The following is a 72,089-nucleotide window of genomic DNA, read 5'->3' as shown; positions in this document are numbered from 1 at the left end:
CTTTGTAATTTAACAGCTCTTTTCTCTTTTTTCTTTTTTTTTTTTTTTACTGCCTCGTTTCTTGGAAACTACTGATTTGTTGAAATCAAAATGTTTTGTGAAATGGGTGGGTTCTGGCAAACTGACAAGATCCATGCAGAGTTCTGAGGAAACCATTCCTGCCAGGAAATCAGCTGCCATCAGAAAATTATTTGGTTTCTTGACAGCCTCATTGTCAAGGTGCACAGCTCCAGTGCAGCCTTACGTAATGACTGAGCTTCCTCAAAATGCAGGTTGGGCTAGGACCCAAGCTATGGGGTCCATATGGGATCTCAGCCTCCAATTTAGGCTTCCAGACTTCCTGGCACTGGATGAGGAACTTGCTAGCCCAGGGAACTGCTTTTCCCATACTCCACAAATCTCAGCTCAGTGGTGGTCCCAGAGTTGCTCTTTGAAATATATGAACACAATGACTGTCATTGTAAAATCTATGCAAACCAAGCTGCTGCCGACAAATCTCCACGGCTTCATAGAAAAGACATCTTTGTGGTCTACTGACAAAATAAACAAACAAGAAAAATACGGATATACAAAATGAAGTGACTTCTGCTAAAGCCTGTTCTAGGGGTAGTGTGGGGCTCTGAAGTGGAAGTGTCTTTGCAAGAATGGTCTGTTCAGTGTTTGCCACAACAACGAGATCACTGTATCTTCAGCAGAGATAGCCGCATGAAAAAGTTTTCTAAGGTTTATAGGTGGAATAAAGGGTCCATTTACAACCCTCCATGGGAAGAGGAACTAGGTTATACAGCCTAGGGTATGAAATTTCCTCTGGGACAAGAGGCTACTCTTTTTAGGGCTCAGATAGGACTCAAATGGTATAGTACAATCACGTTCCTTCTGGAGGTGAGCATCACCCCCAGCTTTTCTCAGGCTGTTCATTATACAGGGTTTGCCTGCAGAGCAGAATCACCCTATGATTTTATCAAGGTCTGGCATCCCTGCACTGAATAGCCAAACTTGCAAGAGAAGTAAAAATGAGCCATAGAAGCGTTAGAAGAAGCGTTTAAGCAAAGTGTATTGCCAGTGTTTCTAAAGCGTTTGAACCCTGTTTTTAGCATACGATAACATTCAGGTTGCTGCATTTTCCTGGCCATTGTCCTCCCTGGCAGGCAGATTACAGCAATTCAGGCACCTTTGTTTTGCAGAGCAGAACTGCTCCTTTTGAAAGCTTTGCCCGATCTCAGGTACTCATAAAAAAAAGGGGGAATGAATTTGGACTCAAGCTAACTGGGGTTATCTTGGGAAAAATACATAGACACACAGGGGCAAGTCCATGTAAACGCATGTCTCTTTGTCATGCCTTCTCAGCTATCAAAAGAGAATGAGTGCCTTCAACAATGCTAAATTATTTGTTGCCTAATTCCTGCTGAAATCCCTTTATTTTGCTTTGAGGTTAAAATTGCCTCTGATGAGAGCCTGAATAAAAAACTGAAAAATATTCTACGAAGTAGATGATCAGCCATATTTCCTACTGCATTTTCTTTGCTTCACCTCTTCATACAACATTATGTCATGTGTACTGATAATCTTTTTTTCCAGCTGACCTATGTACAGCATAGCATGATTAATTTGATGACAGTATTTATGGCATAATATAAAAGCCTGGTATAGCAGCCAGGAATGGGGAAACACTTGGAACCAATTCATCTACAGTGAGATTAAGCATCTGACTGTCCAGCTCAATCTTGCTATCCTCATTCAAGTGAAATTCCCCTTGGATGGCAATTTAGGCTGTGAATTGCAAAACGAGAAGCCTTAATCAGATTTCTGTAGATTGGAATTGATCTCTAATAGGTTTTGTTTGTAAATGGAAAACCTTTACTATTGTAGGAGTAGAGACAGTCTTTGTGAAGTCTGACATTTCCAGACAGATCTTGCTCTGACATTTCCTTACTATACAGAATGGTTTGTAGTTTTTCCCCTGTCTGGTTTCTTGGAACAGTGAAATAATTCAAAGTGGCATTATTTAATTCATCTAAATTTGCCTTCCAGAGACTCTTTTCCAGAAGTAGCTTTGAATGATTCACAAGAAATTGCATTGGCAGGAATGCTTAAAATCAGAGAAATCAGAGAAATGGAAAAATTCCTTAAAATCAGCCCTTTCCAACCTGTAGAGTAGGATCTGGCACGATGAACTCACAGACTTGAAATGAGTGCTTTATTGGCAATGCAACAACTTGTTTCATGACCAGTGAAACTAATGAAGCTTGGCATCCTCTGAACTTGTGTCTTTTGATTGCTTTTTTACAGGGGTTCTAATGTCTTAATGGCTCAAATATTCATAGAAGGGGGGTTTTTTTGTAAATTCTCTGATATCAAACAGGATTAAAGCTCTCACTTCAGTACTCTCTGCCCTATGCACATATCAGGTTTTTGAAACCCGTAAGAACTGAGAAAAATTTAATCATCTACCTGTTGTTAGAGATGATTGAATTGTCCTACAAGTGGAGCACATATTTGGAAGATCACACGGACAATCATCACTTCCCTCAAGCCACATACACACTGCACAATCAGCCAGATTGTGTTTCTTTATGAAATTATGCCAAAAATAGCTCCAGCTACAGACTGTTAGTGTGACTACCATACTAGTCAAGACAGTAGAAACTATGACGAGTATTTGCCAATTACAAACTGAAAACTGAAACAAAAACACTCCTGAAAACTATATTATTTAGATATAAATCCCTGAAAGCAATTATAGTATATTAGAAATATTAAAGGAAGGATTGCTGTCTGGGACAGCAACACAGTGCAGTATTACTAACACTGCATAAGGAAAAACAACAAAGATTTATCACAATGTTGTGTGCAGAGATAATTGTATGCGTATATGTTCCATCTGATTAGGAGCTGGTTGTCAAAATGCCCAGTGATTTCTAACGGGTATAAATATATAGTATTAGCCATATCATACAAATCTTTATACATTATCTGGGATGTTGATAATTAAAAACAGTCTGCATTATTCTGTAGAGAGTGAGCTGATGTATAAATGAATGAATAAGTGTTAAATGATAATTTCTTGCCTATTGGTGGTCGATACCAGTGCAGTCCCCGTCCCCCTACCCGAATAAGACCTGCCACATCTGAGTCCTCCATTTAAGAGTAAGAAATAACTGTTGTATAAACAAGAAAAATTCATCTCTGATTGTCATCATCTTTACAATATTCTTTTTTTTGGCTGTTTTTACATGACAGTCGAATTTATGATTGTCTAAATTAAATGCTGTGCTTTATTAATTAAGTGTAACAATATTTATCTTGATTATCTGTGAAATGGGTGAGGAGCTTAGACATTGTTGAATAGAATACACAGACTCAAACTTGAATGGAAAGGAAATGTTCGTTTAATGAATTTAAGAAGTTTGCATCATAACACTTTCTTATCCACTGAAATGTAATTTTATATAATGCTACTGTATCTACTGTATATTGACATAGCACTCATCTTCTGTGAGTGTCCCTCTCTCTCTGAGAAGATGGGTGCTTCCTTATAAAGAATGAGCCTATGGTCTCATCTGATCATATTTGCATGAGAAAACTGCAAGTATAATGTGATATCTGAAACAGATGCATTCTCTGGGAGGAGGTCTCACTTATTTGCTCTAAAAAGGCAGGGGAAGTGTTCCTTTGCAGTGATATATGAATTCTGGAGGTCTACCTGGTTACTGTAGGACTTCCACTATTCATTTCTTGTCTCAGTCTCATAGGAACTACAAAGGGCATATATTGTATAGCTTATACAATGGACAAAAGAGAATAGCCGAAACCAGACTACTGCTTTGCAAAGTGACTGAGAACTTCATAAGACTGTGGCAAGACAGGAGAAAGCCTACGCCCAAAGGAGATCAAAAGAGTTGCAGTAGGTTAAAAAGAGAACTCCTACAAGAGAGGCTGTAAAGTTGTTTGTGGGAATAACTCTCCTTTTGGTCATATAACTGAGTGTCTGAGAGAGCTGGGACAACCATGAAGGGATATAGAATGCATGCTGGCTTTTTAATATGCTTTTTTTTTTTCTTCTCTACATAGTTTAATCCTGTGGTTAAGTTAATACTTAGGTCTGCTTTATCCCTGTTTTTTCACACAAGTTCTCAGAAAGGATGTGCAGCTGGTGTCTGAACTTGGTCAGAGCTACTGAACATACAGAGCTTGGTCTAAGAACAGGAAGCATGCTGGATTTCACCCCAACCAGCAGCTGTACCTACAAGAGGAGGGTAAAGGAAGGGCTTTGGGGGCACTGCTGATATATTGAAACATTGGTGGTGAGTGTTGCTGATCAAGTATGTTTTCTCAGTGTCCATTTTTCTCAAATTAAATTTTGGTGCTTATGAACATTTGACTAAAAGAAAGCTATTGACAGGCACTTGAAAAGTAGAAGATGCTATTTTTAAAAAGGTGAGCCCTTACTCAATCCACTTGACTGTGCGTGCTAACTTCTATCATATTTTTCATCTATTTACTTTCTCTAGTTTAGTCAGTACATCACCTTTAAGGCCATGATAAACTTCAGTATATAATGAGGAATTTGAACCCCTCAGATGAGAAGTAGCAATTACAGCTGAAACCTTCTTAGGCCAAAGGAAAAGCTGAGCCTACATTTTAGACAAATACTTAACTCCAGAGAAGACCACAAGGCTGTGAATGCTGCTGTCATTACAGTACACAAACTACCTCTAAATTTCTTGCATTTCTCTCGGCTTGCCCAAAAAAGGTTTCCACTTAACTTTCTGGCTTTTGTAGATTTTTTATAGTGCATGACCAGGGCCTCAATCCATCACACCTAATTTTGCTCCTTTGACAGTAGGATTTACATTGAGAAACTAATGACTGTGCATTTCAGAGGGGCTACATAGATGGTATCATCACATATAATCTTTGTCAGTTTATGGAGGTCTTGTCTCTTTCTATTGGTTACAGAGGAAATTTGGGGCAAACAGCCTTGAAGTGTAGGTAGTTTGTTTACATTCCCGAAGATGTTTGGAAGAATCCTCAAAAGGGTGCCTAAATTTGGAATACTGCTATGTTCAATATTGAAGTCCCTATACATTTTTTGTTTTTTTCCCCAAAGAACTTGTCATTTCAATGCTGAACTTCTGGGTTTCTATAGATCCTGGATTAATATCTAAGGATCATTTCATATGCCTAAACATCAAGTGCTATGTGAAATCTTATAGTGTGTCCAGGATAAAGATGGCAGACCTGATGTAAAACCTGTGCCTTTCTAAATAAGCAGCTAGATGACATAAAAAGTACTTTATGGCATTTCTTTTTTGGCAACTGAATTCATCCTCTACTAGTGTGAAATGAACTTCTAAGAAAGAGAGGGAGTTAGTTACCTTACATCCTGGTGATTCTAACTTTTGCATCTCTGAATACCACAGCTCACATGTTATCCCTGATATTGGATAACAAATACGGTGACATATTTCACTGAGGACTCACAATCTCTGTTGGTGTGTGGTGGTCTGTTAGCCCATCTCCATAGGCTAAGTTTTATGTTGGAACAGATGCAGGTCCTGGAAAGCTGCTGTCTATTAAAAAAAGTGTATCAACAGTTTCCCTGAGTTCCCCTTGTGATACCATAGGTCATCATAATATTTCCTTAGAATAAAAAATAGTCATCTTTTTTTGTAAAAAACATCTTGACAGAAACACTACCTCATCAAACTATCCTGCAACAGCATACTTCCCTTCTCTTCCTTTGAGCAGTGTTTCACTGTCAGATGTAGAACAGATGTTGTGAATTAAGATAATCTACCAAGTCTGAAAAAAGTCATACAGAAAAAAGCAACTGCTTTGTGTTTGTAGCTAGACATAGCTGAGATGGATAGAAAGACCAATTGAATAGCAGCAAGAGGGGCAGCCAAAGTGAACTACTGAGAATTTAGCATTCCCTCTCCTTTCCTTTCTAATAGCTGTAGTTCAGTAACCTTGTGTTCATGGTAAATTCTTCTGAGATCTTTCTACATGGAGCAAGACAAGCAGTGTAAACTAGATCAAAGCTATACCAGATGACGACAAGATAGATCAAACACTCACAGGTGAATCAGATCAATGGAACATATCCAGGCGAAATAAACAAGGACCTTATTGAGGACTCATTATTTACTGTCTTCGCACTGCTCTGGCTGCATCAGCACACCTTCCTTGTGTAAGTGCAAGTTGTAACAGTTCCCCAGGAAAATAAGCCAGCTCCTTGCAACCAAATTTTTCAATTAACCAGTCTGATCCATGTTGTAGATGCAAAAGCATGTCAGCAACCTTGTACAGTTTGAATGCAATGGGATTTCTTGGTACATCTTCAGCACCAGAGAGACACATTTGTGCTGTGACCGGGCAGCTGCTGGCCCTAGTTGCAGGAGAGGTGCACGTGTGCTGTTTGGCATCCAGGAGTTAAAACTTGCCAGAAGCTCAATCATGGGTCCATGAAACATGAGTCCAGCCAGCGATAGGTGCAGGGATGGAGATCCCTTGTATGGGGAGCTATTTCCAGCCTCCCATTAGCCTGGATAACGGGGACATGACAGTATTGGCAAAAGCACATTAGTGCTGATATAGTTTGTGCTTGTGTTAGGGTTTTTGCTGGTAAGGGTATGACGCAGAAGAAATTGTAATTTTAGCTAAATCTCAATGCTGGTGGAAGTATAGTCTTGGTCAAATAATGAGAGAAATGTTTTAAACGATACTTAAATCAGTTACAGTAAATGTATAGGTAGAAGTGGCCACTTCCAATTTCTTCTGTAGCTAACTTTCATACTTGTACTCTGAGCTAAAGACTGGCAGAAGATCTGGAATTGACAAAAAGAAGGTTTTTTCCTATTTCTTCCTTTCCCCTGAACATTTGCAAGCTCCAAAGACTTCACTGCATGCATCATTTATAAAAATAGAAAGAGACCTTATATTTACGGTTTATTTGTGTGTACTGAGTGAGATGGATCCCTAACACTAAAAAACTTGATACATGTCAGTTATCCATTTTGATTTACAGGCTTTGACTCTGCACAAAAATTACGTCAGGCTCATTTTCTTTGTTTCTTTTTCTGTCACGTGGTCTAGAAGAGAACATGTACTATGAAGTAGTTAAAACTCACTGGCTTTGTGTTGATTGTTATGGCAATAAAAATGTATGAAAATGATGAATATGGTGGAGGAAAGCAGTGCTGGGATTGGATCACCATAGCACTTCTAAAAATGTGTACCAGAGTGTGTTTTACTCAGTATATGCTGGAGATTGCCTGATGCAAATTAATTTTATAGAAACTTAAGCAGATAGCCACAGCTGCACTTCACAACTGCCAGAGGTTCCTGGAACTGGCAATTTTCCAGCAATCCTGCTAAGACAGAACTGAAAACTTTACCACAAACAGCTATACTGAGGCAGACTCCAGAGCTGAAACAAACTGGCTGTCAGTTTACCATGGGATTGCTCATAAATGTATTGAATATTGGATTTTGAGTTGGTTTTGAAGTCAGGTTGTTTATCGCTCTAAAGAGACATGTTAGAAATCATTCTATCAAAATTCATTACTGGAATTAATTTTAGGTTATTCCATTGCCTACAAGATTTGACATCTTTTTCCTTCCATAATATTTATTCTGGTTCCCAAATGACAATGTCTTATGAATTACCTCATAGGTTTAAGGAAGAAGTAATTTTTGAAGTATTACTTTGGCTAAATATTTAAGCCATTTGTGACTATAAGTTAAATTTTTAATTTAAATGATAAAATGCGCATTCTGAGGTACCTCTTTTAGCCTTAATATTTATTGTTCTTATCATATTATTGGCAGAGAAATGAGGTGGGTGAACTTAGAGGACAGGCCTGTTGGGGTTCAGGAGTGAAACTCTACAGAGACAGCCTTATGCTGAAGGTCCACCTCTAAAACCACAATTTAAAGTAGAGGCTCCCGTAACTTAGTGAGAAAACAGATCTTGGATCTTCTGCAGTGGGATTTTTGCACAACCTTAAATCAGGATCTTGGAGCTGAAGAGTATGGACAATAACAGAGAGTGAACTTCACTAAACATGTTTTTAACAGTTAATTGAATCCTTCAGAATGGTTTTTCACCCAGCAACTGAGAACACAAGCAGAGCCTGTGTTTCCCTCCTTTTCGTGTATGGATCCATTTAATCTAACCTTCAAAAAATATTATCTACAGATTTTTTCTTGTCCCCTGACAGCTCTCTAATAAGCAAAGAGAATATTTGAGAAAGGAAAACAAATAAATTGCAAATTGTTCTGGAAACACCTTGAAGTGATGGTTATTTTTCTTGTTTAATTCTGCCTTTTATGAGAGACATTGCCTACAGTCAGAATAAAATAGCGTTGTGAACAAATAGGCACAAGAAATGAGGCAGAGGAAAACTGTGCGAGTGCTTTGCTGGGTACTTGTCTTAATTGATGGGATCAGCTAATTTCTGACCACAAAATACGGTTAGTTAATTTCTTATTTTATAACACCTCTACAGTTAATAGTGGTGAACTGAAAAGATAAGAAGAATGTGTCAAATTAAAAATGCTCACTGGCTCTTCTTGTTTTGCTGTAAGCAAAAAAAAATGCAAAAGCAGGCAAACGTGGTTAATCCAGGAAACTACTCTGTTGTTTCTTATTTTTCAACAGTTTAAATCAGGAATTTGTCTTAAATACATGCTCAGATGGTTTCCAAGTATGGGAGCCAACAAATCATTCTGGAGGTTGATCAGCGCTATACTATATTGGCATGGACAATTTCTTGTCACTTGGGTCTGGAGGCCTTAGGACAAGTCAGTAGTGTATGCATTGCTATGGGCGCCATGTCCCCTGCCTGGGAAATGTTGACATCCTGCCCTGTCCATTCTATGCCTTTGACCTGAGGACACCAGAGCCATCCAGATCTGAATCCCTTTTCAGGCGTGTCCTGCAAATATGATGGCCACAAACTGATTTGGATCTCCTGCTCTTCAAAGTTATGGCATTATCTTTGGATCTTCCACCTCACTCCGTCTCCATTAAGTACTTGTTTTAGGACCCAATAGAAGTGAAATTTATCTTCGACAACTTCCTAAGACAGTATTGTGTTTTGAAGATCTGTGGAGAATATTGGAGGAATGGTGCTACAGAGCAAATCGTTCTGCTTGCTGGTGTGAAAGTGCCTGGATGAAGTGATTAGCTGCATTCCAGGCAAAGGATGGGGCTCATTCATCAGGAACATTTCTGCTGACTCCAGTCATATTCAGCAGGCTGTGAATTCAGATCTTGAACTTTAAATAGCACAGACCTCACTGAGTGAGTCTTATTTTATCTGAGCAGGTTTGTGCATTTCTTTGGCAAATCAAGTACTTACACAATATTGACCCATAAGGCCCTGAAGCAGGTCACATAAACACAAACCCAGTCCTAGGTAGTGCTGGCCAGGATTTGCCAGTGGAATATTTCTTAGCTAAGAAACAAGAACTTCTGGAAACTGCAGGAAGTGCTGATGTTTATGGTGACACCGTGAGCAAAAACAAGTAGCCATCTCACAAGAGTCTCAGGGGACACAAGGAGGATATCTGTAAAACAAGCCTAAGGTTCAGGATCTCTCTTCCTAGGTGGTCAACAGCAGATGAGCCACAGGAAGATTTTTTCCACATTTTGTAAATACTCATAGAAGACAAGAAGGCCACTGATGCTTTAGGCAGGACTTTGATCACTCATCTGAGCTGATGAGACCCAGATGAAAATGCTTCCAATAAACTTGGTAGTTGTTCTGGGGGCTTGCCTGAGCTCTCATGCTTTACACATCACCATTTCTTTCAATTAAGAAATGAAATTGATTTTTAAAATTATTTTAAAATCAAATAAGCATCTTTGTTCCAATCCTGCCCATCAATCACGTATAAGATTTTATATATCTTAGCTAAACACGTCATTCTAATAAAGAAAGTGATCACAGGCTAATGAAGAATCTACGCTGGCTCAGACACCTCTTGCACAGTTTTTGCTCTCCTCTCCCTGGGGCTTGTCCAGCCCTGCCAGGAAGCAGAGGAGGGCAAAGCTACAACTCTCTGCAAAAAGGTGTTTGCTGAGCAGCTGTAGATAAAAGAAGACAGCAGCAAGGCACAGAGTTCAGGCCTTCTGCTTTCTCTGTGTTACAGAGGGGTAGAGTCAAATGTTTGGATACAGAAATTGTAGGGAAGGTAGTTTTGATAGGTTTTAGGAGAAGAAAAGAGACCACAACTTCTGCAAATATAGCGGTTAAATGCATCACAGTTTCCAGTGGTCTCAGGCACCATGAATTTAAGGTAGATGTTAAAAAAAGATCTGGAAAATCAAGCATCGGGATCACAAGTTGCATGTACTAGGAAAAAAAGATATTTCACAGGTCTTATTTACAGAGTATATTTCAAAACTTCTAACATTTCTCTACAGATCTTAATTACTCATGGCAGATGTGGGTAGGGGGAATTGCAATAGCATTGGGAACAAGAATGCCCAGACTGGAACTTTTAGTTAAACCATTCCCAATCTCAGCTCGAAGAGGACACTGAACCAAAACAGAAAATTTTGCTCATAAGGATGAGCACACAGGCACAGGACAGGGCAGGGGAGAAGTGAGAACACTTGGGAGTGAGAAAAGAGCTCGTACCATCCCTCTGTTATCAAGACATCCTATCCAAACTTACTGGACTTAGGTCTAAAGATCCATGTTGGATCCATGTTGGATATATAAGAGAGGATAAAGAATTATGGAAAAAGCGGTCCTACAAAGTGCAAAGTTTATTAGTCCTGGATGTCCTGAGTATGTTTATTTATGTCTGGCAGTGATCTTGGTAGTTCCATGACCAACATTTACAAAAACTTGTGGTCTGCCTGCCAGATCACCTTGATGATGGGTTTTGTTCGAAATCTGTGAGTGAGAGAGTTGACTCCATGAACAGTGCAAAATTTTCAGTGATAGATTGTGTTGCAGGTAGAGTTTTTAGTGTGACACCTTTGAACACGTTGTTCCTGGCCAGTGGACCTGGGGCATTACATCCTGGCTCTGCTCATTCTGGAGACGTCTCTGACAACACAGGGAAAGGGGCACCGGGGTGATTGCCTCAGATTAGCTCACTTGTTTCCTTGAGTTTCTCATGTGCACTTGTAAAATTGGCATCACTCCTCCCATGACCTGTCCTATCTGCGCAGTGGGAAAGAGCTATCTCTCCACCTTGCATACAAGTTTTTAATTACATTTGGACATCTGTTCCTTTTGCGCCTTCTTTTTCTGCAAAGTCATAATAACACTATTTGTTTTATCTCTCAGAATGTGCTCAATTTTGTCTGTAGCACTAATAAAATCTACTAAGGTCATTAAAGCTAAATGTCAGTGAAGTTGACCACTTCATGGTTTTCCTACCCTTTCTCTGGTTTGGGACAATTTGTGCTTATAATATTACTACTGTTCCTGGGAACAACTGACAGCTTGCAGGCAGGAGGTTTTTGAGTTACTCTTTTCCCCATCTCTTTTTGCTCTGGCTGTTGCCCCAGGAAATTCCAGCCATAGACTCATACAGTTTAGTGGTCTTCCTTCTTGCTACTTGATGCTTTCTTTTCTCCTAGTTTTTTAAGGATTGTCAATTCTCTTTTCTGGATTTCCATGACATGACTCACCTTCCATCTGTGTCATACCAAGGTGCATCTTTACTCCCAATAACTTTCTTTCTCTTTCTGTGTCCAAACAGTTTACCCAACCTTTCCCTGAATTTGTGCACAGCCTGTGATCTACTTCCTTTTGTGGCCAGTTGTTCAAATCTCCCCTGTAAAAACAAATACTTTGTTTAAGGTTATTGTCCTCTTCACTCATAAAAAGCATCATCAACCTGATCTTCCTGGTCATTTATTTTTTTAAGACTTCTCTGTGAAATCACCCAGTAAATTCTCATCTGTTGTCCTCAGCCCACCCAGCTGCTCAACTTCCTTCAGACCCTCAACATTGACAGTTGTGTGCATTGGAGGAGACAATGCCTTCTTTTCCATCTGCCTTTAAGAGCTGTGTGGCAGATAGGTTCTTCTGCCCTTAGGTAACAGTTGCCACCCACCTCCATGCCTCGGTGGCCCAGGGAAGGAACTTCAGAGTCTGAGAGTGGTGGTTGTCCTGATTTTTCTTCCTCTGACACCAGTGCCTGATATTCATTTGCTACCAGGACAGATTATCTGTTCTTGGACTTCACAGGTCTACAGAGTGGACGAGAAGGTGTCCGCAGCAAGATCTACCTCCAGAACCTCCTCCCTCTTCCACAACTGGTCCCACTATAAATCTCTTTTCCTCTTTTGTGTCTCTCTCTGTTCTGCTGATTAAATCATAGGGTTTCTCGCTTTGGAAAACATGATAATGACAGCAGAATATGTCACGGTTCTGTAAAGCCAAGGTGGTGCAGGGAAAATGAACAGAGACTCACTGTTCACAGTGCCTCGGAACATAAAATCTCGGAGGGGGCACTCAATAAAATTGTCAGGCAGTACAGTTTAAAACAGACAAAAAAAGGAAAATTTTTTTGTTTGGCCTGTAGATACACTGTTGCCAAATAAATTAAATAAATAAATTCAATAAATAAATTCCAAAAGGGACCGACACTTTAATGAAGGATGGGTGCTTAGTTGAGTATTTGATATGATGCTCTGGATGTAATTTTAGTCTCAGGAAATATCTATGCTGTTGATTTTTTGAGGCTGGAAGACAGTAAAAGGACTCTATATGCCTTAATTTTCACACTTTTGTTTCAGTATCTGCTGATAACTACTCTCAGAGACAGGATACTTGGCTAGACAGGCCTTTGATTTGACTGGCTATGGTTCTCTTTACATTTTTTAGTACATACTGGAGCAGCTTTACCCAGAACTTGCAGTCACAGAGTTTATTCTGCTCTGCGTGCTGCACTTCTGTTCTTTTGCTGATAGCCAAGAATGACAAATTTAAAATATGACTTATGACAACACCCACTCTCATGGCACAAGCAGCATGGTAATGGGCTGGTTTTCCTAGTTAAGAGTTGGAACAACTTGATTTGCTGCCCACAAATGAGATTTGTATATGCAATCCCTTGATAGTGCACAGGGCCTGCCCTTGGGATGGATCACAGCTTACTGAGCCCAGCAGCTCTCAGCCCTGCCTGATGTTGTGATTTCGATTCATAGGTGGAAATTTAAGCCACTATTTCATAATCCCAAAACCTGCCCATGGCCAGGGGAGAATAATTTCACAAGACCCTCTTGTAGGTGAGAATAACGATGGTTGCAACAGCTAACGTTCAGTAGGCAATGTTACATGCAGTGTTTACAGAGAAAATGGAAATGCCCTGCTAAATTCAACAGATCCTTAGGATCGGGTACAAACTCAAATCTCTGAGTAGGTGAGTAAAATGTTCCCCAGGCACATCCTTTTCGAACTGTACTCTGAAACAAAGGGAGTGAGGAATGATGATGCATATAGACCAAAGCCAAAGGAAATATTCCCTAATATTCATAGAACTAAAGCCATTGTCTTTTGGCATTTGCACAGCAGGACATGTAGGAAATTTCAGAGGCACGTTAACAGGATTGGTGCAGACGTTGCTCAGCATTTTCAGCAAATACTTGGATTTCTTCTTGCTGGCCTCTTTTAAAAATTTGTTTTATTTTGTTTACTGGGTCTTTTCAATACCCTAAGCTTCTTCTGGAAAGGACAGAAATATAAGAGTCAGTCCTGCAAACTGCAGAGAGCCCTAGGCCTGGCTTGGCCAGTATGGAATCTGATGATATTCTGCACCCATGTTGGTGCATGTCCCTGCTGTTGGGCAGGATGAGTCCTGCTAGCAGGTGGTAGGCTGTAAGCTATTGACGCATATATTCAACTGTCATAAGCCCCATAAAATAGTAGCATTTGGCAGATCCTATTATTAATGATACTATGTTTGCCAACAACGTAAAACAATAACACTTGTGAGTTAAGAAAATTCAAATCAGATGAAGATTTTCCTGCATTCTGTCCAAAAACCTCTTGTAAGAGGCTGATTCATTCGATACCATTTCTATCCCAAGAGCAAGGGAAGATCACTTTCCCACTCCTCCACTGTGGGAAACAGAACTCGAATCAGCACAGTTTTAGTCCATTTGGTGATCACAGACAGGCACTACCTTTTTTCTAACAGAATTTCTCCTAGCTGTGTTTGTTGCTCCTTTCTAAAGAAGTGACTGTTTTGCTATAATGCTGCTTATGTGGTAGAAATCCACTTAATCAGACAGATTTGAAAAATAGCAAAGAACTATTTTCCTTGCTGTCTCAGAGCCATGTGTCTGGCTTGAAGGTCCCTGCAGACTAATGTGTGAAATCCAAACCCTGGCACTGTAGTCTTCATCTAGGGAGTTGCAAATAAGTACAGAGCAAACGTTCTAGGCTTTCCCCTAAGCATTACAGCAATATCTCAAAGCACTCACAAATTAAAGTATTAACTCTCATGGCTCCCTCAGAGCCTTTCCTCCCTTTGTGTCATGAACATCTGATTAATATTCAGGATATTTCAAGACTTTTTTTTTTTTACTTTTCCTCTTTAGGAGAAAACTTTAGTAACATGAACAAGGCATCATCTGTGCTGTCATCTAGCTTACTTCCAATGAGTGGCCACAAGAATCTGCTTCCTTCAGTAGTTCCGAGAAATATCAGTAATTCCCTGCTCATAAATCCCCAGAATAACACTTGAAAGATGGTAGAAGTAAAGCTCTGTCTATCCTTTTGGCTAGAGTACCCTCCACAGCTGCTTTATGATCCCTGCAAACCCATATTCATACTCTGCTGCTTTCCTATAGGGAAATATAGTTAATGAACTCTGCACACTTTGCTTCAACTTTGGTACATCGGCCCAGTTGCCCTGGGCAGTGTCTTTAGTTACTTCCAAGTTTTGCCTCAACAGAAGTTGCTTAATTACTGCTTTCATGAAAACCAAAAGTGTGCTGAGGCCACTCCAAATCTGAACAGTGTGTTTGTTCTGGAAGAGCCACTTGCTGGCAGGAGTTTACCCTTTCCCATATAGGATTATTATTATTAATGTTACAGTTGCTTAGTGCTGCACAAAGGTGTAGGAAGAAGGTTGCATTCCACTACAAAAGATTCTTGTTGCTGATTAACGATGAAGCACCATGTATGAGTGAGGCAAATTCAGGAGAGAGGAATTTAAAGCCAAAAGCATTATTTCAGATCAGTATTGTAATCAATCTCCACTTGCCAAATGCACTTTCTCATTTGAAACTGAAGTGAGGAGCCCAAGGAACCTCTCATTCTACTTGGGATGGCTTATGCCAGTACCAAGTCCCATCAATGTGTCCTTCCCTGCAAGAATAAAAACACAGAAGGAGGAACTGCAGGACTTGCTTGTCAGGGTACCCCCAGTTCATTTCTCTGGAGGTGCTGACCGAATCCATGACTCTCACACTGGGGTGGTAAACTTCAGTTTGCCCACGGACTGGTGATGTTCTTGTGGGGCATGATTTAAAGCTATTTTTATTCTTTCCTGATGGATCTATGGATTAAGACAGGGAGTGCAAATGTGCTACTTGGCAAGGGTATTTAGGTCTCCTCACAATTCTTTTTGTTTCAGTTTGTGCACCACTGCAGATGATCCACTCTTCCCTGTATTGTCACCCATTCCAGTGACAGCATACCAGTGCCACATGACTGTGCTTTCTTCTGTTTTTCTTGTCCCTTGAGCAATTCCTCTGAGTTGTCCTGCAAAACATGTCTGTTTCCTTCCCTTCTCTTCAGGGACACAAAAAAATCTTTCAGTAGAGTCATCCTTTCTCTGTCCAGGTTGGGAATGGGCTGCTTTGTTCTATGAGCAGACTAGAGGAAAACTGGGAATAAGAGATAGGCATCACTTATCTATCACATTAGAAGTCTAAAAATTACATTTAATAAATAGTCAACAATTTTGTGTAAGATCGGGATCCCTGAAAGCAACCAACAAGGCCAGTTAAGAACTGTGTCTATGAAGGCTCATGAACTGTAAACAGTTTATTTGCATGCTGTTTCCTATCCCTCCATCTCGACATCTTCCCAGACACAGTGTGTATTTCTAAAGTCCCTCGCTTTCCCTTTCCCTTCTCCTTCCCCTTTCCCTTCTCCTTCCCTACCTCCTTTCCTTTCCTTTCCTTTCCTTTCCTTTCCTTTCCTTTCCTTTCCTTTCCTTTCCTTTCCTTTCCTTTCCTTTCCTTTCCTTTCCTTTCCTTTCCTTTCCTTTCCTTTCCTTTCCTTTCCTTTCCTTTCCTTTCCTTTCCTTTCCTTTCCTTTCCTTTCCTTTCCTTTCCTTTCCTTTCCTTTCCTTTCCTCAGCACTTTCCCTTTCCCATCCCCTTCCCTCTTCATTTTCCTCTTCCCTTTCCTTTTCCACAATGAATCCAAGTTCTTAATGTAGTGATATGTTGTAAGCAAAAAAAATATACATGGAAATGACTAATGGGACTTACATTGATGCAGTAATGGATGTCACACCCAGATTGACCTCCATATGCTTCTTTTCCCTCTCTTTTCCTCTCTGGAGAATATGATTTAAGTATTTATCAAATGCGTAGTTAAGATCCTTCAATTTCAAGGAAAAGTTTATTTTGTAATTTAATCTGGAATAACCTTACTCAGTTTCGGGATATTGCAAATTTTTCCACAGATTACCTGTAATTTCCATGTATAAATTATACTTGAGAGTTGAAAATCCAGATTATTCTGTTTCTAAGTATTAACAGTAAAAATAGTTTTCCAGGCTGAATATGATAGGACTAAGGACTATCTTATTTTATTTAAGTTTTAAAAAATGAATTAAATCCACACGTATAGGTGTATTTATGTAATACACAAGAATGATTTATGAACGTCCTCCTTCAAATAAACCACACACAGTAGTGTCCTTTAGGATTTTGAAGTCACCTTTTCCTCTTAAATTTTGGTAGCACAAACCCATTTCCCTGTGCAGTAGAAGTAGTTGGGTTGGGGTTTTTTTTGTGAGAAAATCACTGCTCTAACTGCTTCTGGCTGTAAAATGAAATTTTTTTACGGCCAGGTTGGATGGGGCCTTGGGCAGTCTGTCCCTGCCTGTCGCAGGAGGGTTGGAACTATATAGGCTTTAAGGTTCCTTCCAACCTAAACTATTCTGTGATTCTATGATTTCCTAGGAAAGGCTACTTGCTTTTTACTTCCAATCAAGTTAGCTATTCAACTGAAATAGGTGGGTAGAAAGTATTATTAGCATCATTCATTTTAGACAGAAGACTCAAGGTAAGCACTTCTCAGTCTGCAGACCACTTACTAGAATTTGAGTTAGGAAATTAAAAACAAATTCCTGCAAAGAATTCAGTTTCTCATGACCTCCGGGGAGGAAAGAAAAAAAAAAAAGAACTGAACGCAGTATAAACCACGTAACCTTAAATTTATTTGTCTTTAAACTCAGATGGTTTTCAATTCTTCTCTTATTTATTCAAAATGTGTTAAAATAAGGGGTGCACTTTAGCATCTTAAAGGGTAAAGTGACTGAATTTGATCTTTCCATATGAAGACCAGAAATAAATTCTTTTATGAACAAAAGAAAGCAAAAATGTATATCCACAAATCATTTTTTATCAGAATTCTTTCAGTTGATGGTTTCTAAATGACTGATTGTAAATGCAAACAAATTTGCTCCCCTTAAAACGGAAAGAGATTAGTTATTAAAATTTGGGTTGTATTAATATAAAGTACCTTTGCAGTGTTTTCTAAAATAAATTGAATATACTTTTGATGTTATATGTAGAGTTGGAAGACTATTTCAATCTGCCCATTTCTCTAATAGACTGAGAAAGACATTAAAACATCAGCATCAATCATAAAGGTAAAGAAATAGCAATAAGCAGTAGTGAAGACTATAAAAAAATTGTTTTTCTGATCTATGTCTCTTTTTAATCAACCGAAGAATTATCCAAAAGCCAGTGTATCCATATTTGAAGATTTTCAAGAACAGATAGTATTTTTAGCAGCTCGGCCCAATCTGAAAATTAATTTCATCTTGATCTATTTACAGTTTTGGAAATCTTTTTGTCTTATAGCTGAGACAGCAGAAAGACAGTAGGTAGATGCTGGGTGTAACCTTGTTCACCAGGGTTCTAATTTGAAAATACTAAAGTTTTTTGAGAAGGACAACATCCCACTATTAGTGGCTTTTTTGTCACTCTTTTCCTGCCACTTTGACCTTGGCTTTGTTGGCCACACTCGTTTTAACAGGAGGGCATTTCTTCCCCATGCTCCTGTGTGAAGCTGCAAATCTGAGCTGGAACTGCCTTTGACTGAGGAGGGCAGAAGCCTGGAGCTTCAGTTTTCTGGGTAAACAATTTAAATCGCTAGACTGTTAGATAAGAGCAACAGCTATGGGCCTGCTGTTCTCCATGCAGAAATCAGTACTGCCAATACACATCCAGCTTTTAGAGGAGACACTTGCTAGACTGCCCCCTCCCGCCCCGCCCCAGGAACATGGGTGGAGGGGTTTTCAGTTTACAATTCTCAAAGGGCCCCAGGAGCGAGGAAAGTACACAAATGCTCAGATCCTCCATTGGAAGCACCTAGTGAACTTCACTGGAGAAAGTGGCTGTGGCCCTTTTTATCCCTGCAGGGTTAGACAAGGATTTATGCATTGTAGTTTTAGAGTTAGGCATCATAATTCTGCCTTCTTCCCCCTTAAAGCATCTCCATCTGTTGGTGTGGTTCCCTTGATCTTAAGCATGTGTGCAGGCATATGCACGAAGGCACTACCTCTACATGAATCTACCCAAAACTGAGGGAAAAGGGGCTGGCTTTCTTGCTAAAGTTATTTCAATGCATAGGTTATTCTTTGAGAAGTTTCTAAGCAGGCCATTCAGTTAAGTGTAAACATATTTTTGGCCAATCAATGGAGCCAAATCTTTTAGGAATCCCATAAAAACAATTATCTGGCTAATTCTTGTCATTGGGAATTAACAAGCTGATTTCTGCCAGGATCTGCAGAGAAATGGAACTCTGTAAAACAGGATGAGGCAGGACAGAGATTTCTGCAAAGCTGGGGTTGTTTCCAAAATGGCTTAATAAAAACAAAAAGGATATTCTTTTTTTCCTAACCAATACTAACTGAAATCTCCTCTATATCAATGTGTCACACTGAAAAGAATTCACTAGGCATGAAAGAGTTAAATGGAGATTTGAATTTTATGCTGAATATTCAGTATTTCTTATGGAAGCTCGTAAACACTCCCCTTCTGTAGATTTGTGAATCAAATGAAGAAAACTCCATGTTGTTGGAAGTGTGATCTGGCTTTTTACTTATAAGTTATAAAAAAAATTAACACATCCATTTAAAGCCATGTGGCTGTTTTCTATTTTTCAATGCAATTTCTCATGTGGGAAAGATAGGTAATGAGCTGCATGATATTTTTTCTGAAGCAATACTGAAACTATGCATACATTGACTTGCATCTGTGCAGTTTGGCATGCTGTCACTTCAGCGTGGCTTTTGGGTCTCGATGAATAGAATCACCTTCCTTTATTGATTTGCAAAAGTAAATTGATGGCTGATATGGACTAGGTGTGTCAGGGAACATCTGAAACCAAGAGTGACCTAATGAATATGCTACAGGCATAAGGAATGACTGGCTTTCTTGCACAAGGGAGTAGCAGTTCTGTAGGAGGAGGGCAAGAATTTCATGCAGTTAGTATTTTCTGACACTATTTTATCCTTCAGGGCCACAGATCATCATGTATAAAAGCAAATCCAAGAGGCTTAACTTAAAAAATCTAAACTGAAAAACTCTTTAGCTTAGGGTATAATGCAGTCTTTTGATCATGAGGCTCTCTGTTCCTTCAGAGCCCGCTGCTCCTTTTAATTATCTTTTATTATTAATTATTATAATTATTAATTATCCTTTTAATTATCTGATATTTAGTCTTCTAATTCCTTGTAGTGCCACAGAAAGACTATTTTGTCTCCAACTTTTTTGTTATCCTTTTTTCTATGCATTCCTGGGAGAAAAGCTCGATATGAAATTTTGCTTACTATAGGAAAGCTATAGAATTGACGAATCACAGATTACATGTGTTGCACATCTCCACTGTGGCCTTGACTGATCTCTCTGGCCTACGGCTAATATGGACCATGCAATTCTAGAGATGTAGGTAATTTCAGAATAGCTTAGCTCTTCGGAACAGTACAATGAAAATAAAAAGCTCATGTTGATGGTGTTCAGATTTAAGAAAAGATCAGATAGCTTAGATTCTTTGTCAAGGGATTGTAAACTGCCTAAAGCATGGAAAACTTGAATTACTGCCTACTGTTTGAAAGGGTAAACTAAGAAAAATTAGGTGCAAATTGAGAAAAGAAAGATGAATTAATTAAGAGGACTTCCACCACTTTCCTGAAAATCAAGTACATCTACACTACTACCAGTTTGAAGCAACTCTACTGTTTTACCTGGGTTTCTCTTACCTAGCTGAGAACAGAGTATGACTCTATTAGTTTGAGCTGAAAAATGTTCCATGCAGCTGGAATTAATCTTGACCTTTCTAGGAACTGCCAATCTTGTCCTTAGCTTGCTCTGTTTCTTCTGGAAAATGTCATTTGCACCTGGCAAAACCACACAATTCACATCAAGACCATTATAACATTATTAATTCTGTTACATCACCAACAATATGAACATAAACCATCAGAATGTTGATTTGACAAGACACATAGTTCCAGCCTGGTTCATGATATGACTTTTTTGGGTTGAATTCCTGGATTGCACCCAAGAATGGAGATTTTCAGTTTTCCATGGCTATTCCTAGTGTCTTGGAGATAAGGGCAAAGGAATTGCTACAAAGGAAATATTTTATAGCAAAATATTGAATGGGGGAGGAGATCAAGGAAAATATAAATGTATTGTATCATCTTCAAAAATTGTTTCTGTAAGTTTAAAGTCATGTTTCTTATGACTGACTCATAACCTTGACTCTATATTGGCCCAAGAGCATTCTTAATGAATTAATCCTATCTCTGCAAAATTTTGATGTACATTCCTGGAGAAAAGAACACGCTTACTACCTCTAACTATATGTTAATCTTCCCTTTTTTCTCTTTATTTTATTTATATTCACAGCAAAAAGAAGAGAGGCTTCAGAATAGTCCCAGCAACATGCAGAGACAAATGATTTATGCTTCCTATTCTGGATTCTGATTAATAAATGCAGCCTCAGACAACTTGAAGGAAAATGTTGTATGTGTGGACCACATTTCTAATACCCCCCAGGTCTAAAATCTTGCAGTTTGAAGTTCTGTAACATGATGTCTTCATTGCAGGGATCTGGAGTGCTCCAGTTAACTAGGGTGTTAATTTCATCTGGAACATTAGGGATAACTGAGAGAAGACAAAATGAAGCAAGAAATATACAGATTTTATCAGCCTCACAAGGAAAATATATATATATCATAAAATTGATTTATAGTGTCTAACATCATAGAATCATAGAATCATAGAATCACCAGGTTGGAAAGGACCCACTGGATCATTGAGTCCAACCGTTCCTAACACTCCCTTAAACCATGTCCCTAAGCACTTCATCAACCCGTTCCTTAAACACCTCCAGAGAAGGTGACTCGACCACCTCCCTGGGCAGACTGTTCCAGTGCCCGATGACTCTTTCTGTGAAGAATTTTTTTTCTGATAAACAGCCTGAACCTCCCCTGGCGGAGCTTGAGGCCATTCCCCTTTATCCTGTCCTCAGTAACTTGGGAGAAGAGGCCAGCTCCCTCCTCTCCACAACCTCCTTTCAGGTAGTTGTCTATTCAGTCTAGATCTGTCCTGGAAACTACCAGGATTAAGATCAATAATGCTAAAGCCCAGTAATTTTGTCCTGAATGCTCTTCAGTGTATTCATTTCCTGAGAGATATAGAATCATAGAATCATAGAATGACTAGGTTGGAAGGGACCCACTGGGTCATTGAGTCAAACAACTCCTAACACTCCCTGAACCATGCCCCTCAGCACCTCGTCCACCTGTCCCTTAAACACCTCCAGGGAAGGTGACTCAACCACCTCCCTGGGCAGCCTGTTTCAAAAACCCTGTTTAGCCCTCAGTAAGAAGATCGTCTCCCCATCTTGTAAAAATCTGCATCTTCGAAATGGTGAACAAAGCAACAGCATGAGTTTCCAGCATAATTATGCCTGGGCAACACATCCATCCTCACTGATGTCTCATGAACTAGAGACCACCAATGTTTCTCTGGTGTTTTGAAACTACTTGAAAAAGGTAGTGCACAGCCACAGTGTTTGTATTGGTAAAGAAATGAAATTTTCTTCCCACGGGTTATATTTTTTTATTCAATAAAGCAGCAGAAGGTTGCTCATTTTATATGCAGTTGTTCACTGTGTGGGCACGTTGCTGAATAACGGAGAAAGTGAGTGGCTTTTATCTGACTCTCAGTGCTTTCAGCTTGGTGAGTCCAAGTTGGTGTGTAGCACAAAAATCTCTCCTCTAAACCAATCCTGTATGGGGCCAGAGAGGACACCAGTCTTGGAAGTAACAATTTTCAGATGGGATTTAAAACGGAGTCATGCTGAGAAGTGAGAAGAGGGCTTTTAGTGCTTTTACTGGCTTTCTCGATGACATGGGGTTTAGAGATCTGTAGGCTGATGTCACTGATGGCAATGTATCATGTTGTAACAGACACTTTAGGCAATAAAAATTATTAAGAAATATGTTGTCAGGCTAAAAAGAAAACTTAAGTAGACTGATGAAAAACTGGCATCTTAATATTCATTGGTTAGAATTATGACTAAGAGATCCTTGCACCTTTGTATGAGAGGCCTTACTGTTAGAAATGAATCTTGGTAGACAGAGGCTTTTTTATTAATCTGCTTTAGAGTGTAGTTATTCACTTTGACTATGCACTAAGCTCTTGCCCATTGCACTTTTGTGACATCAGATTATAATAATATGCTCTTTCTAAATACACATTTTAGGAAAATAATGCTCAAAGAATTTGCATCTCTATTCAAAGTTCAGCTAATGCGTAATGGCTTTCTATGTAGAGATTAGCTATAGAATCAGAGCAGGCAACATCCAGATTACCCACTTAGGTGCTATCATACTTGAAAAGTGAGAAATTGTTTCAGATGGTGGAGATTTCCAGTCTGTCAGACCCTGGTTCTTTCAACAGTAAAGTAAGAGTGGTAAATGATTTAGTGGCAGCTGGCTGCAGTAAGGTGGTCTGGGTGTATATGTTGGAGCACAGATGTGGCTCATCCTACCTAAACAGACTTCACTGTTATCACTTATCTTCACTGCTCAGTCTGCCATTGTTCTAAAGTCCTGATGGGAAGAGGACACCATAACAATCACCTTCTTAACATGTCTGCTTGGAACTGATGGTGCAGAAATGTGAAACAAACAGGCATAAAATATATTTTCTCTTGACTGCAAATAAAGAGAGATCCTTAAATGTAACTCTGATGGAATCAAGACATAGATCTGTACTGGGAAATTGAACCAAAGACTAAGTATTCGCCTCTGACTAGAAAATCTCTACATTTACCTTTAAGAAGACAAATGAATACATTTTCCAAAGCATGTTTTCCATATGTAGTTGAATTGCAAAGCAATTTTTCACCACTTATCACCCTGATCCATCTGGATGGCTTGCAGTTCTGAAGGAAGTGGGGCCATTACACAAGCTCAGAGGGAAACCAAAACAATACCAGGAACAGCTTTTGACACCCGGCCACAAAAACCCAGCCCTGCTGCAGCCCTGAATACTATCATGTTATATCTTAATGTTTCACAAATATCTTGGTCCAAGAAGCTGTCCTCCCTATGCCTGCCCCTTTATTCTGCAAGTTATTTAAACACATGCTAGCTAGGAGACATACTCAGGTAACTGACCTCTATAGGGTGGACTGCATTGCACAGATTGATGAGGACGAAAGGAGAAAGCAGATTGATTTCACATTAAGTTAATGATCTTGGCACCACTGAAACAGCAGTTTACAGACAGACTTCCTGCTTGGTTTAGTTCCACTGCTCCCTCCCATGTCCCAGTCTCCTTCTCCCCCATCATCCTCTCATGCATGTGCATAAGTTCTCACTCAGGATCTTTCTCTGCATGAAGTAACTGGTTTCCCTTGAGACATAATCCGGTTACAGTTCTGGGACAGTTTACTTCAGGGACTGCTTTCCACTGGCATTAAAGATGAGACAATACCATCCTTCCTCCCATGTGTCCCTCAGACCTACATCAAAGGGCTTTGCACTCTGAAATCCCTTCCCACCATCTGCAAACACACACCATCCACCCCAGAGCAACAGTCAAAACCTCTGGGATTGTGCATGAAGACACCTCTCAAGAAAATATGATGTAAACAGCTGGGTGCGCTTCATGCTGCAAAATGCACATGTACATAAATGAGTTTTATGGCCTATAATCAAACCCACTCACTTAAGGTCTTTAGACCTTGCCCTGGAACATCCCAGGATCCTATTGGAATGGAGTCTACCTGTGTTTGAGTGTGGATGTAAAACTAGACATCTATTTTTGAATGGATGAATAGCTCCCAGAAGGTACATAACTCTGTCCTCTGACTACAAAGGAGACTAGAGGGAGAACTAATTTTAAACAGTTACGTAAGTGTACGTCCTACACCCAAGATTAATTTTCTGAATTGCTTGTTGAGCAAAGACCAAGTTCGAAGGAATCAACCTTTTTCTACATGAAAGCTGATATTACAATAATATCCACTGACTGTGCAGTGATCTAATATTTTATGTGTACATAACTGAAAAAAGTTTAGAAGACCTGTAATTTGCAGAGGTAGTGGTCTCAGTACAAAAACGTCATGGAACCGGAGAGCTTGTTTACTCTTCCCGCTCACTCAAATGTATCAATATAACATGAGTAGATTTTTAACAGCAGCATAAGATAAAATAACAGCTAGTGCCACATTGCTGTGTCCAGCTGCTAAGCAAACATAGTGGCATTACTGACAGGGAAGGAATTATAATTGTCTGTGTGGTGTTTTTTGATGGTTCACTTTGGAATATATTCATAAGGAACACTACAAGCATGAATGCGAACTTGTGGAACGGTCCCAACATGCTCACATTCACTTCAGGAGGGGTGTCAAACTGTGCTGTCCACAATTTCAATCGCACAATTTCAGAGATATTAAAGAGTTCAAAAACCCCTTCAGAGGTGAAAGAACTTCAGGGGGAAGTGCAGTTCTCACTCCCTTTCTCAGCACAGCACAATAGCCTCATGACATCATAAAAACCATGACAAAATCCTTCTACAGTGGTGTGCCCACAAATTTTCATTTAGCCTTCCTGTAAGTTCAGATAGGCAAACATTGACATGTTATTTTAGGAGAGGAGGTTTAAAAATACTGACTGGCGGCTGTTAGAAAGGGCTGTTGCTTTCCTGGGCCAGGAGACATGCTTGCTCGAGCTGAGGGCTTGGGCAGTACAAGAGCTTTATTGTATCCATGTGCATCATACCGTAGTGCTCATAAACAGTCACATTATTCATCCGTAAACACTCTCATTTAATATTAAGAGTGAGGACTTGCATGTCTTTAGCTGGAAATGCAGTTGGTAGCAGTTTAAATGCATTTTTTTTTCCTTAACTAAGTGATAAAACTATTGGAACTCTGGAGAGGAGCAAGATGACAGAACAGCCTGTTTGTCTCTGGTGTTTACACACTCAGGACGGGGAAAGGCCTAAAGAAACATCTGGTGTCAGCTTTTTTCCACTGAGGAATATAAATTAAGCCAGTAAGTTTTTTAGCCAGAAAAGTAACTTCATGAGTCATGAAAATTCAGCTAGAAATCACAGAAGTTCGAAACAGTGAAGGCAAACAATGTTAGCTCCTACATAATCCATAAAGGAGAATGGGGCATTCTTTCTCAGGATTTTTTTTAATTCTGAATGCGTCTTGATTTGCCTTTCCATCTGGGAAGAAGGTTGTGAGAAATTTAGGTGCAGAGGCCAGAGAAGGGCGGGAGCTAGACTGACCACAACTGGGAGTTTACAGTGAGCAGAGAGTAATGAGGTGGCAGGGAAATTTCTTCCCCTCTGGCCTCTGTCTCCACCTTTTCTTTTTTTTCCTCCACTTTGAAAGAGGATGGAGGTTTCAGAGAGGCAAAAGGGTGCTTTCTTTGCCCTCTGCCCTCTTCCTCTCTGCTTTCCCATAGTCTTCCTATGGGTTACCCAGAGGTTACCCCAGATTCTCCAAGTTCCAGTGGAAGCTGCAAGAGAGTAGGGTTGAAAGACATGAAGAAAGCCCCTTCACCTCTGAAAGGATTTCTGAACTCTTTAACACCTCTGAAAGTGGGACATTGAAATTGCAGACAGCACAATTTAACCCTCCTGAGTTGAAGGTGACTGTGTTGGGTCCGTTCCACCAGCTGCCATTCAATATGAAAAGCAGGGACAGACTAATCCAAAACCTACCACTGCACCTTGTGCTTGTGGAAACATGACCTTGCATTACGACCTCAGGGTGATATGGGTGAAACTCCTTAAGTTCATTCTCCATGCAAATTTTTACAATGAAAAGCAAGTGGTTGATACAAAAAAACATCTTGTGTTAAAATTCCCTCCCCCTCAATAACAGCAGCCTTGCTGTGAAATCCTGTAATCTAAATACAAGTTTAGCACCATTCATCAAAGAGAGGATGTGAGGAGCACTTGTAAAAAGTTAATAACCTCCGTGGTGGGACAGAGCAGCACGAAAGGAAAGTGCTGAGTAACAGCCAGGAGGAGCCTTTTATCTCCAAGTGAGCTCAGTGACTGGAAATGTGAGGTTCACTTAAGTTAATGGTAGTTTTTTTAATGTCTTTTAAAATTACTATGGATAAACAAACTAAAAAGACACAAATCCAGTCTTTCTGACTTAAGGGTTTGGGGGTTGTTCTGTGCACCCTGATAGTCTCAAATTCAGTTTTCAAGGTAAGAAAGAGTAAACAAGCATAGTAAATGCCCGTTTTTCCTTGGCACAGTGAAAATTCTGAAAATACAATGTCAGCGCATGCCTTAAAAACTGTAGAGCAAAAAAATAATCCCTACATAGCTTTTCTTCATATTTAATTCTTTTCAGTGTTAAGAAAACCCTGTGAGTCTTCACATGCAGTTGATGTTTTCTGAATTCTTGAAAACTGCGTCCCCTTTAAAGACTGAACACAAATGCCTACGTGCACACTTGCACCTAAACAGGACACAAAGCCACCTAATTTATTTTGGTGTAAAACAAAGCTGTGAAATACTTTAACTTCATTTTAAAGAAAAGCAAACAATGACCACTTCTTCTGAAGGCACAAGCTGTGTCATAAAATGCACCCAACAAATGATTTACATTGCAAAAAGTTGCCCCAACTGTTGTTTACATTGGAAGCAAGATTAGCACATTTGTATCCTCTGGCTAGCAGATACCATCAGTTGCAGTCACTTGGTGCCTATCAGTAACACTGAAGAAGAGGACTCTAGAAGTTGATACATGCAGAAGAATTTGTATTTTTTTTTTAAAAGCAAAGCTCAAGTCTATCTAGGTTTGCTGGATGAAAGTATTGTTAAAAATACAATAAGTTTTCCAAATATATGTGAATATTGCGTAGAATGCAATTCAAAACTCATTATGTGTTTAATTGGTGTAAATCAACATAAATCTTCTGAAAAAGGCTAATTTATACAAACTAAAGTTCTAGCTTCTGATGTGTCCCATTTAAATTTTCTCCCCATTTGTTGATGAAAAAAATGCCTAAAGTAGGTGAATTAATCTCAGTACACCTGATAGACAGGCTTTTCCTAGTGGCATCCCACTCAAATGTTTTTGTCTACTTCATATGCTCAAGGTTAGGTTCACCACTAATTCTGAGGCTAGAAGGAACTGTATCCCAGGCTACTTTGGTAGACAGGTAGGCATTTTTTGTTTAGGTATTGCTGTTCAACTTCTAAGGAACATCTTGTGCTTTTAAGCAAACTAACTCAAGACACTAGTAATCCCTTTTAATTCTCCTTTTCTTTCTAGGGGAAGTATTTTATGGCTGTCGTGGGTTGATTGATCTGTTAAGCCACTTGCACTATACAGACTTGCATATGATTATGGGCTTAACTCAGTATTCCAGGTAGGTTTCTTCAATTGTACGCTTCCTACTAAAATATATCAGAGCCAAAAAGTACCCTGAAACTAGCCGTCCAGTCAACTGAATGGACCAACCCTAAATCACATATTGTGAATGGCCTTCTGAATGTGGTACTGTGCTGTGCATGTGCAAGTTTGCAGCTGTGAAAGGATGAGTGGATTTAGCATGTAAAACTTTAAAAATAATTTAACATTTCAGATTTTCATGTGATTATTTTATTTCCCTGGACAAAAATATTTTTAAAATGTTAATTTAGGAATAACTAAGACCATTAATTTTTTCAACACTTTTCAGGTTCGCAAAATTTTTGCTGACTGAGCTTGGGAAAGAAGAATAATCATTTCATAAGCTTTTATTTCCTTAAAGTGGAAAGCAGAGGAGATGTGCATGGGAAGAGTGTCACAAAAGAGAAAGTAAAGAAAGGCACAGACCAATGATCCATGGAGAATAGATGTTGAAGTTACACATAAAATTCATGTCCGTTTAGAAACTGGAGAGACTTGGGAATGTTTCCAGATTTCACAGTTGGCTTCTGTTTTGCCACTAGACACCCTGGGCTCTCCCATCGGACACTTCCAAACTTTCAGAATCCAGCTCAAACTCTCCAGCCTGTGGCTGTCTCTCAGCAAAACAGAAACATTCATTAAGAACCAAGTGCCCCACTTGCAGCCTGGGTTATACATTGAAGCTTCCAGTAGAAGTGAAGGTTCCCACAGTAGGATGGAGCCCTTTGGGGAGGTGTCGGTTGTCAGTAGTCAGTTGTCAGGATAATTCATTGCCTCAAGGGGAAATCTGAGTTAAGAAGCAACAGTCTGCTGCAGTTCAGAGGAGGTCAGCCACATCAAAGCAGAGATGTGCAGTGGCCTCTGAGCAGAGAGGAGTGGCGGGTGCTCTTGAAGTTGCAGCTTTCCTTTTTCTGTACAGGCTGGGGAGTGGCAGGAGATGTGTTTGAAGAACCAGGGAAAATCTGGGATCATTCAAGATGGAGCTGAGGAACAAAAGAGAATGGCTCCAACTCAGTGAAGCTTGATGGTTAGATTTTGCTCAAATGGGTTGGAAATTAGAGGGAGAGAATACAATGGGACATTCCTTCTTCACATTACTTTTGCACTGATACAGTACAATTCACTTCATCTTCTCTTTTACAGTGGAGTAGACAAGAAAGTGCAGATCCATCTTGCTGAGAGCTAAAGGCTATTCCAGGACTCCAGGCCACGTCCCTCAGGACTGTATGGTTTTGCTAAGAACATATGTCTTTCCCACTCCTTGCGTAGGGAATTTGAGAGTAAAAAAGCTTACTGAATGTGTTTTGAGTTTGAGTTTTCTAACAAATCTAAGTAAAAGTTTACCAGTTGTGTGAAGACAAATGAGCTTCACCAAAGCATCTGTGTGGTGAGAGAGGGAGTGGACAGGTCTGAAGGTGTCAGTGGAGAGAACACAGCAGTGGTAGAGATTGAAGATCACTGGGGTGGAAGAGAAAGGGCATGACCAAAAAACCTGAAAGTTGCAGAATTTAGTTAATTTCAAGTATTAAAAACTGTTTATGTTCAGACTCATTATTGATTTATGGTTGGAAAATGATACCTATTCTTCCCTTTACATTAAAACATATATACAGATTCTATACGAATACATCTCTCTCTCCATACATATGTGTATTTTTAAACAAATCAACACTTTATTTCCCCAGGTTACTTCATTTTAACCTGTCTATCACCAAGGAAGGAGTAACCTGAAATTGCCTCCCTGCTACTGAAAGAGTAAGCAAGAGAAGATGGCCCTTTGCTTGGGAGATTGCTCTGGCAATGGGAGAAGAGAGTCCAAAGTACCAATGGAATGGGAAAGAATAAAATGAAAGGACCAAATACAGTTCAGAGCATTAAAATAGATTTTGCCTTTGATTTACATGGCAATCATGATTCATTTCAAGCTATGTTGTTGTACAATCTTTGAGACACATTTTTCAGCCCATTACGTCTGCAGTACAAAAACAGCTGTAATATTGAATGGGCTGTAAATATAACTTGCTTTACTGTATAATACTGATTCTGCTGAGCAGCTAAGTGCAGCCCATTGAGAGATTAACGCTCTGCCTGGGTCATGTCACCGTAAAAGACTGATGGACAGTCCTGCTTGTATTTCTCTTTGCCAGAGTTTCTTAGGACACTTCATATCTTCCTTTCCTCACTTTTGCCGTGTTCTTTGTGTGCTTTGAAGTCAAGCTGAAACAAGTTCACTGGCATCTTAAGATGAGTTTTTCTGGCTCTGCTGTGGCTAAAATGTGTCCAGGACATAATTGCTCTGTAAGCAGGCAACACAAGAAGGGTACGTGTGCAGCACTCCAGGGTTTTGATCTGGAACATGCTGTATAAAGGACATAGCGTGATGACATTTATCGGCACTGGGCATCTAGTTAACAACCCTTTTAAATGAACAAGGCAAATAACACCTCTAGCCTATTGTTTTAAGTGAAGTTGAAGCAAATATATAAACCTGTCCCACTTGCTCAGTGTCTTTGCTTCAAGGTATACATTGCTGTTATATTTTTACTGAAAGTGGATTATCTAACGGACAAGTTAGCCCCACAGAATAATTGCAGGTCACTAACATGTCAGTGTCCAACTGTAAAATGGTCTTGTCCATTTTGCCAGCTGTGAAAGCTTTGAGAAGGTACCATAGTTAAATTGCATAAGGAAACCAGGTAGTATGTTACATTTTCTCCCTATGTCAAAAAGCCACCAGACAGTAGGGAGAACTCAAACTGAGTGTCCATGAGACCAAAACTGATTAACAAAGTCTTCTGAGTAGGTCAAAAGCAAAGAAAACTATGGTATGTTATAGATCTGTTAAGCAAGTCAGGATTTCTGGCTGTACCTGTTGTTGCTGTTAGTCTCTGTGACTGTTGTTCCCACAAATTTCACACATATTAAGCTTAATTAAAAACAACTAAAGTAGTATTTAACTCTCAAAGAATCCTTTCATTATGGAGAACACAGAGATGCTTGTTACTTATACACTTAATGAAGTGCATAAAAGACAGTTGCTGAAATATGTTGCACTCTGGCATGGAGCTCAGCTAACAGAATTTGTGAGGTTTTGTGAAATGTGGTCTCAATACAAAATCTAAAAAACCGCACCCTTTCTGCAAGTACCAATCGCATCTGGACCGAAAGTGTAAGGGGACCAAGTAGGCTACAAATAGCCAAATAGGTAGAAAAAGCCCCTGTAGAAATTCTGCGTACCTTGGCAAAAATTCTGTCAACTGCCTGATCTCTTCCAGAAGAGAAGTTTCCACCCTGAGCTCAAATATTGGTACAGGAAGGTAAGAGAGCAAACAAAGGAATGAATTGCTCATAGTACGACACTCACAAGAAAACACTAAATAGATAACGTGGAAATTCACAAAGCAGTGCATTCTGCATATACCAGCAAGAAAAATTGCAGAAGAATAATTAGCACTTCAAAGAGCTTTTATTAAAACAACTATAGAAAAATAATAATTAGTCTTTCCTTAGGCAACATACACATTGGATTTAGACCTGTAGATGACTTGGGTGCCTCCTCTGCTAGTAGTTCGTGGGCTTAGTACCTCACAAACTAGACCCATACCTATGTAACACTGGGTCAGAAACCTGTAGCAGTTTTACATGTAGCTACATTGGGGAAAGCCTACTTCTAAATGTAATACTAGTCAATTTGAGACTGGATTTTATGAAGTGGGTGGCTGTGGTATGTGCCAGTTAGGTAATTCCAATTATCCCAGTGTCCCTGCTATCTTGCAATATACACATCTTAAATTCATTGAACCCCATGTTGGTCTAGGAAAGAAAACGAGGAGAATCCTCTTCTGCCTTACTGATAGAACTGATTCAAGATTTGACACAGCACAGGCTCAGTTTCTCATTACCGCACAATACGTTCAAGACAGAAGATTCAAAGTGCTCTGAATCATTCCAAACCATGCTGTAGCAACTACCTGCTCTCAACTCCGGTGGCTCAAACAGCTGAAATAAAATAGTAAATTCAGGGAAAAGAGGTGAAATTAAATATTTAATTGCCACAGTAAATTAAAGAGAAAGGTTAATATTCATTGGGGTGCATGAGAACAGATGAAGAAAGCCTCAAAATCATTATTCACCCCCATCTTTCCAGACATGGTTGTGGTCCTTACATTTGCCTGTATTTGGAGGGTAGCTCTGGACTATTGCTTGAGAACTAATCAAAGCTCAGGGGAGGGAGCAGCGGGCATGGTTGATAGGAATGGAGGTACCCCAGCTCACATGCCTTCTGTTGCCTCCTACCCAATGTCTACAGTCTGGCCCAATAGGAAAGACTCTGCTGAAAAAGCTCTGTATGCAAGTTAGTATGGCCCTGAGTGTTCATTGAGCTAACCTGAAGCTTTCTGTGAACAAATTGCCTAGGGACAATTTGAGACATGGGAAGCTCCAGTGGGTTGGAAACTGGCAAAGAAAAAACATAAAAAGGAAGGGAAGATAAAAGCAAGGAAGACCAAAAATAGTAAGTGATGAAATTAGATAATGCGTCTTTACTGAGAACAAATTCTGTCATGGTATTCAACAGCCTACTTTTCTGTGAAAGCAAAAGACAGGGAAGCTGTAGACATGGTATTTCTCATTCTGATGAAACTTTCAAGACATTTAATTGGAAAATATTTTGAGTAAACTAAGGGCTTTGACCTAAAGGAAGGGGTCAGGTGGACCATTATAAGGTGTATGGTTAGTGAAAAAATATATATGATATTTATATGAGAGCTGGTTGAAAAAAGAGTTTGCATTATAAAGTGTGTGTCTCAGCAGGAACGCAATCAAGGTCTATCTGCAATCCATTTTTTATTTGTGGCATTTGGGGATCAGTCAAATGGTGGTTGAATTTTTTTTCAAACTCTAGGACATGGTAACCTTGATAGAATTTGAATTCAAACTGGTCATTGTTCAGCAAGTTGATGCTTGTCAACTCATCTTTGAAATATTTCACCCAGTTTCATAAAATTTTCCTAAAACATTAGAATTCCTTTGGAGAAAGTCTGATTTCACTGAGCATTTACACACACAGAATCTGTATTTATGGAGTTGCCGTACATCTTCAGATCTTTAAGTGGAAAACAACTTCTGAGGAGTCTTATTCTTACCAGAAGTGTTTTAAATGGTAGTGCATTTCTTATGTTTCTGCTAAACACTGAAGCATAATTAGCCGTGAATTTCAGAGAAAGAAATCCAACAGTGAAATTATAGCCATTGGAAATGGAAAAAAGCTCTTCAGAGGTCTTCAACATGTAGTTAGTTCGTGGGTGGAAGTTACAAGCAAAACTGCAGAAGTTATAACCTCAGCTCTGCATGCTGGTCTTGTCTTTAACTTGTTTTCTCTGACCGAAACCAGTTTTCGAGGCCTGTCAAAGTCATTGGTTGGAAACTACTTTTGTAGAGTATTCTGCTCCTACGTAAGTAATGTAAGACTGCTCCTTCTAGCATTTTAGTGTTTGTTCGTTCCTGTTCATAACAGGTTGTGGCTTGTCTGAATTTTACTGTTTGTATGATCATAATAACATAGGACAATCCGTGAGAGAGGGACAGTCTTGAATAGACTTACTGTGGTGTACGAATGGGTTTTTTTGGTTTGATTCCAAATAACACAGGCTCAAAAGAAAAAAAATCAAAACAGGTGTGCCTGAGTAAACTCCCAGGATTTTCATTGATCTAATTGATTAAAATAAATGACTTAGCATATAATAAATAAATTGACATGTGGAGACAATGCTTTAAAATATGCAGCCCCTCCCTTTCAGAAGTTTGGCAGCAGCAGTAAAGAACAATGCCAGCTGGTTTACAAGCTACATGTATCAGGGCAAAGACATTCAGTGACTTCCTGATGTAGCTGTAACTCTCAAAGCAGTAAGCATCTCTGGCTGTTGGCTGCTGTTGTTGCCTCCACAGCTGAGGTCATACAAGAGACTCAGAGTGCTACTTGCCTGAATATCACTATTCAAATATGTTATCGGAAGTTACCATTGATAAACACGGCTTGTACTAGCCTGGCTGATCTGGTGCTGGTGTAGATAAGTTTGCAAAGCATAAAGTCTCCTATGGTTGCAGATACAACAGTGGGAGCATCTTGCATGCCTCAGCTATTTCTAAATTGATCTGAAGTATCTGACATGTAGATACAGTCTAGATGCTACTCTTCTAAAACCTAATATTGTCTTAGGCAAGTTATTTTAGTATTTTATCTCATACAAATAAATAAACACAACTCTGCCATGATGCAGTCCTACAGCACAGTAGGTTTTATAGTCTAAATGGATCTAAGCAATGATCCATATTCTGCTTTTCTGCTTTGCTTAGACAAACCTGTGTCCCTGCATTCTGATGACTTGTTCTGCCTGTGAACAAGAGGACAAATCAAAATCAAATGATTTAATATGCATTAAACTCCAGATAATTTCTAGATATTTTCAAACTTCTGTTTATGCCAATGGATTCAATGTAGCTGAGCCAAAAGGAAGTGTTTTCCAATTATTTTAGATGCAGAAGTACTTGATGAATATACAAACCAGAGGCATCACTTTACCATCACTAGAAATGTGGCCTTGTCTGCCTTGGAAAACATCTGTTTGTTGTTAGGCAGCTGTGTTTTGGGAAATGCAACTGTTCAAGGAGGAGGAATATCGGCTCCATTCAAACTTTGGGGGCAATTCAATTAAAATGGGTGTTAACTACTGGAATTTATGGAGTGTTTCCTGCCTAATCTTATGAAACATAACATGTAATTGCTATGGGTGGTTAAGAATTTAGTTTTGTACCTGCCTGGCTGTGGTGACTTAAACAGAGATGTAACAAACTAGATTTGAGGAAGTGGCTGGAAAACAAAAGGATGCAGGTGTCCTGTGCAATGAGGCTGAGTTTCCGGGGGCATTGCTTATTAGCACATAGTGTATCATCCAAAGTCACAGGCAGAAACCCAGAAAGATAATAAGATTTTTGTTTTGTTTCAAGAGTGGATTGATCAGAAAACAGTATACAGTGCTCAGGAAGCTGAAGTCAATGCCAGGTATATTTTCAAATTATTCCATCACTGGTTAAGTGATAAAAAACCTCAAAGAAGTAACAGGTATGAAGTGATTGATCACGCGTGCAGAACACACTCTCACTGACCAGTATGCTCCTCAACACTTACCAACATGCTGCCGCAATGTATTACTGAAGAGTGCATTTCTGCTGACAGATTCTTTCCACTACAATTACAGAAAGAATAATGGCTGGGAAACAACACCCATATGACTCCATTAACTTTGCAGTCTGTCTAATCTGGGTACTCGCAAAGCCCTCATCACATCTCAGATATTATAGCAATAACAGGATAGATTAGACAGACTTCAAAGCTGCAAGAGAAATATGAGCACTGATTTCCAGCCATGATTAAGTTGACCAGAACCTCACACACCTTTAATTTAATTCAGAACATAAGAAGCAATCAGATCAGCAACAAAGTAGGAGAGGGGCCAAGCTGGCATCTGTGGACAATACACACTACATAGGTATATATACATATATAAGATCTTTCATGCTGCTTAGTATCACACTCTGTCTCAGGCATGTGGGTTATTCTCCATGGAAGTATTTTAATCACACTTATTAGGAAAAAAGTTATCCAAATGATTACATTGTGTGTTCTAGACCTGGAACTGAGTTATGCCAAATGGCTATAAATTAATTAATTAATTACTAGAATTAAAGGCTAATAATTATAAAACTTGTAATTAATGGATTTAGCAGCTGCCTTTGAGCATGCTTTCATGTTGCAATATGTGTAAAGCAGATGGTCTGTCAGCAAAAGAGGAGTAAATTGCTTCCAGTGGGCCAAGAGGCTGGAGCATGCATCATGGCAATTGCACCCAGCATAATGCACTATAGGTTCATGCACTTTTTTTCCCCTGGGAGGTAACAAGCTGATATTCAAATCTCCCCAGGCGAAGCAGCCAGAGCGATGCTGATCTGACCAGAAAGGGACAAGCCATGCATTGAGATAACTTATTTGCAGCTTACTTATTCCACTTTTAATGGTGAAACCTCTTCTATTCCCTCCACTGCTGCCAGGACCAGACATCCCACTGGCGTACCAAACTACCATGCTTCCTGGCAAATATGGTTTTGGTGCACATAAAACCTGTTCTGTTTTACCACTTAGATATATCATATATACCACTCATGCATCTGTCAGGCACCGGAGTTGCTCCCCAGGGTCACATGCAATCATTCAGTCGACAGCCTGCCCCTTGTTCAGCTAAGAACAGCTTGAGAAAAATGGATGCTGGCAGCTGAAACGGTTATTTTGGCTTTGGCCTGTACAAAGTCCTGTGCAAGGTAGAGACAGTGCATGTCCATGGGCACAGCTACAACCGTTCCAGTTTAATTCACTTTGCAGTAGATGGTATGTGCTTGGTATCTTCTTCCAGTGCCTGCAAGATGACACCTACTTACAGTACGCTTAAGATCATGTGAGCACATCTTGATCATAATTTCAGTGTGCAAAAGGTAAAATGTATTAAAATCTTACCTGAAAAAAAAGAGAGGGCATGGTACTAAATCAAAGCAGAGCTGCTTTTTTTTTTTGGAAACACATTCTTAATGGAGGTTTCCCACAATTTAAATAGCCAGGGTATGAGTTTACACTGCCTCAGTCATCACACATCACCTGTCCGTGTTTCCTCTCTCACCCTGTGGCCAATGCAATGTAACTAACGACTCTGGTGGTGCAGGTTAAGCTACCTCATGCTTATTGTAGAGCAGGGATTTGCCCAGGGCAGTCCTTATGGGCTTATACCTTATGAGGTGCTGTAAATTCACATCTTGAGTTACCTTAAGGTAAATCGTGCAAGAGTGGACTAAAATGTATCTGGCATAGATCAGCATAAAAGTATAATGTTTCTCTACCAGTTTGATTAAACCAATTTATTATCACGATTTAAATTAAGCTTTCTTCTTTGTTCAAGCCAGTAAACAGGAGGTCAAATTTTACAATTATGTGCACAATTTCCTAAGAAGCATAAATCAAAACAAACCCAATAAAATAACACATACTGCAATAAGAAAAATCAGAAAGTTTTTGGTTACATCAGATAAATTTTCTCATGTAGACAAGGCTTTCATAGAGAATATATTTTTACATTAATGTAAGCTTGGCCTATATCTGTTTGGCTTTTATCTTTAAGAGAGACTTTAATGGATAAAAGTGTCCAAATAGAACTCCACAGTGATTCAAATGGATCATTTAAAAAAAAAAAAAAAAAGGAAAAACCTGAGATTCAGTTCTATTCTTATATTTGCTTTACAGTAAACTCCTGGGACGTATCTGTGGTAAGAGCTACATGGATACCCTTTTTAGGTGATTTTGTTTGTACTTCCTCTTGCTGTAATCAAGCACCAAAAATTTTGCAGCCAAACCTTTAATCTGCTTATATGACATGCTCAGTCAGATGGCAGGTGAGAATATTAGCCACCTATTTCCCCTTCTCTCCTTTTCTCCAGGAAACATTGCCAGCACACCACCTTCGTGGTTGTTTTAAAGGAGACAAGATCAAGTATACAAAAAGCTCTTTATAAAAATAAAAAAGAAATACAATCTGCCTGCAGTGCTACCTCGGCACGTAGGTTCAACACGTGAAATTGTCCTATCTGCCAGGATCTTGATTTGCTGTGCGATATGGACAATTATAATCTTAGGACATAGGAAGGAGTATAGATAGGTATAGATACATGTATATGAACCCATGTATGGTGGGGAATTAAGCAAAGAAGTGCTATAAGAAGGATGTTGAACAGATCTCAGCCATCACACTCTCGAGTATTATAAAGCAACACTGACCACAAGAAAGCTCTTCATGCTCTCCGTTCTTAGTGAATTTTGTGAGAAGGACACAGAAAGTTGTCTCATAACCATTTCTGTTCTACAGGGATTGTCACTGATCATCTGGAGCAAAGGGAAGTACGTTGTTACCAGGATAAAGGCACCCCAGAAAGGGTTCTGTAAAAGAAGCAATGGAAGTATTAGTGCAATGGGTCCTATTCCCTGAGCGTTTTAACTACAGTAGTGTTTGATTCCAGAGTGGTGGTGTTTCCCACGTGAAGATCATAGAATCATAGAATGACTAGGTTGGAAGGGATCCACTGGGTCATTGAGTCCAACCAGTTCCAACACTCCCTAAACCATACCCTTCAGCAACTCGTCCACCCGTCCCTTAAACACCTCCAGGGAAGGTGACTCAACCACCTCCCCGGGCAGCCTGTTCCAGTGCCCAATGACCCTTTCCATGAAAAATTCTTTCCTGATGTCCAGCCTGAACCTGCCCTGGCGGAGCTTGAGGCCATTCCCCCTTGTCCCATAAGGGGTGAGCTGACCTTGCGTTGTTCTCCTCAGTGGGATACTTATAACCTATATTTAGTCTAGTAAAATAAACAAACAAATGAAAGTGAAGCCAGGGACTGTTCTCTGATCTTGAGATCAGTTGATGACAGAGATCACACCTAAGCTCTACAATCTCCAAAAATGGGCTGCTTGCTGCTCCATGCATTTCTCCTAATTGTGCCCAATATTTTTGGGGGCAGCACTATTTGGGCCACAGCAAAAACATGCCACAGACCATGCTTATACTTGAACAATATAGGGTATTATCATGTACCAAAGCTCAGACACATGACCTTGGTCTTTCATTTATTTCATGTAAATGTAACTACAAGACCATTTTCCTCTATGCAGCCATGGTAACGTACAGAAATTTTAGGGCTATTCTAGGATGAAATGCAAGTTAGATTTCTTTGGGAGAGACAGGATCTTTTATTATACAAAATACCATACGTGGAAGAAGCAGTAACACTTTCAGGCACTCATATATCCATCTATCAGATATGAAAATGAAGCAGCAAACTTAAGCCAAGTGAAGGTTGAGAAAAATAATGCACTTTGTTCAGGTTAATTGCGTTAGCTCATTTGGAAATGTCATTTCCAACAAAACCTCAGTAATACCAAACTTCATGAACAGCTTTCAGTATATTTTGTCTCTTCTTTACCATCTTATTTCAGACCAAATTTTTTAACAGACAGACTCACAACAGCTTGTGTATTGGGACATCTTTGGCAGTACACATCTGACAGGATTTCTTCTGCCTCCTAGAAAAGTTCTGCTAAATATTCATACATTTCTCATTGAGAGAAAGATGATTCTTGGCCAAACTGAAGCTTGTCAGCAGGCAGAACAGGAGGGTTCCTTTCTCCCTGCTACACCTTTGATTCCCATACGTTTTGCTTCACACCTGTTCTCTGTAAATAGAATCTCTCAAAACCAAATTGTTCTACTCTGGAAATGGGTTATAACCTGAAATATTGACATTTCATTGCAATTTTTGAATGATTCTTTCTTAACTTTTCTATAGAATTTATAATTTGTGGGAGTTTCTTATACCGTTCAGCACCATTTATCTATCAGAAGTGGCTGAAAATACTTGTTCTTAAAAAAGATCAAAACAAAGCATGATTTTTTCTTTTAACATGATTTTTTTTACATAGATCTGACACTTATACTTGTTATTAATGGAAAATGGTTTTTTATTCTTAGAACCAAAAGTTGTTATAGATAGAAAGAAATAATTTGAGATGAACACTAGAAGAGGAAATGGTATTGAAGAACTTAATTTGTTGAAGAACGCTTTCCTTAAGAATTGTTTTGTGATCTTGTTTTCTGCTGAAAACATTTCTTACATGGCTTTAAACTCAGTGGGGACAGAGAGTCACAGAAGAGCTCTGATTTTACTGGGTACTCAGTACCAGTTGCTGATGAGCTATTTGTTCCCAGGGTCAGGGTTGGCTTCTGGGGAACAGAGATGGGAATAAGCTTCCGTGCGGGTGGGAGTTGTCATATGGAAGGAGACTGTCATCACCTGCTTCAGAGAGGATGACAGGAGAATTTGTGCTGGAAGAGGCCTCAGAGGTCTCTAGTTCAACCTCCATTTAAAGAAAAGGCAGCTCTGAGGTCAGACCAGGCACCTCAGGACTTTACCTAGTTCAGTCTTAAAAGCCTTCCAGGATGCAGTCTGCATTGTCTCTCCTGGTAACCTGTTTCAATACCTGCTTGTCCTCAATGAGGAAGAAGTCCCTGTTTGTACCCAGTCCAAGCCTCCTCTCTTTCAGCTTAAACCCAGAGTCTTTCATCTTCCTATCACACAGTGCTGGGAAGAGCCTGACTTCATCTTCTTGATGACCTCTTTATAGGTATTGCACGTGACCTTACATGTCTTCCCCTCGAACCCATCCCTGCTCTCTCCTCTCCCCTCCCTCTCTCAGCCCAAACTATCATGTTGGCCCTATGTTGAACTTGCTTGTTTCTTGTACTGAGAGAACCAAAACCCAGCACAGTACCCAGACACAGGGCAACAGGTGCTGAGAAGCTGTCTCCTAAGTAACTGACCTGTGAAGAACCTGTCATGGTCTGAGAGACGTGCGAGATGTCACTTTGCCCCCTGCTCACTCTATCCATTTACTGGTGGCTGCTGCCCATAACCCTCAGACAAAAAATACTGCAGCGCTTCAGCTGCCTTAGGGCAAAGTGGGTTTGAGAAACAGCAGTAACAGGGAGCAGTAGAAAGCCATGTACATGTTCTCCTCTGCTTCCACAGTTATGGAGGGTAGTGGACGGGAAGGCTGGAAAATATCAGTTCTCATATAAAGTATTTTGGCCATAAACTTTAAAGCACTTCCTGAAAGGAAGTTGGATTGCTATTCCTGTTTTACAAATCCGAAAGATGAGGAAGAAAGTGTTGTGACCAAATTCACCTAGCAGTGGCGGCAGAGGCAGATAGAGTTCGAGCACTACCATATACTGTGCCATCAAGGTGCCAGGTACCAGCACCGTTGTTCCCAATTACTGTGCTGCCTCTCAGAGCAGGGACCAGTCCCTGCCTCCTCCAGGGATGCTTTACTCCTCCCCAGGTACTTTGTTACACCATAGCAAATTCCCACTTGGGAATAAGGCTGTTGACGCTGTAACAACAACGTTCAAAGAGTGCAGATTTATGGCTTCAAAGCAGAAGTGCTGATCAGAAATACCATGAATTAGTCATAATCTTATCAAAAATATTTTATTTATGAAAGTAACAATTATACTATACAACCTATATTGGAAGTACATTGAATAATTGCTAGAATAAATACAGGCAATTAATTCAATATTTTTATAGAATGAAAGGATTTATTTGACATTTGAATGTTAACCCAAGCTTTAACTTACATCATAAATAGTTAAAAGGCATAGTCAAGGATTTTTTTATTTTTACTGTTTCTTTTGTTTCTTTTTTAATACTGTTCTATTTTGCAATCAACATGAATCAACTCTCCATTCATTAACATAGTATTAGTATTACTTTCAAGCAATTGTGTACCTCAAGATAATCAGACAAATAAGGTAGTGTGTGTGCAGTTTATTCTACAGCAGAATCTATTCATGTCTGTATAAAAAAGAGAAGCTGAAAATGCTTCTAAGTTCTTTAAGCATCATATGTTGATTTCTGATTTACCACAGTGCTTTTAATATCAGAATCTAAAAAGGGCATGTATCTGTATGCAGCTGGCTTCCCGTTGCTCTTTATAAAATATATTAGGGCTCCATGCCACATTCCTTTGGCTGGTGAAGGACTGCAGAATTTAGTCCTGAATATTATTTCTCAAAACCACGGTCCAAAATAAATGTCCAAGGCTGATTATTAGGCACCAAGGAAGTGATAAAGACTTGATGTTTTCTGATTAAAAAATTGGCTTCTTTTCTGGTAGATAAGCTCTACTCAAATACAAATTATTGGGCTCAGTACTGGAATCTCTGTTAGACAGATGTGACAGAGCCTACTGTTTGTATTTTCTGTAAACCACATGAAGGGCACTGCACAAGTTTTATAGTAAGACACCCACTTTTAGAAAGTGTTGGTAAGTTTTTCTTTCATATAATTTTTAAAACCTCAAAAATCTGAACAGTCTGCTTTGTACTAGCAGATTATGAACAACTACGACTATCAGTGAAGTCAATTGTAGTTTGGGATGTCCAATATTTCTCCAGATCACAAGTTTTTGACTCCTTAGGTCCCATATAAAATCAGTGGGGCTTTCCTATAGCAATGTCTTTTCCAGCAGGATGGAGGCCTGCCTTGCCTTACGGCTATTGTGCATGCCAGGGATATGATGCTCTCAGCAAAGAAGCAAATTTCCCTTTTACAATGTTATCCAGAACAAACCCCCAGATTGCACACATCTACCCCTTTGGCCTTTTTTGCACAGAAATATGTTGTATTAGAAAACTGTCAAGGTTGGGCCTTTCCTAATAAATGTCTTCAAAGAGCACACTTAAATGCATTTTCCACAGAAATAACCATACATCAGTTGCAAAAATACAGAGAGACTTTTTATTCTTTCTGTTGTGAACAACATCAATTCAGCACAAATTTTGGGGGAGGAAGTGTGAATTTTTTTCCCCAAATCTATTAAAAAAGGCTAAAGAACAAAATGTTAGGGAGGCAGCTTTTTTTGGCAGATAGTAAAATATAAAATATGTGATTTAGAAAAAAGTTGGCTTAAAAATACACACACACAAATAATACAATAATATAAAAATACAGCTCAGCCAATGGCCTCTTAAAATTTACCTTTGGCATTACATTTGGCAGCCTAACACAAAAGACCCTTCCTATAAACAGAACTATAAAAAAAGAGAAGTTCATAAATTAAGTTGCAAGGGGTTGAAAGATCCTTTTCTTGATTCTCCAAACTCCTTTCCTTCCTGTCCACACACATAAGCATGACCAGTGAGGTATATAGAATGTAACACTGTCAGGCGTATGCACAATAAAAAAGTGCATAAACAGAGAAGTTCTCCCATTTTCTTGCGAACAGGTCAAAACTGTGTGGTTTGCATTTTCTCTCCCTTGGAAATAAAAAAAAATATTTTTAATTGTTTTTTGTTTTTTTTTCTTACTTTGGCAGGATGAAAATGAACCCAGAGGAATATGAATGTCCTATTCCCAGCAGCAATGATCCATTTCCCTTGGCAACATTCATCTGATGCCACAGATACTACAAGGTCGTTGGGTCGCTTCACAACTCTCTGGGTAACTTCCCATGGAAACATCATACTTCTAGCACCATGTCATAGTGTGGCTCTTTCTTCCGCCTGCCACATTTGTTGATAAGAACGAAGTACAAAGTCAAAAGCATAACCCAGTAACATGCATAAAGTATTGTACCAATGATGAGAACTGTCTGTTTTGACTCAGAAAATGGCTTTTTTGATTCCTTGTAGATAGTGAAAATTACGCCACCTAGGAGGATTGTAAACCAAATGGAGACTGGAATGAGTCCTATAAAATTAACTACAATGGTTTTTCTTCCTGATGTGCCCCACCCTGCTTTGTTTATCGTGGCAATTGCAAACATCTTTGCTGGCAGTAAACTTGACATGTACAACACTGAATAGAGTGACATAAAAACCATGACAATGTTGCCCCTAAGGAAGCTGGCAAAGGAAGACTTTATCAGACCAACTAACTGAACTGTCAACAAGAAGAGGAGGATGTTCCAGATTTTTCCCCTGTAGAAGAGCTGAATGACTGTGGCAATAAGGAAGAAAGGAAAGAATCCAGTGATTACAGCTTCATAGGTCATCCACAAATGGTGCTTGTGGAACCACATTGCATTGTAAAGCCACTCTCTAAAGTATGATTTACTCCAGCGGGTCTGCTGATTCAGCCACCTGAGATACTCTATCGGTGTTTCGGTAAGGCACTTGGACCTAGCTGTGTATTTTGTTGCATAGCCCAGACTTAGCACTCTGTTAGTTAGATGCCTGTCATCTCCAAAGCTGCACTGGGAGCCCATAAATTCTTGATTGTACCAATCTTCCACAAATTCATGGAGTAAAGAGTTTCTGTACATTCCCAGAGGTCCACTGATACATTGTACACAGCCGAAATAGGACTGACAGGCTCTTTCAATGTTAAATGCCATCCAGTATCTCACACTGCTCAGAAAGGAGATCCAGGAATCATATTTGTTCAAAATCTGAAAAAAAAAAAAAAAAAAAAAAAAAATTAGGTGAACTCTTGAGACAGAAATATAGACATTGGATCAATAAGGAATTTGCAGAGTAGAGCACCATTAGCTGACATACATAGGGAACCTCACTCCTACATCCAACTCATAGTGAATCTAGGACTAACCTGTACAGTCCTGGATATTGACAGGAAGGGCGAGATGAAGACTTCAGAAGTCTATTCCACCAAAACATTCTGGTTTTCCTTGCAATCTTTCCTATTATCCACTAAGAAACTTCTTTTCCCTTCACCCCCATCTAAGAGTCTTCTGGACTCAGCTTCTCCTGAAAGGAGATGGTGGAGTCCCAGACATGGTCTCCTGCTTCTCCGCATCCCACACACAACTTTGGAACTCACAGGACTTTTTCCAGCCCTCCTAAAGCTGTGCCAGAGCATGAGAAAGGCCGAGAACATGGTCTTTGTCTACCTTAGGCCATCTGAGGAACAACTTGTTCTGATTTGTCTCTGCAGGACCAGTCCTATTAAGCTGCCCCCAGACATATTGTGGTACTGCAGCTGTGTCTTTTTTTGGCCTGCATCAAAATCTCAGTCTCCTCTGTATGCCCCAAAGCTCACTGGAAGATTAGGCCTGGGCTTAAAATGCAACATAGACATCGTCTAGAAGCCTGAATACTCAATGGAGGTATGAGCACCAGCAGATGCTCAAGTTCATGTCTTCACATCCAGGTTCTCAGCATGCACCATGTGCTTGGGAAAAAAATGCCCAGAGCCTTCATTCTGCCAGCTTCCCTCACAGACGGCACACATCCTTCCCACGCCTCTCTGTAGATGCTTATGAACTTACACAGTCATAGCTGAACCTGTACTTTCTCCCTCCAGTTGTACTGACACATGCCTGGCATCTCACATGTGTAGTGTGATGCCTAGTTCATGGTCATTTCAGAATGGCAAAGATATTTAGGCTTTCAAGGGAATTTCATTTGCTGGAGTTGAGTCACATGCCTGAAATACTTCTGACTACTGAGGCGTACACTAGTGCGCGCTTGCCCATATAGATGGCCCCCTCTCCTTCTTCTCATATAAAACCACAACTGAGTACTGTGGACCAATCTTAAGGTCAATTGAAACAGTCATATGCATTTTTCTTGATAAAATGCAGAGAAGCAGTTATGTCAAAGGAATGGACAGCCTTTTGCTGTAGTTGTCAGCCAAGCTCAGCAATGTTAGAAATCCTAACAGAAGTGGAGGTGGGCTGACTTTGGGGCTTTCCACTTGTCCTGCCTGACAGAGATGCAGAGGAAATCCAGAAATGCACAGAGCGCACAGTGCACTGCATTTCAAAAAGGCTTTTCTTCCAACCAATCTTAGCTGCCAGTAGCAACATAATTTAAGTGCTTGGGGTGCTGGACTCGGCTGTGGGAGTCCTGTTCTCAGTTCCGTGCCTTCCTATAGTTTTTCTTGCTGAGGAAGCACTTATACCCAGAGACTCAAAGGTGCCACAACAGTCCTGACAATGACATTACCCAGCTTTTCATCTATATGGGGCAAAATAATATTTATTTGCTTTCTATAGGTGTTAAAACCAGACAGTGCTCACATCCAGGAATAAGAGTTTCCATTCAACAGACAGAAAGTTTAAGGTATCATAAGAGCCTCTATAATGGTATCACAGTATAATTAATTCTGTTATAGGCAGGGAAATTTGTTGCAGTGCAAGTAATTGCTGAAACTCCTCTGTTAATTTGAAAAATATGGCACACCTGCACATCACCTCCAACTCCCCCAACCATTGGATCTTCTTCTAAGACCTTTACCATCTCCACTGATGAGGCTGGATCAAGCATTGTATCTGAATCACAGACCTACAAGTAAAACAAGACAAGAACAAAAATAAGTTAAGAAATACACTAGAGATGAAAATAATAATCTCATGCGTGCTTGTGGTAACTCTAAATGCATATTCTCCTGAATGCAAATAATCCCTCAGAGTCTTCATTGATATTGTCTGTTAAAAGCTATTTGTATCAGGCAGCAAGGAGTAGTGCTGAAAGAAAAAAAAGTGCTTGTTAGGGCTGTGTACGCAAACAATTCTCTCTTCTGTATCAGCTCTGTTTGTTTTACTGGCACACTCGGTTAGATTCTTTGAATAATATATACTCTCAGAGATGGGGAATCGCAGAGCAAGACAGTGTTTAAGGATGTGTGGCGGATTCCTGCTGAGCCCTGACATAGTGTTCCCCTGCGTTGGCTGCATGGTTATAGCACCATATGAGGGAATGAGCAAGGAGTTAAATTCCAGACACTTGTTACAAAAAAGAAAACATCAGCTAGAATTCTGGGAAGAAACCTAATAGCTATTTCACTCATAGAAGGCTTTAGCAATTTATGTTAAGATAGGTACTTTGGATTCCAGAGCAAACTAATTTTTATTTTTATATGCATGGTGTATTATTAGTAGTGCAAGAATTTGACATTTGATATATAGAAATTATATGCTATTTTCCTCTGGCATTCTTATAAAAAATATGTAAGGCCAGAAGGAGCAAGTCTCGAAGTGCAGTGGTCCACGAGACCAGAGCAGAAACAGATGACACACATGAGGCGTTTCAGCCACACAAACACTCCTAGTCAACTAAACACTGTGTACATTAGGAACTGGCTTTCCCCTGGAGAGTAGGAGGAGGGCTCAGACATGCTGGCTGGTCTGTGAGGCAGCTGGCACTGCTTTCATTTGCTTGGAGGAGAATGACACCGGCTGCAGCCGGTTTAAAATGAGCGGGTGTTTCCTCATCACAGCTGCTGCTGCTGCTGAAAGCAGTGCACCCATCATGTGTAAATTAATTTTGCAGTTGCCCAGAAACTGGAGGAGAAGAGGGCATCCTAGAAACACCACTTTGACTGCCCTAAAAATTCTTTTTCTTCTTCCAGTTTATACCCACATTGTGTTCCTATGATTTCAGATGGGGGCTGTAGGGGGAAAGCCAGTAGCTCTGCATGAACAACACATTAAGTCAGATTTTTGTGAGTCTTTGTATCTGGCATCTTAATTTTGGTGTCCTTTCAACCAGCTTTTCAATTTAGCCTAAACCCCCTCACTCAAGGGAGTGGAAAACATCATTTCTGATCTGTGAAGGGGGAGGAGAACATTTTGGAGTTCTATCGTGGACCAAACTTGAGCAGAGAGATTACCCGGGATAGTTGGGCTGCAGAGCTCAGGATTCAGCTGACTGCCTGCCAGCATGCTCCCCTTCATGCTAACTCAGAGGGGATGAGAGGGGAAAGCTGATGAAAACTCTCATATTTCTATAAGGAGAAATACTACAAGCATCTCCAACTCCTGCTGACTTGATGCATCCAGCTGCTCTCCTCAAAGGACTCATCCTCAAGAGCATCTTTGTAACCTGGCCTGCCTCCAGCTTTAGTGGGGAGCTGTCATTAGTGACAGCACTTGGTGATAGAAAAGGCGGGTGAAGAACGCCTGCATTTCTATGTGGGGCTTCCTGGACAGACCTGCTGCTGAGTGTTTTGAACAGGGAATGTGTAATTTGCTGAGTACTCAGAGGTCAAGTAGTGATACTCATTATTTCTTGTGACCATGAGTGGTGGACTGGGATCAGCCCCTCCCCAGCCCCTCTGCTTTCCCTCTAGTGCCTGTCAATTGATGCAGCTCAGCAGCCCCTCCCCATCAGATGTATTTAGCTATAGCAGAAAGACCTGCCTATGAACAACATGGCTAATATGAGATGAAGAGTCCTGAAAACACTGGATTTATTTACAAATTGCCAGCATGAGTCCTGAGCGTGTAAGCACAGTGGAAGTATCTGGGTTTCTGGGGCAAACCAGACAAGCCACCATATTCCATCTAGATGAGTTCTTTTGCAGGTAAAAAGAGGATATACCCAGAGAAAGGCACTTAGGAAAGCGAATAAAACACACCGAGGTCTGCTCAGCCAGGGGTGGCTCAGGACAGCCCAAGACACAATTTGCCATCTTTCCACATGAGGCCTGAGTGACTTAGAAATTACTACCTTGGGTCATAGAGTTGCACAAAAAGGGAAACTTAACCTTAAGTGAGCTTCTCATGTAGATGTTATAGCCAGTGGTGGCTTATCCAAGCTGCTCTGAGAAGTTCAGGCTGTGTTGGAGTGTCCACAAGGGTACCTCCATCAAGCCAAGATGAATTGCATCCTGGCTGCTCCAACCAGCTCTGCACTGATGATATCTGCCAGTTTAACTCCTCTACATGATTGCTTGCACCCACCAAGCCTAACCAGGAAGGAAATAAGCCTTCACAGCAGTTTTAGCTATTTAATGAGATGCCACTAATAAGCAAGAGCTCGTTATCTGCATTAATCAGACTGCTTATGATTGTCTATCCATAACCCCAAGGTGCCTTTTAAGAGCCACGAGAGCCACACTTTCAGTGGTGGGCAATGGTGCTGATTTGTCCACTTTTTTAAGTGCTTGATCATTGATGGAGATTACTCAGCCCTTAAAATAGTGGGCTTGTTTGAAGAAATACAGCATGGGTACTCCCAAGATCCACTTGAAATATCTCAGCCTTCATTCATTCATAAAACAGAACCACATTTTAGCTGCATTGCATTGTGACTGTGTAGTAGCCAGGGCCACCAAAATGCTGCATTTCTAATATGTGACTGTGGCATCAATCATTACTGCAATGTTTGGTGGATGTTTACAGCAGCATTTCACCCTCTGACACATTCATCAGGACTTCCAAGCTAGGTTAGGAGTGTTGTTTGACTGGAAGACCACAAATATCTCTTCCCTTTTCTTAGTTTATGCTATGACTATTCAAACAGAAGCACTTTTTTCCAGGTTCCCTGAACAAATGCAAGAGCTGGACTGAGGGATGTAAGTTGCAATGAATTCATTTCCTCTCTGCTTTCTCTCTCTGAAACTGATACTTTCCGTGTGAAGTGATTATAAAACATGCTAATAAAGAAAACTAGATTTTTTTTCCCATCATAGTCCCCACAGCACAAAACCAAAGTGCAGACAATGGAGAGCTTAAGCTCATTGTTTTCAGAGAATAAATCAGCTTCAGTTTTGGAAGGGCATGAGTTTTAATCTTTGCCTTACTCTTCTCCAGTGGAGACTCCAGTCTCCAGTAACAGAGAGGTTCCCATCACTTTTCATATTCTGCCCCTCCTGCGTATGGAGGACTTGGTGCTCTCAGCGCAGCTACTGGCAGCTTCCCTTAGACACCACACTCCTGGACACTGTGCCTTGTGGAGCATGCACACACACTCACACAAGGCTGGGCATGGACCCCAGAAACACATATGACTCAGCCATGCAGCTGCTGTGAGCCAACAGAAAGTATGTTGTTGGGAGCTGCTGCTCCACAGAGGAGACGGCTGGACAGTCTGAGGTCAGGAGGAGGTGGGAAGGGCTGGGGGTGATTAATTAGGAATTAATTCATATTCAGTGTGAATAGTTAAATAAGCGTTGCTGGCCTTGATCAATGTGTCCAGCCAGAGACACCGATCTCACTCGCCTTCCTCCACACACAACATCTACTCCTCCCCAAAGTCAGTAGAGCTGTTTGTAGGAGTGAGGAGTGCTTCCATGTGTAAGGCAAAACCAGAAAATCTTTCACAGGATCCAAGGTAGCTGGAAAGAAATGTGCCTCTGCTGCTTTGGAAACAGGGAGAGAGGACCCAGCCTAATTCATTCTTAAGTGAACAGTGTCATAGGGGCTTTAAAGGCCAAGTTGCGGTGAGTGAGGTAATGCAGCTGTAACTGATGAAGCAAAAGCTCCTTCAGGCTTTAGCTGAAAAAAAAAAATCTTTCTTTCAAAGCTGCACATTGACCCTTTTATTGAATTCTCTGCACAGCCTTCAAAGCCTTTAAAATATCCCCATTTTTATACAGACCTCACCAGTGCTCTGAGGTATTCCCTAGTGCCACCAAATACCTGTCCATCTGCTTGCATATTGAGCTGCTAACAACCTCACAAAATAAAACCTCACTCAAGATCTTGATCTACAAGAGCAGAGAAGGGGTCTTCAGGAGGACACTGGCTTTGTCTGAAGCAAAACCATTTGGATTAGGGCGCAGTACTGAAGTCTGAGGAAGGATTTCAGATTTCTCCAATAGCTGCGCACAGATCTAACATACTCACAGTTAGGCTGACCATTTTAAAAGGTAGCAAAATACACTTTTAACGGTCAAGTTGTTTCCAAACAGACTGAAAGGAGCACTGTGTTCATCAGGGACTAGGATGGCCTCTAACATGCTGCACAAAATATACAAAAGCTGCTTTCTTTCAAAGTGTGTTTGAATTGGCACTGACCTGGTGCTCCAATACCTACCTGTACATAATCCACGCTTCTCCCCAGTGCTTTGAATGCTGTGTACATTACTTCTCTTTTTCCACCCCATTTCTGCATGATGCAAACACTTTTGTTGGACAGGACCAGCTGAGATACATGTTGCATGCTCTCTCTGTGAGACTCCTCTGTCTCACCAGGACCTTTGTCGTGGAAGTTATTACTCCAGACATAAGTGGCAGATTTGTCCCTACCCATGATTTCAGTAAAAATGTCCATCATGTAAACATCATCTTCCGAGTTCCCATCAATGACCATAACAACTTTAATTCCAGGGTAGGTCAATCTTTTCACAGAAAGTAAACATTTTCTTAAGTAGTCAGGATCCTCTTGATAGGCAGCAATACAAAGGGCAACTGTTTTGTTCAGCTTGATTGGAGTCTCTAGCGATCGCCTCATTTTCCTGTGTTCTAAGTAGGCAAACAGGCTTTGGATGATAAGATGTGATGCCAAGATAGCACCATAGAGTCCAAAGGAGAAGTAGTAGTTGTCTGTTTGGATGAACTGGTAGCCCACAATGTAAGCAGCGGTGATTCCCAGCAGGAGGGACACCCCAAAGAGTGTGGTTCCAAGTATTCTCAGGATACATATAAACCTCTCACAATACATCTGCAAAGAAGCACGAAAACCATTAGCAGAGCCACTACTTGGTGATACAAGACCTCTCAGGAGATATACATAGCTACAACATAGATCTCAGGATCTAAAGAAACACCCTGTACTCCTTCCTGTGTCACAGACTTTCTGCATCAGCTTGCTCAACTTAACATCTCTTTGCAGTACTTATTCCATGTAAGGTAAGATTCAAACACACTCAATGCACTAGGGATGTTTTCTACTATTTGTGATGTCCTCACAGAAGGTGCTGTCTGTGTCAGCATCTTATTTTGGCAGCCTAGACTTGCTGAATGAGACACTCTGTCATATTACCCTGTGGGGGCTGGGTTGGAGAAAGGAATTTTGGGCCACCATTCACTTCATATGGTCACGGGCAAGTGAAACAGCTGAGAGTCTGGGCAGCCCCTCCTCATGCCCCATCCCTGTCATGACTGTATCCCACCCTGAATCATTTCTGTCGCTTAGTTATGTTTGCAAAAATATTGGAAGGACATTCTTAAAACAGATGTATGAATGTATTTATAATTTTTTAAACAGATGTCTGACTATATTTATAATTTATATTTATATAATCAGACATCTGCTTTAAAAGGTCTTCTAATACCATTGCAAAAATGTATTATTCATACATTTGTGTACATAGATATATGCACGAGTGAGCATGTGTGTACAGGGCTAAAGCTTGACTGAGATTAAGTCTGTTGCAAAAGTATGCATTAATTTAGCAGAGCCAAGACTCCACCCTGGAGTCAGAAATTCATTAGAACACCAGTTGATTCTGACAGCTTCTGCATATTTAGGTTACCTGGCTGTAAAATCTTCTAACCTAGGCTCTAGGTTATGGAGGAACTGGCTATTATGGAGGCTGCTTCAGTATTCTTGAGACAAACAACGTCTACCTAGCTGCTTTTCTTTAGCAGTCACATTAACCATTTTATGCAACAGCTTTCTCAGAATTACAGGAAAGTTAATGACTATGTTTTGTGTCAATTAATCTGTTTAATGTTAAGGTCATAAAGCAAATAATGTCTGTTTAAAGCTAACCCAGCAAGTGCGTTGCAAGTCAATGAACCTGAAACTCATTCTTGAATATTTTGTTGAATTAGGGCCTCTCAGAGTAATGGACTTAATATTCATGTTTTCTTACTACTGTTCATATTTTCCTTGCTGTCATCCTGCCTGTCTGCTGCTGATGTTTGTTTCAGCATTTGCTGGCCAAAGCTGAAGTTGGAACAGCACCTTCTTACACCACATATGTCTTTAACTCTTTCCTGAAAAACTTCTACCAAGCTGCAGCAGCATAGCTGTAATCAATTATATATCTGTCTGAAAAGTTACAGGCTTGGAAAAAAAGAAGTAAACACAGAATCACTTACAAAATAAAACTAAACCAGGCGAGCATAAAGTTTGAAGTTACGAAGACTATGCTTTTTTCCACTGGCTATTTAGGGTCTTAAATGTCAACACAGCAGGAAGCCTCTTAAATGTATATTTGGAGACACTGTCAAAGAAATTGGACCCTATCTCTAGGACTTCCATGAATACTTACGGCTAGGCTCTGACAGGTGCTGTAATCACCCACCAGCAAAAGGCACCGCCCCTCATCTGGCCTGTCTGAAAGTCTTTCACAACAGGGGTCACAAAGAAGTCTAATAAAAGATACATCTTATGCCTACCACCACTATGGGTGAATTAAAACTCAGTGCCCAAAATAGACTCATTTTAGAAAACAGATTAAGTAATGGATCCTCTCTAGATTACCTTGAAGTCAAGTAGCCACTGTGTTTATTAATCTCTCAAGCATGCAGAAGGTCACCAGCGTCAAGGTAAATATCTCATTAACGGTGCAGTTGTACTTTGCTTTCCTATTTGAGGTCCACTACTTCTCTTCTTTTGCCATAAACAGAAAATTCCTATTAGCAAGTACAGGCGTAAGTCTGCTTGCATTAAGAATTATATGACTGAAATCAATGGGCCACTTGTATGGGTAGAACTCACAGGATTTAGATTAAGATCTGGAGCATTTACATTTGACTAACTATATACCTTACTAGGCTTCTTTTATATTAATTTGCTGTTGCTTCTTCTCTCCTATGAAGTGTTTCCACACAAAAGGAAATAAAAAGAAATGCATTCTCTGATCTTGTCATTACAGCACAGCATCCCTCCCTCGCAAAAACCCAGTCTTTTAAGATCAAGAAATGGATTTCTGGTCTTAATAAAACAGTATTTTTTTTATATCCTTTCACTGTCAACCTTGGGAAAATGAACTGTGTTTTGATCTAAATTCCTGGCTTTCATCAAAGAAACTTTCCCCTTTGTATGTGCAATTGAGGTTTTTATGTATAGTCTTTTAACTGACTACATCTCAGGGAAAGTCTGGAAAAAGTTGCTTAATATTCTCAAGCTTTGGCACGTGAGCTATTGATAACTTGCCCAGCAGAACTGATCTTTATCAACTTGAACATGCCTAAACAATGGCAAAGAACCCAAAAACACTCCACCCTTCTCCAATAACTGAACCAAGAAGTTAAAAGGAAATGACGCTTATACAAATCTGGGACCAAAACCGAATTGCTGAGTCAAATAGTAGCACAGAGGGCAGGGAATAGCTGCATCAGAGATTTTAAGGACAGGCAGTGCTGTTATGAATATCTAGCTTTGCCTAACAAACTGTAATGTAAAAGGACATCCTTAGTAAGACATCAGTCAAAATCTATTCCTGAAGTTTCCTGAACTTGTCACACAAAACTAGAATAAAGCATTATCAGATATCTAGTGTATAGTACTGTATTTCAACAATTCAAACCTAGAATAATGCCATGCTGAATCAAGATGAAAATGTCAAATGCTTGGTGAAGGACAAGAGCCCACATTAATTTTCAAATCCACAATTATTTTTCAGTCATTTTGTTGATAAACACTCTTTTTAAGTGCTATCAATATCCTTTCAGAAAAATGTAACTGCTTCTATTCAAAGTTGCCATCACTACAGCACTATTCAACAGCTGACTAATTGGACAGGGATACTGTACACATCTCATATGATCAGCACAGCTTAGTGTTTTATTTATACCTCAGACCAATGGATCTAACTTGGTAAGTTTGTCCTGGGAAACAGGCACTGCAGTACTTGGAAAAAAATAATAGAAAAAAAACATAGTCTAGGCTAGGGATGAGGTGCTCAACGCATGGAAGACCTTTAGCCAGTCCATATTCCTGGAAAAATGAAGATAATTGCAGCTCACTTCTGTATACACATGGAACTGCTGCTACATGGGAACAGGTGTTGGAGTGAGGAGAGGGAAATGGCTCCTCACTTGGCAAGAAGGTGAGTTGGTGGGTTACTTGACTATCTCTGGAGTCAAATCTGGAACTTGCACTTTCTGGGCAGGTTTTTAACTAGCTTTGTAAAGCAGGAGGAGGAAGATAGTACCTGCATTTTTCTTTCTTCATTGTTATTTTTTTTCAAGTGAGAAAGCTATTTTAGCACTGAAAGAAGTCAGAGGGTTTATTGTGTTGCATCAGTCCTGAAGGACATTTCCAGGGTACAGTAAGACTGAACATTCACTTTTTAAGTCAGTAGCTGCAGATACTTGTATGGTAAAGCTCTGACCAGGGCACTGGCTGTGTCAGACTCTTTTGGAGGTGCCTATGCCTCCCATGTACTGCACAGAAACACTGAGACAGTACTGCTAATGCTACTCTGCAATTTGGGCACTTAAATCCTTTATGAGCCTTTCACCTAACCCCTCAGCACTGAACCTAGTACAAACTTTACGCAGCCTCCAGCAAACATGCAGAAGATGAGTGTATGTAGAGAGACTTCAAAGTCTCCTGCTGAGCAATTTGCTTCAATGATCTTGCAGCTGTTTATTTCCATGGTTGGAGCTGGTCAGTGCTAACCAGCCCACCTAGTAGAAATGAAATATGAAAGACATATGCTAAATCCTAATGCTATGTAGGCTTTTGTTGATCATATGACACATTTTGATTCACCAAGCAGTCCCAAGTACACGTGCCTTGAAGAGACTATACTGGAGAACACGTGTGCCTCTCTTTGAAGGCTCCTATGTAAAACCATGGTGAAGAAAAGAACCCTGGCATATACCTGACATCAGTTTGGCATTGTGTCTCTTTAAGCATCCTCACAAAGCCACACAAAGTGTATTTTTTTGGTCACTTCTGTAATGAAGCTACCTCACGCTCTTACTCTACACTACTAGTAACAACAGGCATAACAAAAGGTTGTAGTCTTCTAACATTATTTCCATTAAAAAAATCTGGTTAACAAAGAGTTGACTGACATCCACATTGTATATACAATGACTGGGGTATTAACTCTAACAATAAAGATCACACTCCTTTCTAGGACCCAATTATGCCTTAGACCTCAAATTAGAAGAACATAGCAAAATATGCTTGAGTCCCCTCTGTTCTGAAAAATATTTAAGCTCTTATTTAGCTGTTGTTTTGGTACATATATCTAACTTTAGTAAGATTTAGACACTTAACGGATAATCAGCACGTTCTTATGTCCTGATTTGGACTGGATTTTTACTCAGTAAAGAACAGTGACAGTTTCCATGGTAAAGCACCAGTTTCACCCACACACCTCCAAAATAATATACCACAGTCCCTCCATACAGTTATTAATCAGCTTTTCATGCATCTCTGAGAGTAACAGGACCTGGAGACAGTTCATCCCTTTGCAAAGGCAGTGGCCAAAGAGAAAGGAAAAAAGAAAAAAAAAGCTTAATTTGTTACTAATACATCAAGAGATTGGAAAAAAAAAAAGATTAGAGGGAAATACATATCCAGAAAACCTATGTGTATTGGTGTCTGAACACATCAACATTATCTGCAATATGTTCACTTATTCCATACCAGCCATTGTGTAGCTCCTATGAAGACTAAAGAAGCAAACAGGTGGTCTCCTGCATCTGCTGATACAGGACGTGGAACTAGTGACTGACGAGAGGTCAAACTGAAGTGAGATTTGCTTGCAGTACGTGGGATGCACTTTACTACAGCATTTGCTTCGGAAGTCATCTCTCATGTACAACACTCAAACATATTTGCATGTAGCTTTTTCTGGCTGGCTTTTCCCCAGAAGATTAAAAAGCAAGATGGGGAGACACAGGAAACTCATACATAAATCACAACGATTTGTAAGACTGGTTGAAGGCATTCCAAACATCTGAAGATATTTTTCAAAAACCCTTACACTGCAAAAATCACTATTTGTCCAGGAGATAACAGTAAAGTTTCAATTACAAGTGTGCTTAATTTTGTCCCCTTCACCTCTAAATGTTCAAAAGAGCAGTGCCTATCTCTAGACATCTAGAGCTATGACCACACTAGCAAATAGTCCACAACCAGGTCTGCAAAGAGGAATAGCTGGTTCTGAGTGTCTATCTCCACCTGCCATACATTTTCAAATATTACTCTGAAGATCAGTCAGACCCTTGAAAACCCATTAGTCTGAAGTATGCTCCAAACCTTGTAATTAGTTTCATTCAAGAGGAATCCAGTTTGTGTGAACGGTGATCAGTTTGCAATACAAACCCAAGTGATTTAGCTGGAGGAGGAGCATCTGTAGCATTGGCTTCAATAGCATACTCCAGATTCAAAATAAAGTGATAATACAAGCCAACCTCATGAATGAGATCTGCACATCAGACTTGTCTGCAAATCTTTGTTTTAACCAGAAGTGCTGAGTACTGAAAACCTTAGAAAATGTCTCATTTCTACATGGCTATACGGATGCTAAATTCTTGAATGTCTAGTAGTCATAGTCCTCTGAACCTCAGTGCTGAGGCTTTGGATTCATCAAAGCACTTAAATATGTCATTAGAGATAAGTGTGCACTTAAGTATTTTGCTGCAGAAGGAAATAAGTGGATAATTTATCTTGCAGTTTGGTAGTGCAGGCATAAAAAAATATCTCTATGAAGCTGCTATTTCTGAGCTACTCAGGATAAAAGTGTATGCGTACACTTGACAAGTTTATGATATATATTAATCTCCCTTATCAAGGTTGTCAGATTGGTCGTTGCTTAACCACTACATTTCTTACATTATGGAATCTAAGACTGGACCAGGATACAGACAATTTGGATTTTGTTCCTAGTGTTGCCATTCATCTGCTGGGTGACTTTAGGTAAGTTAATTCACCTCTCTCTGTCTTGGATTCCACACTAGTAAGATGGGAATCATGATCACACAAGACATTCTTGGAGGTATAAAAAATTCCTTTATAAGGCTTAGGTTACTAATATTCATAATGTTACTCTTTCTGGTGTGATATGGGTCCCATTGGTTCTCTAGTTCCACATCACTGTTTTTCCTCAAAAAAACTCAATAAAAAAACACCACAACACTTCCTTTTTGCTCCCCTACATTCACCTAAAGGTAGAGTCAGTAGGGGTTTGTCTGCAATAAACATGCAACCCTTACTCAGCAGGACGTCAGAGATCAGTCAGGTTGGCAACATAAAATCTGAGATGTGTGCGTATACGTGCATCCATCCAGCTACTGAAAGCTGTTTTGCACACAATCAAAGGATGTGTCATCTTTTAAGCCTTAAAAACCTCCTTCTTACTTACAAGAATAACAGCATCAGCTTCAATAGAGCATCTGCTTGAAAGGCATGAGCGTCTCTGAGTGCGTGTGGATGCATACTGTATGTGGCCTTACACCCATACAGTGTCTGCTTACACACAAACAGTATCTGAGTGTTATAATTTTTCAGCCAATATTAAGATTCATTATTGGCCTTATTTTGATGGTGAAATAAATCATTTATCTTTGAAGTACAAATGATTCCAGGTACACATTAATTACAAGCATAAAATAGCTGTCCAGACTCCCTCTTCTATTTTACAGCCTGCAGAGAGGAAACTGAAAAGTTATGTTATGTCTGTACATCTTTACTACAGCAGAGTTACCATATCTGGTGCTTTAGGTTATTTATCACTTCCAGATTTTCTCATGCCATTGATCTTCTGGAAAGGGCTCACATAAGACTAAAATTAACTCTGGGGTTAGGTTTAAAATAAAGAACAGGATTAGTAATAATGGCAAACTGTATCTCATGCACAGGCTTTGATCAGGAAATCAAGAAGTTCATGTCTGCTCAATGTATGTTTCCCACTAAACCGTCCAAATTTAGTCTCTTAGAGGTTAGAGAAACTGATGTGGAATGAATTCTACAGCTGCTGGCTGGATTTGTCCCTGAAGTAGACAGTGATAAATTAGTTGCTAAATTAACCAAAAGAAGCCCCCCCAACTCCCCCAATCACGCTATAAGAAATAAAACAAGAAGTAAATCATACTTGAACTCAGATATTTTGGATTGCAGCTAAACAAAACTCTAGCTTAGAAATGTTTTCTGGTTGCTGGTTATGAAATTCATGGATGCTTTTGGCACAACCCTGACTGCTCCAGCCAATATATAATTAGTTGGTGTTCATAGCTAATTGTCTTGTAATTTGTTTGTAAATCATAGGTCATATCTAGTTGCACTTAGTCAACTCCCACTACATTGAATGGAGGAGTGATTTGCCACTTTTACACTGATCTTGAGCAGTAATAAAATGAAGCAAATTTGTTTGCACACTAACCACTTGAGTTCATTGCTTGTGAACTAGCATGGGAAACTCCACTGAATCCAGTAGATCTTCTCTTTCCCAGGGTTTTCTGCATTTGCATATAGGATAAAAAAGATTTACCAGCATGAAACGAAATCCTGGCTTTATGACACCGCTGATGAAACTCCTCCAACTTTGGTGGGGGCTGGATTTTGAGCAGTTTTTGAGGGATAGAGAATGCCTTTCCCTGCCATCACCCCTAAATGAAGCGACCCATCCAGTCCCTGAAACAAGCCCCAAGGAACCCAGGTTACACACTGAGTGCTGGAGAAAAGCCACCTATGTGCCTACGGAAAAAGATCCACTAGGAAGGACTCTATGAAGCAAAGTACTAATGTGGAGGAACAGCTCTGCCTTGGGAGACACAGGGTCACTGCACGCTCTGAAGAAGAAGTTAGACAACCTCTACCAGGAGTATTGGGGAGAGGCTCTTTATTAGGGACTGTAGTGATAGGATGAGGAGTAACGGTTCTAAGAAGAAAGAGGGGAGATTTAGGTTAGATATTGGGAAGACATTTTTTACTGTGAGTGTAATGAGGCACTGACAGGGGTTGCCCAGAGGGGTTGTGGGCACTTCATCCCTGGAGGTGTTCCAAGGCCAGGATGAATGAAGCTATGAGCAACCTGAATTAGTGGGAGGAGTCCCTACCGGTGGGAGGTGTCCTTGCTCATGGCAAGAGGGTTGGAATTGGATCATCTTTAAAGTTCCTTCGAACCCAAACTGTTTTACGATTCTATGACTCTATTGTGACCTATTGGGGTCTTCTCTCGGGGCAGGGAAATGGGTAAATTCTCTTGAGGTCCCTTCTTTCCCAGAGTCTCTATGGAACCTGGCAAGACTCATCAAAAGGAGTGAACTTGGAACCAGAGTGAATTCAACATGTCTCAGTCTGCCCAACTGCAAAGCACTGGAATCTAATTGCAGGGGCCAGAATAATGGCTCAGTGTGCAGGGCTTGGGATGGAAAAACCTGGGTCATAGGCTGAAAGAAGAAGCACTTGAAGTAAATAATATTTATTCTTTTGTGAGACCTCATTTCGAGTACTGTGTCCAGTTCTGGAATCATCAATTAAGAAGGATATGGAACTGATGGGATGGGTCCAGAGGAGGGCTACAAAGATGATCAGAGGGCTGAAGCACCTCCCATATGAGGACAGGCTGAGAGAGTTGGGCTTGTTCAGCCTGAGAAACGGAACTGAAGGCTCAGAGGAAATCTTACAGCGACCTTCCAGTACCTGAAGGGGCCTACAGGGAAGCTGGAGAGGGACTGTTCATAAAGGCTTGTGGGGATAGGGTGAGGGGGAACGGGTACAAACTGGAGAGGGGCAGATTTAGACTGGACATTAGGAAGAATTTCTTCACCATGAGAGTGGTGAGGCACTGGCACAGGTTGCCCAGAGAAGCTGTGGATGCCCCATCACTGGAGGTGGTGGTCAAGGCCAGGTTGGATGGGGCTTTGAGCAACCTGATCTGGTGGGACGTTCCTGCCCACGGCAGGAGGGTTGGAACTGGATGATCTTTAAGGTCCCTTCCAACCCAAACTATTCTATGACTCTACGATTCTTTCAAGACCTCGGCCGTGGCAGCAGACACGAGCAGGCGCGGGGCAGGGCCACTGCGCACGAAGCAGGACGACCCCGCGGCTCCTGCGGGGATCCCCGTGGCGGCGGCCAATGGGCGGCGCCGCTGCGTCACCGAGGGGATCCCCCGCCCTCCTCCCGGCTCCGCCATCGCCCCGGCTTCTCCTCGCCCAGGCGGGGCTCAGCCCTTCCCCGCCCGCCTCGCCGCTGTCCCGGCCCTCCCTCCGCGCCCGGGATGCGGAGCAGCGGCGGGGGAGCCAGCCTGGACCGCGGGCTGCGCTCGCCTCCCACTCTGGGCGCCGCGGAGCGGCTTCCTAACCTGTTGCTCGATTTTATTGTCATTTTAAGTTTCATCGGGGTTTGAGTTTGGGTTGGTTATTTTTCATTTTCTTATTTTTTACAAATCATAGAGCTTAGCAATATCTCACACGGATTACACGGAGGAGGGGCTGAAGCTGAAAACCTCATTCATCCTCCCTGCGGTCCTATTCCTTGCTGAAATAGGTGTAAGTGTAAAGATCCTCCCCAACCCCACTCTTGGGATCTGTTTCAGCTTCCCTTCCTTGAATAGTGCGGGTGGGAGAAGAGGGTCTTCTGCTTTGGAGGTGACAGAAGCGTAATCATAAATCACCTACCTTGTTTGTCCGTCTGTCCTTTGGTCATAGAGGGGCTCCAGCCAGCCGTGTGGTCTCACGTACCGTTCCTCCCGCTGAACAGTTTCCAAGTTTGAGGTAAAAGATCAAATCGTGTTTTTTGTTTTTTTTTTTAAGGACTTATTGAGACGCTCAGAAATAAAAAAATCATTAAAAAAATGAAAATTGAAAAAATAAAACGTTTAAGGCTATTCAGTCCTATTCATTTTCTCCCACGTGTTTTCACAATTACCATGTATTTGTCTTTCTCTGCTTCAGTTTCTAGCTCAAAGTTGTGGGATTATTTTTTTTCAAATAATAATAATAATAAAAAAAGTTAGAAGTAATAAATTAAGATTTAGTTTCTCGTGGTCGAAACTGAAGATCTTATTTCAAACCCGGCTACCCAGGAGCCTGGAGAAGTTGTAAAGCAGCGTCTGAAAGTTTGAGAGATATATAGCATCAGATAAAGTCTCTTTGGTGATGCCTTGCTGACCGAGTAACTGTTTCAGTGAGGTTCTCAGCAGCAGCAAACGAGTAATATTTTCCAGACGTCTTTTTCTTTCTTGCTGCTGCTGCTGCTTTTCTGCCTCCTCCACGTTATGGGGTCTTTTAACAAGTGAGACTTGAGTTGTTTTAATAGGCGGAGGATGGGAAGAAGGAGGGGAGGGAACTCCTGTAAGGAGGCAAAAAAAAAAAGAAACCAACCCTGCCCATTGAAATGATCTCAGCCAAGGACCAGTCCAGAGGCAGGAATTCAATTAGCTAAGTTGCAAATTCTGGAGAATTGCAATACGCATATGTTGCCACCACCTGATTTCCTCTTCATGCCCCACGGTTAGGGGGAAACCCCCACTTTCCCCTCTCCCCGCATCCCTATTCTTGGGGTGTGGGACTTATCCCTCCCACAGCCACTATTCAGCTGGGACAGTTGTTGCTGCTGCTGTTTTTTATTAATAAGGGAATTGCCTCTATGAATGGATGAACTTTGCAGTTTCCAATCCCACTTTACCCATTCATTCTCGGAAACATTTGCTGTAGTAAATACCCAAGGAAGCTCCCACTGGCATTAATATCCGTGCCACATGTGTTGAAACAAGCCAAGAAATACATTAGACAATTTAAGAATGGGAAAATTGTGGGTTTGGATTTTTTTCTTTTTTTTTTTTCTTTTTTTTTTAAGCAGAAATGTTCACTCTGTGCTCTTACTGATGGTTCGCAGTTAGCTGGGGCCGGCAGGGGCATCAGTTGGCAGGCGGCAGGCGATGCTGCCGGCAGCTTCCACTCGCACGGATGGGCTCCTTCCCTTCCTAACTCCTCTCCGCCTCAAACGCGGGTTTCCCCGCTTTCGAGCCCCCGTTTTCGCTTGAAATGATTAAAACAGGCACTAGGTGGCACTGTTGAAGTGAGCGGAGCTTCGCGGAGCCCGGTGTCACCCAGAGCCGGGATGCGCTGCCGGAGCGGGCGGGGCGCGAGGTCGGGCGGGTCGCGGCTCCGTCTCGCCGTGCCCTGGCGGGGAGGGTGGAGGGGGGAAGGCGGCTTCTCATTCCCCCGGGCTCTTTTCTCAAGGACCACAAAGTCCGCTGCTCGGAAGCGTCGAGCCCACAGAGGGGACCGTGTCCAGACACCGTTGGGAAACCTGGTGCTGACTTTTTGTCGAGTTATCACCCAACATTACCTTCTGTCGCGGGAAAACTCTGCAGTGCTCTGGGCCCCCCCTCATACGCAAGAAATTATTTGAGGTCGGTGGTCATCTAGACTGGGGTGGGTTTTTTTTGCTACCTCAGGGAAGTGGTCAGAATTTCCAGGTGTGCTCAGTTCCTGCCAAGAAGAGTAGCTTGAAGATGTGCATCATAGACACTCCTTGACAAATTGTTCTGCCTCAAATAAAAATTCTGCCTCCAGTTTAAGCCACAATTTTGTGGCTGTCTTAGCCTGGCAGTGCCAGGCAAAGCAGCTGTCTTGCCCTCCTCCTGCTTTGGACTCCTCATTCCTGCCAACGCATTGTCATTTTCCTTGTGTCAGGAGAAAATAGCTATTTGGGGAAAGGAAGCAGAAAAAAATAAAGACAAGTAACTTGGCCAGGGAGAAGGCAGAACAACTGCTTTTGACAGCAGTCTGGTTTAATATGATTTGGAGTGTCCTTGAGAATACAGTGTGTTGTAGGAACCACGATGTCTTGAAGGGATTTCAGGCATTTCTCAGTTTCAGGCCTTCCTCCCTACACAGCAGCATTCACATATTTCAACCACATCCAAATGGCCTATGTTGCAGCATCTCCTGCTACAGGACCCAGGTTGTCTCTTTCATCTGGCAATGGGCAAATTGTAGTGTTTGTTGCAAGGCCAGAGGGTAGAAGGGTGTCAAGAAGTCCCATGCCCACCCTAACCCTTCCTACTACCCCAATATCTAGTGTAAGCCAAGCTTGGTCATTTTGCCAGGCAAGAGCTATCACCAAGCTCTGCTACCATTGCACATATAACCAAGTCTTTGACATCTCTGTGATTCCTAAAGCGTGATTTCCTGACATCAGAATTTGTCTGGTGCTGCCAGAAGCAAGATTAAGTTATAACACAGATGTCCCAAGTCCGTGCTTGAACCTGGCTATCCCTAAAGCTGTGCCTTGGGGAACTGTTGCTGCCAACCTCTTTCCGGATCCCCGGGCACTCGTTTGCTTTGTCTTGATTCAGGGACACATATGTCTTGCACAGGAGACTTCACATCCAGGATAATTTCTGAAATGAGCTTTGGGGCTGGAGGTGGATTTGTTTGGTTGGTTTGGTTCCTTTTTGTAACCAAATGTTACAAAAGAACTATTACAAATTAGCATTTGTTAAAAATTAACTATTATTTGTCTTCTTTTTGTATTCCATTTTTAAATAGTTTAAATTTGAAGGCTGCACGTCTCCTCTGCTGATGACTGTATATTACTCTGAAATACACAGTGTCCCACTGGCTTAATCCCACGCTCTTTAGGTTTGAACAGAGATCAAGAGGCAGAATCTGGTGGGGCACAAATCTTTATGTCCTGCTTGTATTACAGGAGCAGCAACAGCAGCACTTAAATCACACTGAAACTTTGTTTTAGAATATGACATAATGGGAGTGGTGAGTCTCTCATGTCTGCAGCTACTTCCATCTCAGCCATAGCTTATGTTCTGTGATCGTGCTGTCAGGGCAAGCGGAATAACGTAGATTGCTGAAGTTAGGTTTGCCTACCAGGAAGGAATTAAAAGTAGGATATGATTAATGCCATTCCACACAGTGCTATAGAAAACAGATGTATATGTCTGTCACTGGAGGTATATCACATCTATGGTTATATATTTTTTTACATCTCCATGGTTACCACTATTGAACAATTCTGTTTTCTAATTGGGATTTATAATCACAAGTAGTGGAGAGAAGAGATTTCTTGGCTTTCACTGTCCACAGGCATAGATGACCACCAGCAGTAAAATAATCATAATGAACTAACCTGACTTCATTGTCTAACGAGACAAGGGGTTTGTTTGACAGAGGTCAAACAAAATATTATCTGGAGGGAGTTTGACATAGGCTATGCTTAAATAAATTGGTTAGTGCAAAGCAAATTAGGGGATGAATTGATGACATGTTAGCCACTGTTCAGCAACTATTGAGTACTTGCTTTTGTCCCTAGGGAATGGCTCTATGTGCATTTTTCCTGCCTCCTTTTCCTACCACCCTTACATGTGTCAATATTCCCCTCTAAAATACACCACACACACATATATACACACGTCAACCTACTCCTTCACTCGGACCAGCAGAGTTTGTAATGCTTAACTGATTGCTTCAGAGAACTGATCTATTTTGAAGACAGCCACAAACATGAAATCTATTTCCTATGCACACATACAAAACGGCTGTTCAGGGTTAGTGGAGAAAGGGAGGTTGTGGAAACAAGCAGCCAGTGGTATCTGGCAGGAGGACTGCCCTAAACAGTGTCCTCTGTAGCACTACTGCCAGGAAAATGCAAATAGAGCTGGTCCCTTAGTGAAGCTGAGGTCACTGAGCCCATCCACACTGAAGAGTTCTTGCCTCATATCATCTCTGAGGTAAAGATTTACACTTTTACTGCACATCGGCCACTCTGAGGGGTTTATAAAAAATAAAAGCAAGAAGCAAACTGTTTGCATTGGACAGTTATATTCACAGTAAGAAAATGAGAGGTAAGTATCTCTTTTCATGTTACAGTGAACAACAAATGATGAAAAGGTTTGATGAATTCCTATGTTTTGAAATCCTCTGAATGATTTTTGGAAGAAACATTTTTGTTCGGCATGATTTATTGGACCCAGTATAAGAATAACAGAATGGATGTCCATAACAAGGATGTCATACTAAGTGATCTAGCAGTTCCTTCCACCCCTAAACTCCACAAAAATATGAACAACTGGACTGATACCTCAAGTGTGTTCCACACCTATTTCCACATGTAGCAGATTCTGCTGGAAGTGGGAGAGTCTCAGAAACTGATAAGGATGTAAGTAGAAGTGGAATCATGCCCTAAATTATGATTTTATGGCAACTGAAGATTCACTTGTAGATTTTAATATAAATGTCATGGGCAGTTTGAGGCTCAAGAAGACTGAGTGTAGACAGACCTAAAGCTCTGTGGTTTCACTATATACAGAACCATTTTAGAGGCTGCCAGTGTTCTAGGCGTTTAAATCTGAGATTATTTGTAAGTGAAGCTTTACAGGACATGAAGAAAACCACTGATCTCTAAAATGAAATAACTTTTGTGAAATTAAAACTTTCTGATAATTTCTCTTTCTTATAGTAGAGAAAGCCGTGACTTGAAGCAACAATTAGAAGTTGATAGCAGGCAGATTCAGAGTAGAAACAAGTCATGCACATTTGGACGTGTCCACAATTCTTGGCTAGAATGGGCTGTTATTGTCAGCAAAAATGCCCTTTAGGATGGTTTGAAGTAATGAGTTTTAATGTGTAACCAGCATGGAGTAGAAGTAAAAGCAGGTCAGTAACAGGTTTCTTTTGTGGTCTAATTTACGTGAAATACTTAATCTCATGCCTATAGTCTAATCTGACAGTAGGGAGAGACCAGTTTAGAACAACTTAATGTTATTTTTAAATAACAGCATTCTGTTTTGTGTAAGATCCATAGGTAACACCACGTCAAACAAAGAGCGCATGCAATTGAAATATAGATCTACAAACAATGACTGTGCTGGTAAACTAAACTGACCAGAGCCAGACAGCTTTGGCTTGGCAAGTGTTCATCAATGTTATTTCGCTTCTGCCAAGCTCCTGGCAAGGCTAATCCTGACCAGTCTGGAGAGCCCAGTCATTCCTGAAGAGCCTCAATACCCCATCTGGGAGGATGATGGGACTCTCACCTCCAACGGCTGCTCACAGGATGGGGACATACTCCTGTACATCCACAGCTGCCTTCATATGGAGAAACTGGACAGAACAGTGGCTTTTACACCCACTGACACAGTGGCTTTTAGAAGCCCCTGTGTCTGGTTGGATGTAGTTGTCTTTATTTAATCACCCTGCTGCCTAAGCGGGACACTGAGGTAGTGCAGCTGGTCAGAGCCTGCCTGCAGCAGTGCCCTGGTTTCTGCCAGCTTGGTATCGGGGGCCATCCTGTCAGCCAGCAGTGCAGTCTTTCTCAGCTGCCACATGAAAATGAAGACACATTGATCTGGACCCTCAAAGGGACTTTTTAATAATAAAAACTATCAAAAAATAATTGAAATGAAATTTAAATTCTCATAGAATGTCAAATTTCAAGAAAAGGTATTTTTTATTGACTGAAATAGAAATTGAGTGAGACTTTCCTATGAGCATATGAGATATAGATAGGGGCTCAGGATAATCCTTTAATTCATTTTTAGGGTGATCTTTTGTCTGGTGCTAGTACTTACGACCCAGTTTACCCATCTTGCCATTTTACCTAAATAATTACACGATCTCTTGCTGACTTTCCAAGAACATGACTCATCTTGTAGATCAGTGGTAGGAAGGTGAATACTATTAAACTGACAGCCTTTCTCTACAGTCATCAACTCAGTGAGAGATGGATTGCCATCCTGCGAGCACCTGAGTACGGCTGCCCCAGAAGACCCAAAGCAATGCAGCCGCACTCATACAGCTTAGAGGCCCATTTTCTGCCTACCTTGTATCGAAATTTGCCGCACGTTTATCTCTTACTTCTCTCTTGAAGTCCCACATCAGAGCATTAGGTCTGAAACAGTGTTCCCTTTTCGTAGATCCGTAGAACCATTCATAGAATGGTCTGGGTCAGAAGGGGCCTTAAAGATTATCTAGGTCCAACACCACTTCTGCTAGATCAGGTTGCTCAAAGCCCCAGCCAGCCTGGCCTTGAACACTTCTAGGGCACCCACAACTTCCCTTGTCAACCTGTGCCAGTGCCTCACCACCCTCATGATGAAGAAATTCTTCTTAATGTCCAGTCTAAACTTCTCTAGGCAACCTGTTCCAGTACCTCACCATCCTCATAGTGTAGAATTTCTTTCTCATACGTGATCTAAATCTACCTCTTTCAGTTCAAAACTATGATCTATCACTACATGTCTCTGTAAAAGTCACTGTCCAGCTTTTCGGTAGGGCCCCTGTAGGTACTGGAAGGCTGCAATAAAGTCTCCCAGAGCCTTTTTTCTCCAGGCTGAACAACTCGAACTTTCTCAGCCATTTCCATCAAAAGTAGCTAAAATTGAGGAGTGAAAGCAACACTTGTGGGGTGCTATGCACCTCCCAGCTGGCTGCCAAGCAGCACGCTGTGCCATGTGTCTATGGCATGCTCACCTTACCAAGAAAGGATGCATGTCAATATGGGTCCCATTCTACTTCTCTACAGAAGTGTCTTGTATGACAACACTAACAATCAGTTCTGGCCCCAGGAGAGTGAATTTGTCCATGTATTTTCTTGCCTGGGATGTGCTGTTAGGCTGTGGAAGGGTGTAGGTCCCACTTTATGGAGCTCTCTGGCCTTCATGAATTTTCTCAACATGCGATCTGAGTAGGAAGCTGGATTGTAGCATGTGACAGCAGAGATGTTTGAGTTATTTGATGGCCAGGTGGTCAGTTAGTTGGTGAGGATTTTTGCCCCACATTACATAATGCATCTGGAGTGTGTGAAACTGCTTAACAGTGTTGCATTGAGGAGTGGGAAATGAACCTGAACAGAGCAGGCCTCCTTACAAATAGCGAACGCCAGAGAGTACTAAAGATCCTCAACAGCTTTCACACAAAGAAGGCAGGATCTCATCACAGGCAAACACAAGCCAAATAATTTTCTTGCTTTCCTCCATGGGCTGAACGAGGCAACCATGCCACAGACCTTTTGCAAACATGTGTTTGAATGTACGTGCCAGTAACAAAGCAAACCTATGAGTGATGACAGGCTGCAGAGCCTGCTGATTCAACTTGCTCACCTAATCTTTTACTGAAAATGTAAGGTTTTTTACTTCTGATTATGAAGGCAGATTTCAAAGACATTGCTGTTTCATGCCTGTTGTCAGACTGAAGCCTTGACAATGAGGGGGTCTTTTCTCTGACCACTGCAGTAGGTGATGTATCAGAGCTACCAGTGAATCTACAGAGGTTCGGCAGTATTAACATACCCTGGTGCAGAGTTTAGTTTTTTCTGCTGCTGCTTGCTGCAGTCTGAAGTCATACTGACTGTCTGGCCTACGGCGGGTGAAAATCTCTACATCGCTGGTCATGGGAAGCAGAAATCCTCTGAGTAGACACAGGAGTAGAAACAATGCCATGAGAAGAAGTATTAACTTCCAAGTATTAACTTGCTGGCCTGCTGTCCCCACTGCAGGCTACAAGCTGCAACTGTGTCTCTGACCATTAAAGACAGTCTGGGAACAGCATCTTAGGGCAGGAGGGGAGTGTGTACGAAGGCTGAATGTTTTTTCCAAGATGTTTCCATAGTCAATGGAGGACAGCATCTTCCTATAGAGGGTAGTTCAGAGCTGTTGTGTTATGTTGTGGATTGACTCTTAAAGGAACATCATGGCTAAAGAGACATTCCCCCATCACATCTTCCCACGTTATAGTGAGTAGCTTTTCTGCACTGTGGCTGGAGAAGACAACAGTGATCTACCTATTAAAATACCTTCAGTGGTCTTGGAATGAACATGTTTCTAGAGGTTAAACATGCCGTACATTACCCATTTTATTAACCTTTTGTAGTAATTCTTTACACGTCACACAATGTTCTTTGCAGTCAAACACATTATTTAACATAATGACTTGCAAACACTCATGCGCTGTGACCAGTGGTAAAAAGTGACACCATTCATCTGCCATCCATCTGAAGCTTATAGTCCCACTGGACATGACATTTAACAAGTCCCTGGTCTGCAAGCAGTTGTCGAAGAGAGCACTGTCCTCCCATGATATTTCGTGTCATATGTAGAGATCTCAGCTTTCTGATGTCAAGAAATATATCTTTTTCCTTGTCAATATGCTCATCTGACAGCATGTCAGACTGTGTCTACCATAATATACCAGGCAGAACCAGTTGCAGGCTCCAGCCTGGCTGTGAGAACACAAACCATAACATGAACCTTCAGGACCAGGGGACAAACTCTAATTAATTTCATTTACTGGGATAGACACAGACTTAGTTTTAGGCATATTTTGCTGGGATTTGAGTTAAAACAGCTGAAGATTTTGCATCCATTGTTTGACTCAATTAAATGCACTCATTCAGGTCATGCTAATCTGTATCTTTGCATAAATCCTTTAGTGGGTTTGGGGTTTTGCTTGTTGTATTTTCTTTTTTTTTTTTTTTTTTGCAGTGGGTTTGAGTTTAGCATATGATGCGAATCATCTCATTTGTGGTGGCTGGATATGCAGCATAAACTCAATCATACTCAGTCCCACACACACTTGGCAAATTCCAGATTACAGCAAACACAAGATCTTTTAACACAGATACATTAAGATCCTTAGTTCTTCTGCTGGTCCTGCTAAGTTCATCAAGCCCTAACAGACTCATTTCTCTTGGTCACCTGTCTCCTGTCCACAGTACTGATGGACTGATCCACCCTGCACATTGCAAGGAATAATAAATATGTTCATGACTTCAAGGTCAAAATCAAGGGTACAGATGTATGAAGAAGGACATATAAATTCTTTACAGAAAATCTCTGAATTTTGTGTCATTGCTTGGTACTTCAGGTTGCTACTTCCTGTTGATTCTGTTTCATAAAAAAACTTGGCAGCAAACTGCCACCAAAAAGCTTTATGCCACTATCTATCAAGCTATTATCGAATGGGGAGTTACGTTAGAAATTAATAGCGCAGCATGATTTCTTGATATGCTCACACAGGGATATTCCCAGTTGATTCCCCCCCCCCCCCCCCCATTTTCAGCAGATTAATATTAACTGATATTATTATTAATGATTAATTTACCTGAAGAACATATCTTTGAGAGAAAAATGCAAGATGCTTAGCTACACTGATGACTTACAAGGCACAAAGTTCATTACCTTGGTTTGCAGATAGCTGGGCAAGCCTGAAATACCAAGGCACAGCATCTTGATTTGATAATCTCTGGTGTGAGTACACTGGAAACTGAAGCAACTGCAGCAGCATAAATATCTAACTGCTGTCTGTGACTCCAGGTCCATTCACTCTGAGCAGACCCATTTTGCTGGCTGGCTTTTGGCCAAATCTGTCACAGGGAAGAATCATGTTGTAATGCAATAGCATCCTGACTCTGCAGGATACTGTTTGATCTTGCCTCTGTAGAGGGGGTTAAGCCATGCTATGACGGCATTATGGCAATGTGCTGCAACTCTTTGAAGATCGGGGGTTTTCTACATCTGTGTGAGTTGTGGTCCTCACTGGAAGGGGACGCCTCTCTGGAGGCAGAGAAATCATGGGAAAAGCAGAATTAGGGAAGAGCTTCTAAATCTCTGTTCTCAAGAGAATAGGAGAAAATTTTGCCCATGTCCTGTGTGTGCTGGTCCAAGGGAAGTCATAGTTTACAGATATTTCTTTGCCCACTTCCATTCTAGACACATCTCCAGAGACCTTTGAACCTGCAGCCTGTTGCCTCCTGGTGCTCTGAAACAACAGCCAGTGGCTTTTCTCTAGAACTGGTGTTCCCGGCTCAAGAAGTACTTGAGGCTTTCTCCTTTCTGGGACATGGAAATGAATTTGTCTCTATCTCTTAGTTATGATTCATCAAAACAAGGGAAAAGAAGAGATGTTATTTGTCTCTTGCGTTCATGAAATGGGGGCATGAATGTGAACGCAAAGAGGTAATTTGTGAAAGCAGGCAAACATCAGTGGTTGCACAGACCTATAACATTTTTATTGCTTCTTTAGAACTACAGGGCTGTTTCTGAGGGACTTTCCCTGCCAGAGCTCAGCTCCGTGCCCAGCCAGGGATCCATAGCATATGTGCACAGACATACACAATCCGTAACAATGGGGTGCCACCTCACCCCATTCTGATGTTTGATTGTTATTTCTAGGGCAGACAAATGGGAAAACCAAACCTCAAATCGTTCTCTAAAAGCTGCCTTTATCTTGTATCCTGCCTTTATCATGTATCCTGCCTTGGAGTTTGCTTAGCTGCTCTAGATCCTCTCTTATGGAGGAAGTAAAGGGGCATACGTTTCAATGAACTGGCAGCATTTGCTTTCCAAGTGGTGGATTTGTGCCTCTTAACCCTATTTCAGACAAACATTTTAAGCTTAATGTAAACTTGAAATTCAGGAGGTTGTATCGTGTGTTCCCTATAGGAGGTAGCAAGGAAATCGGAAACAACCACTTGCATGCTCAAAGGGAGTTTGGAGGGGCTCGCAAGAGCTGAGGAGGCTTGGAGTGAAGATAACTCATGACTGAGTGTTTGAGGCGCCAGAGGGGCTTTTCAGCCTTGTGCCTCTCCTGGAGCTTTAGCTTTTTGCCAACTACCAACCCAATGCTGCAACA

The 72,089-nt window shown here is 40.8% G+C and overlaps 1 protein-coding gene across 1 annotated transcript; it reads right to left on the bottom strand.

Annotated features, from left to right (window-relative positions):
- Positions 1–41,967: 41,967 nt before the first annotated feature.
- HAS2 (hyaluronan synthase 2) lies at positions 41,968–61,712 on the bottom strand. The gene is made up of 4 exons (XM_009568767.2): positions 61,116–61,712; positions 50,614–51,240; positions 46,036–46,137; positions 41,968–44,282 (listed from the first exon to the last, which is right to left on the bottom strand). Exons 2-4 carry the CDS (start codon positions 51,238–51,240, stop codon positions 43,353–43,355), a joined length of 1,659 nt encoding a protein of 552 aa, XP_009567062.1. The 5' UTR covers positions 61,116–61,712; the 3' UTR covers positions 41,968–43,352.
- Positions 61,713–72,089: the final 10,377 nt, after the last annotated feature.

Source organism: Cuculus canorus, chromosome 2 (genome assembly GCF_017976375.1).
Source record: "Cuculus canorus isolate bCucCan1 chromosome 2, bCucCan1.pri, whole genome shotgun sequence".
In the NCBI taxonomy this organism is placed as follows: Eukaryota; Metazoa; Chordata; class Aves; order Cuculiformes; family Cuculidae; genus Cuculus; species Cuculus canorus.
The sequence above is the reverse complement of the archived record's forward strand: the minus strand, read 5'-3'. Positions and strand labels throughout refer to the sequence as shown.

Coding starts and splice junctions, on each gene's coding strand:
- HAS2 (XM_009568767.2), bottom strand. CDS start 51,240: ATGTATTGTGAGAGGTTTATATGTATCCTGAGAATACTTGGAACCACA. Junction 46,138..50,613: donor GAAGCGTGGATTATGTACAG/GTAGGTATTGGA, acceptor TTTTACTTGTAG/GTCTGTGATTCAGATACAAT. Junction 44,283..46,035: donor GAGTTGGAGGTGATGTGCAG/GTGTGCCATATT, acceptor TTTTTTTTTCAG/ATTTTGAACAAATATGATTC.